General features: G+C 45.6%; 4 protein-coding genes and 1 pseudogene across 4 annotated transcripts; 3 read left to right on the top strand and 2 right to left on the bottom strand.

Moving 5' to 3' along the window:
- The first annotated feature begins 24,719 nt into the window (after positions 1 to 24,719).
- Positions 24,720 to 25,790, top strand: LOC123395856 (calmodulin-binding protein 25-like). Its single transcript, XM_045090889.1, has one exon. It carries the CDS (start codon positions 25,087 to 25,089, stop codon positions 25,651 to 25,653), a length of 567 nt encoding a protein of 188 aa, XP_044946824.1. The 5' UTR covers positions 24,720 to 25,086; the 3' UTR covers positions 25,654 to 25,790.
- Positions 25,791 to 47,167: 21,377 nt separating this feature from the next.
- On the bottom strand, positions 47,168 to 50,502 carry LOC123451872 (protein sym-1). The gene is made up of 8 exons (XM_045128419.1): positions 50,196 to 50,502; positions 50,004 to 50,091; positions 49,270 to 49,364; positions 49,107 to 49,179; positions 48,910 to 49,002; positions 48,736 to 48,822; positions 48,501 to 48,589; positions 47,168 to 47,483 (listed from the first exon to the last, which is right to left on the bottom strand). Exons 1-7 carry the CDS (start codon positions 50,438 to 50,440, stop codon positions 48,509 to 48,511), a joined length of 762 nt encoding a protein of 253 aa, XP_044984354.1. The 5' UTR covers positions 50,441 to 50,502; the 3' UTR covers positions 47,168 to 47,483; positions 48,501 to 48,508.
- A 157-nt stretch (positions 50,503 to 50,659) lies between these two features.
- Positions 50,660 to 53,433, top strand: LOC123451873. Its single transcript, XM_045128420.1, has 4 exons — positions 50,660 to 50,843; positions 52,150 to 52,272; positions 52,735 to 52,837; positions 52,967 to 53,433. Exons 1-4 carry the CDS (start codon positions 50,749 to 50,751, stop codon positions 53,216 to 53,218), a joined length of 573 nt encoding a protein of 190 aa, XP_044984355.1. The 5' UTR covers positions 50,660 to 50,748; the 3' UTR covers positions 53,219 to 53,433.
- Positions 53,434 to 53,526: 93 nt separating this feature from the next.
- LOC123396649 lies at positions 53,527 to 54,440 on the top strand (annotated as a pseudogene).
- A 6,153-nt stretch (positions 54,441 to 60,593) lies between these two features.
- On the bottom strand, positions 60,594 to 62,711 carry LOC123395493 (atherin-like). Its single transcript, XM_045090496.1, has one exon. The coding sequence runs from the start codon at positions 61,221 to 61,223 to the stop codon at positions 60,696 to 60,698; it is 528 nt and encodes a 175-aa protein (XP_044946431.1). The 5' UTR covers positions 61,224 to 62,711; the 3' UTR covers positions 60,594 to 60,695.
- Between the last annotated feature and the right edge of the window lie 9,378 nt (positions 62,712 to 72,089).

Below are 72,089 nucleotides of genomic sequence, written 5' to 3'. Positions count from 1 at the left end.
TCCTCGGGTAGCGCTAACTCCCTATGCTTTCAGTATTAACAGAATTATTATGTTGAGCAAATATAGTACCGATGTTGGGCCTTGCTAGACGAGATTTATCCAAAAGCGAGAATCTAGCGGGTCCCCATAACAACCCAAGCATGTTAGAAGCGCTTATTTATGGAACATAACACCGGTAGCCGAAACTAAGGGGGCAAAGGTGGAACAAAACACCAGGCTAGAAAGGCCGAGCCTTCCACCTTTTACCAAGTATATAGGTGCATTAATTTTAATAGCATTAATATGGTGATATAACAAGGAGCCCATGTTATCACATGGAAGCCACTGCACCTGCAACTAGCAATGCTAACACATGGTTAAGCAAGTCGTAACATAGCCAATCAGTGGTTTGCTCGGTTGTGATCAGGTTGAAGGTTTTCATGGCAATATTGAGAGGCTGATATTTAATAGGTGGTAGGCAGCGAGACATAATGATAGAATCGAGACAACTAGCATGGAAATGATAGTAATGGTGTGACACCCCGGTAGTTAAGCTACAGTAAACCGCACACTAATTCTTCCACGTCATCAAGATTATCTAAAATAAATTATCGCTTAATAAAAATCAAAACAATTATCATATTTAAATTAAAGTCAATGGATGAAAGTTTCGAATGCAGAAATAATAAAAGGATAAAAAATAAGAAGAAGAATAAAGTATTTAAAAATGAAAAATAATATATATATATATAAGATTAAAATAAATTATTAAAAAAGGACAAAAGCTCCTAGCCCAACTAGGCCAAAATTGGCCCAGCCGGCCAGGCTCCACAACCCCCAGCCGAACCCTAAACTCCCGTCGCCCCACTCCTCCTGCCGTCGCCAGTGGCACGAGTCCCTCCCCTCGTCGCCCCACTCGCCTCTCCCGCTCACCAACCGCACGACCAGCCCCACCACCTCCCACCTACCGCGAGAACCTCCCTCTCTCTCGATCTCCCTCCTAGACCGACAACCCTCGCTCGCCCCTGGTCTCTCTCTCCCCCGAGCGCCAGAACCCTCCCCACCTACCGCGTCTCCCTCTCTCTCTCTCTCTCGATCTCACCAACACCACCAAGACCGAGCCATGCCTCCACCTCCATATCGGCACCCCTCCTGCCGATCCACCTCGCCCCCCTGTAGCCTCGCGTCGCCCTACCTCGCTCCCACCCCGCTCCCTGCCTCCCTCACCGGCCACCTCCTCCGACCCCGCCTCCGGCGCTCCATTCCGACGTCGTGGTGCTCCTATAGGTGTAGTTGTAGATAGCCCTCTCTCTCTCTCTCTCTGTTGAGATGACAGAGATGTACACAGAGATGCCAGTGAGGTTGGAGATGAGATGTGAGAAAAAGAAAAAAATAGAATGATGTATTTGTGTATGTATGTATGTATTAGATGTTTTTTTGACCGGCTATGTATTAGATGTTGTATGTATTTTGTATGTATGAGATGCACGTATGTATGTATATATGTATGTAGGTATAGGGAGAAATACTTTAGGTGTAATATGTGTATGTGGCTACTGTCACTTACCGGTGGGGCCATACCTCCTCACCCACTTACATGTAGGCCCCACATGCTTTGAAGAAAAATGAAAATGAAAATATAAAAATAAATTATGTTTTTATTAAATAAATAAATAGATATATTATTTAATTAATTAGGTAATTAGAATAATTAGAGTATGACACGTGGGTCCCCCACTAAATTAATCTACTTAATTAATATTTAAACTTAATTAATAAATTGTGTCTATGACACGTGGGACCCACTAGTCTGTTGACCAGTCAACTGCTGATGTCAGCATGACATCATGCTGATGTCATAATAGCATTTCATTAAATTAATTAAATCTGTTTTTAATTCCTAAATATTGATGAAAACTTTAAAAATTAATATAAAATAATTTGTAAGTCAGATCAAAATATTTTCAACATGAAAGTTGATCAGCAGAACGAGACGAACCCGGATACACGGTCCATTCGTCTGTCACGCGTCCCTAGCTTAGCAAACATGAAACTTTTCCATCGTTTTACATCTGACCGGTAGTAGCCAAAGACCCGGAAAATATCGTCACATATTCTTCCGACCCGTCTATGACGGATGTTGCTGCGTTAGCTCATGTCTAGCATGCATCTTGCCATGTCATGCATTGTGTTGCACTCGTTGCTATTATTTATTGTTTCTTCCCCCTCTTCTTATTGGTAGACCCCGAGAATGATGCTGTTGTCGGGTACATCAACGACCCTGCCGACCAACCTTTTGCCGCAGAGCAGCAAGGCAAGCAAACCCCCTTGATCATCCCTATATCGCCTAGTCTTTTTCCCTCATGCTTGCATTAGTATTTTGCTACTGTTGTAGTTAGCTCCTATATCTGATGCATAGCCTATTTTTTATGAACTGCTACTTTCAGTATTGTACTTTAAATCTGCTTAGTATAGGTGGAGCAGTCATCCCTTCTGACCCCGTAGTCCAGTTGCCCCGCTTTGCTTTCAAATCTCGATCCCTGATCGACGAGCCAGACCCGACACAGCACATACACCCCCCCTTAGTTGTACGATGCTACAGAGATACTATCGAGTACCGAGGGTGACACCTCGCTAAGTACTCCTGATGATATCTCTGTAGTATAGCTAGTCAGTCGTGGTTATCGAGGGTGATTCCTCTTTCACCATTCCCGACGATGCCTCTCTCGTGCAACCCCTCAAGTGTGGGACCCCCGAGGGTGATTCCTCTAAGCCCACCTTGACGGATACATCATTCGGAATCCAACGAGGGTGATACCTCGGATTCCCCCCGATGTTACAACCACACATTTACTCGACCATGTTACTGGGATCATTGGTGATTAGATATTAAACGGGTGGATTCCCGCGAGATTGTGTCGATGGCCTAATTAAAATGTTACTGGATTTGGGTATTTGATCTGGGTTGGTTGGAGACCTTTTCGCACTAACCGGCTACGCGGGAAGAATTATGGGTGCTCGACGTCGCGGTATCAGCCGAAGCTTTTCAGATGTCAGCAATGTAGCGGCGCGCGCCCGAGTGGTCCCGAGATGCATCGCGCTTGTGATTAAGGGATGCTAGGACTGACGTCGGCCGCACATGCATCGTGCAAGAGCGCGAAGGGGAACTGGGCCCATGAACCCTTTGTGCTTAGGAGTTAGACCGGCGGGTTGGCCTCTCTGTTGAGTCTTAGGTGGGGCTGCGACGTGTCGATATTCCGAGGCCGGGCATGACCCAGAAAAGTGTGTCCAGCGAGAGTGTTATCGAGCGTGACGGGACATGTGGTGCACCCCTGCAGGGATGAAAAATAACTATTCGAATAGCCGTGTCCATGGTTACAGGACGACTTGGAGTTGTGCCCTGATCTTATACAACGACAATTGTTACTTAACTGGAATTAGTTGCCTCGGGATTGCTTCCTCGCAGGGAGTCGAGGGAGGATCTCTGGGCGTCACCTCACTTTAATACTGCTGCAAGAGTATGACTATTAATTATGTTACACCTGTTCTACTCTCGTCTATTGCTGCAAGACCCTGAAGATGCTAGTCTTCGATAGGACTAGGCCTTATCTCTCTATTCTCGCATTGCTGCAGTCAGTCCACATATAACCACCCCCCTTCTTTGATACTGATGCATACGTAGAATAGTTCTGATGTAAGTGTTGCGAATACTTTGGATGAGTACTCACCTTTGCTTTGCTCCCCCTTTGCCCCCTTGATTCGTTGCTGCGACCAGATGATGGAGCCTAGGAGATGGAGTTTTCTGCCGACACCTGCCACCCCGATGGTGACTTCTTCGTGGAGGCCGATGAAGACCAGGAGTTGTTTAAGAGGTTCCTAGGCAGGAGGCCTCGCCTCGTTCGATCGTGTTTCTTTTGTGCTAGCCTTCTCTAAGGCACCCCTTGTTTTTGTCTGTACTCAGATATTTGTTGCTTCCGCTGACTCGTGTGTTTATCGAGCTTCTGTATTCTAGCCCTCGAGGCCCCTGGCTTGTAATATGAAGCTTGTATTGTTTTATTTGTGTCTAGAGTTATGTTGTGATATCTTCCCGTGAGTCCTTGAGTTTGATCGCACGCATTTGCGTGTATGATTAGCGTACAATTAAATCGAGGGCGTCACAAGTTGGTATCAGAGAGACTGCCTGTAGGTATCCCCCTTTCCAACTCCTTGGCCGAAGTTGAGTCTAGTGTTTGAAAAACTTACTAACACTGATGTTGTGGCTTACGGGCCCACATCTCAATTGGGTGGTATTAGTATCTTTTACTCCTTTCCTATACTCTGGGCTCTACTCTCTCTTCTCTTTCGGGTTAAAGATTTTACTAATTCTAACTATAGGTTCTCGTAAATACTTCCTTCCAGAGAGTCCCTCATCCCATATGATGGCTTGATTCATCAGAAGACTCCGAGGATACTCTGTGAGGTTCTGTCGAGAACTTGTGCTCATCGCTTCTGCGATTTTCCTTCCTCCGTCAACCCCTATGGATGACGACATACAAATGTCGTCCATACTTTCTTTTCCAATTGCTCTTGTTTTACGTGAGGCATCTTATCGGGGATTCGTCTGTCATCAGTTGTCATGGGTTTCGAAAGTTCTTCAAATTACTATTCGATCTTCCGGAATCCCCAATAGCCTATTACTCTTGACCTTTCTCACCTGCTTGCATTATGGTTAAATCCATATGACTAGCAACATTCGTTGAAATCCTTTGTGATTTCCTCTCATCTTATTGATTCTACCTTTGTGTAAATCCACACAATCACCTGTTGATACTCATAAATTATCTTTCTGACTCAGACGTCCTTCCAGACAGAGCTAGTTCTCGACAAATCAACTATGATTGGTTGTCCATCTAAGTCCATTCTACTTACTTGTAATTGATCGGAGCGTCTGATTATGATACACCAACCTGGAAATCCTATTTCCTTTGGTAATTAAGTATCGATATTTTTTGGATGTTCTATAACCCAATGCATTGCATCCTATCTCCCTCTGAGTGAGTACCGATACTCACATCAGATCCTTTGTGGACTGCCAGACTCATTATGTGTTATTATCCGACGGCATCCTTTGCTTTCAAAAATTATTGTGATTGCTAACCCTGACACATGATGCCATTGGTAAATTGTGTCTTCTCCCTCTCATGAGTTGTACCCTACGCTTTTGTAAGCCATGCCCTTCAAGCATGTGTTAATTACTCTTGGAGTGTATGGTATATGTTCCTAAGATTTCTCGACGGGTTGAACCTATGCCTTCCTAAATCAATACGACCCGAAGAGTTTTCATGAGTCTTACTATTCTGGTGTTTTGCCAGATAATCTTTCCAAGCTACAACGTGATCAAAGTCGAGGAGTAAATGGCAGGTGATGCATTGATGAAGTGGGAGTCGACCTTGAACTTGTGTTCATGCCCATGGAAACGACGTTGATCCTATCATAGAAACTTCTCGTATCAATAATCATTCATTCTGTGCTTTAATCTGGTATATGTGATCTTGTCCTTTGCAATCGTGGTTCTGGCCATGTTGTCCTACCTTGATTTTATTCTCGGGCGAGTTAAAGTACTTGTCTTCTTCAGATCAATACATCGGTCCAAGCCTTAATGTTGATCTACCTACGAATATTATTCCTTGTAGCTCGAGGATATCACGGAGTTATATGACTTCTTGTGATTTCCTCATCAACTATGATATTTTCATTAATTCTGGTTTCCTTGTGTTTGAGTTGTTGGACACGCGAGTACATCGATAACTGAATCGGGTACGCATTGCGATTCAACAACTTTTTAGTAATCTTCCTTGTTTACGAGTTTGTACTCGATCATGTCATTCCAAGCTGTTAAGCTACATCATCATCGTCATGTTGGAGCTCGACCATGCAATCTATACCCTTCATCCCTGAGACACAGTTCCAACTGTGCGTTAAGCTTGCATCGAGCTTTCCACATCATGTTGGTTGTCCTGAAAGGCAATCTCAATTCTAAGCTAGCGGTTTTAGCTAGGATTCCGACAAACTTTCGCTGCATCATTCCCTTGCTTGATGTCATCGTTGAATGACTACATCTTCGTGAAGCTTCTCGACAAATGTGTCATGATCATCATCAGCATCCCGAGTTCTTCTAGGGTCTCAATCGAATTCGTGATGAGAAATGCCATCCTTGGCCCCCTGATGATTTGTATTATCATCGACATCCTTGTTTGCCTTCCCTCCAACACAAACGTGTTCATGTTTTGTGTTGTCCTTTGTGTTTTTCACTATCCAGCTTATGTTATATTCTACCTTGGAGTATTACTATCTTTTCTGTCAAGAATGTTGTGAGCATCATTGCACCTCTTAAGAATTCCTGATAGTGATACTTCTCGACATCACCATTCATTTCTTGGTCCCGTGTTGTTTCAAACCGGAATACCGACAAGTGAACTCTGATGTGTGATTCCAATACTTCTGGCAACCCCATAGCATTGAGGTTAACAAATGATTGTTTCATTCCTAATGAGTGGGGTGTTGACTCATCATTTTTTACATTGGTTGTGCTACTCCGTCCGTATTTCCGAGTGAACCCTTCGACCAATGTTTAATTGTTGTTGTCCCCTCGAGCATACGACATTATACCATTTGCTTTGACAAATGCTATTTCCTTGATATTATAATTTTGGAAATTCATCCCTGTCAAAATCTTAAGGGATTGATGCTGAGCCCATCGACCACACCCTCAACATATTCATGGTTCACGATGAAGCCCTTGAAAGCTTTAACTTTGTGCCTAGCTTGTGAAGAATGTGTTTGATAGAAGAAGTGTATTTCCCAAAGTTCACGTGCAATCTTTCCGCCGTGAATATGTGAAAGTTGTGTTTCGCTTCCTCTTGGAAAATACCAAATCATTCATGCATGTGCGAAGTGTTATATGTTTGAAGATTTTTTATCTTCACTTCATATAATTTCTCTTAGCACCCCAAGCCTCTAACTGATTTTATCAAGGAAAAGAAGTTCCTTTTATAAGAGCTAATCGAGGCTTACACAAGGACCTCGATATCCTCGATGAGGGTTCTCAAATCAGAACTCGGTTGCATTTTGACGTAAGAATTCTATGTGGGCACAAATGTCTTTACATTGTGTTCATATGTCTTACAATCCAACTAATGATTCTATAATTGCTTGTGTAGCTCATATCATGAGAATCTTGCATCTTCATCTTTTCTTCTCAGGCATCTTGAGTCTGAGGTATCTTAACACCAACCAGATCTGGATCTCGGGCAGATATGATGGTTGGAACATTTCCCAATAATTATAACTTTGGTCTTATGTAACCGGTATGGTGATGTCTTGTTTGGCACACCGGGCCGCATGATCTATTGTTATATTATCCTCCTTGGTAAGGTTAACCGTTCTTCCATGGGGAAATTATATGATTTATTTTATAAGTTATTCCTGGTGGATCCTTCGTGTAACCAAATCCAACCTTTATCTGATGACCATGTCGATGCTACCTCGAAGCACGGATGTGGTACTTCAAATTTCAACAGGAACATTGGAAGCGCAATGCTAAATTGTTCCTGATCAATTATCCAAACCGTATGGTATGGGTAAACATCATGATTCATCATGTCTCTTTATCAAGATGGTTATGTACTCGATGACCTATCATGCATACCATACCCTATGTTTTCCTCGGGAATGGTATACTTTAATACCTGTGTGTGTGAACACATTTGCCTTCCTATTGGTCTGTTTGAGCTTTCTTGTGGCATTACTTATCTAAGCAGTGTTAATTCCCTGCTTAGGTAAAATTCTCGGTATACGACTCTGTCAGTAAGACCCTGTTACTATTGTGGATAACATTCCGGTAACCGCCGGTGGACGAGAACTTTGCCTACTGGTCCGCCTCGTTTCAACGAGCAGGAAAATGGTTATATTCATCCCCCACACTTGGTACTGACATTGTTGCCAACATAACTGACAGGTTATCCTCTGACATGTCTTGCTACCAATACCGTATAATATGTCACCCCTCTACCTACTCACGGCCCACATGGTGGACCCATAACCCAAAGTTCCACAGGATTGCAACATGACTCTCCTGTACATCTTTGACTCCAAAGTATCCTTTACACTTGGCTTCGTACGGAATTCCAGAGCCACCGTTCAATGGACCAATTTCTCTTTGGTCCGGATATTATTCAACATGCCGAAGATCAAGTCCGCATTATTCATGAGAATCTGAAGGCTGCTCAGTCTCATCAAAAGAGTCAGTATGACCGTCATCATCAAGATATGGTCTATCAACCTGGCGAATAAGCTTATCTTCGTGTCACACCAGTGAGAGGTGCACATCGTTTTGGAATCAAGGGCAAGTTAGCTCCTCACTATATTGTTCTCTTCTTTGTTCTCGAAAGGCGTGAAAAAGTGGCTTATCAATTGGAACAGCTGTCAAATCTCTCTCATGTTCACGATGTCTTCCATGTGTCTCAGCTCCAACGTTGTTTCAAGGATCCTATTCGAGCAGTGGATCATGATATGCTTGAGCTGCAACAAGACCTCTCTTGTAAAGAACATCCGCTCCGCATTCTCGACCGGGCTGAACGTCAGATTCGTCGCAAAGTCACCAAGTTCCTTAAAGTGCAGTGGTCAAATCATTCTGAAGCTGAAGCCACTTGGGAACGTGAGGATCATCTTCATGATGACTACCCCGAGCTCTTTCCTTCTACCTCTTAATTCTCGGGACGAGAATTCTTGTTAGTAGGGGAGAGTCGTGACACCCCGGTAGTTAAGCTATAGTAAACCGCACACTAATTCTTCCACGTCATCAAGATTATCTAAAATAAACTATTGCCTAATAAAAATAAAAACAATTATCATATTTAAATTAAAGTCAATGGATGAAAGTTTCGAATGCACAAATAATAAAAGGATAAAAAAATAACAAAGTGCTTAAAAAATAATAAATTAAAAATAATATATATATATATAAAGATTAAAATAAATTATTAAAAAAAGGACAAAAGCTCCTGGACCAACTAGGGCAAAATTGGCCTAGCCGGCCATGCTCCACAACCCCTAGCCGAACCCTAAACTCCCGTCGCCCCACTCCTCCTCCTGCCGCCGACAGTGGCACGAGGCCCTCCCCTCGTCTCCCCACTCACCTCTCCCGCTAACCAACCGCAGGACCAGCCCCACCACCTCCCACCTACCGTGAGAGCCTCCCTCTCTCTCGGTCTCCCTCCCAGACCGACAACCCTCGTTCGCCCCTGGTCTCTCTCTCCCCCGAGCACCAGAACCCTCCCCACCTACTGCGTCTCCCTCCCTCTCTCTCGGTCTCACCAACACCACAGAGACCGAGCCCTCCCTCCACCTCCAGATCGGCACCCCTCCTGCCGATCCACCTCGCCCCCCCCTATAGCCCCGCACCGGCTTACCTCGCCCCCACCCAGCTCCCTGCCTCCCGCACCGGCCACCTCCTCCGACCCCGCCTCTGGCGCTCCGTTCCGACGTCGTGGTGCTCGTATAGGTGTAGGTGTACATAGCCCCCCCCCCCCCTCTCTCTGTTGATATGAGAGAGATGTACAAAGAGATGCTAGTGAGGTTGGAGATGAGATGTGAGAAAAATAAAAAACTAGAATGATGTATTTGTGTATATATGTATGTATTAGATGCCGTATGTATTTTGTATGTATGAGATGCACGTATATATGTATATATGTATGTAGGTATAGGGAGAAATACTTTATGGTTAATATGTGTATGTGGCTACTGCCACTTACCGGTGGGGCCATACCTCCTCACCCACTTACACGGAGGCCCCACACGCTTTGAAGAAAAATGAAAACGAAAATATAAAAATAAATTATGTTTTTATTAAATAAATAGATATATTATTTAATTAATTAGTTAATTAATTAATTAGGTAATTAGAATAATTAGAGTATGACAAGTGGGTCCCCCACTAAATTAGTCTACTTAATTAAAATTTAAACTTAATTAATAAATTGTGTCTATGACTCGTGGGACCCACTGGTCAGTTGACCAGTCAACTGCTGATGTCAGCATGACATCATGCTGATGTCATAATAGCATTTAATTAAATTAATTAAATCTGTTTTTAATTCCTAAATATAATTAAAACTTTAAAAATTAATATAAAATAATCCATAAGTCAAATCAAAATATTTTCAACATGAAAGTTGATAGCAGAATGAGATGAACCCGGATACACGGTCCATTCGTTTGTCACGCGTCCCTAGCATAGAAAACTTGAAACTTTTCCATTGTTTTCCATCTGACCGGTAGTAGCCAAAGACCGGGAAAATATCGCGAGATATTCTTCCGACCCGTCTATGACGGATGTTACTGCGTTAGCTCATGTCTAGCCTGCATCTTGCCATGTCATGCACTGTGTTGCACCATTGCTACTATTTATTGTTTCTTCCCCCTCTTCTTACCGGTAGACCCCGAGACTGACGTTGCTGCCGGGTACATCTACGACCCTGCCGAGCAGCCTTTTGCCGTAGAGCAGCAAGGCAAGCAAACCCACTTGATCATCCCTATATCGCCGATGTCTTTCTCCCTCATGCTTGCATTAGTATTTTGCTACTGTTGTAGTTAGCTCCTATATCTGATGCATAGCCTATTTTTTATGAACTGCTACTTTCAGTACTGTACTTTAAATCTTCTTAGTATAGGTGGAGCAGTCATCCCTTCTGACCCCGTAGTCCAGTTGCCCCGCTTTGCTTTCAAATCTCGATCCCTGATCGACGAGCCAGACCCGACACAGCACATACACCCCCCTTAGTTGTACAACGCTACAGAGATACTATCGAGTACCGAGGGTGACACCTCACTAAGTACTCCTGATGATATCTCTGTAGTATAGCTAGTCAGTCGTGGTTATCGAGGGTGATTCCTCTTTCACCATTCCCGACGATGCCTCTGTCGTTCAACCCCCAAGTGTGGGACCCCCGAGGGTGATTCCTCTAAGCCCACCCTGACGGATACATCATTCGGAATCCAACGAGGGTGATACCTCGGATTACCGCGATGTTACAACCACAATGTTACTGGACCATGTTACTGGGATCATTGGTGATTAGATGTTAGACGGGTGGATTCCCGCGAGATTGTGTCTATGGCCTAATTAAAATGTTAATGGATTTGGGTATTTGATGTGGGTTGGTTGGAGACCTTTTCGCACTAACCGGCTACGTGGGAAGAATTATGGGTACTTGATGTCACGGTATCAGCCGAAGCTTTTCAGATGTCAGCAATGTAGCAGCACGCGCCCGAGTGGTCCCGAGATGCATCGCGCTTGTGATTAAGGGATGCTAGGACTGACGTCGGCCGCCCACGCATCGTGTAGGAGCACGAAGGGGAACTGGGCCCACGAACCCTTTGTGCTTAGGAGTTAGACCGGCGGGCTGGCCTCTAGGTTGAGTCTTAGGTGGGGCTGCGACGTGTCGATATTCCGAGGCCGGGCATGACCCAGAAAAGTGTGTGTGGCCAGAGTGTTATCGAGCATGACGGGACATGTGGTGCACCCATGCAGGGATGAAAAATAACTATTCGAATAGTCGTGTCCATGTTTACAGGACGACTTGGAGTTGTGCCCTGATCTTATACAATGATAATTGTTACTTAACTGGAATTAGTTGCCTCGGGATTGCTTCCTCGCATGGAGTCGAGGGAGGATCTCTGGGCGTGACCTCACTTTAATACTGCTGCAACAATATGACTATTAATTGTGTTACACCTGTTCTACTCTCGTCTATTGCTGCAAGACCCTGAAGATGCTAGTCTTCGATAGGACTAGGTCTTCTCTCTCTATTCTCGCATTGTTGCAGTCATTCCACATATAACCACCCCCTTCTTTGATACTGATGCATACTTAGAATAGTTCTGATGTAAGTCTTGCGAGTACTTTGGATGAGTACTCACCTTTGCTTTGCTCCCCCTTTGCCCCCTTGATCCATTGCTACGGCTAGATGATGGAGCCCAGGAGATGGAGTTTTCTGCCGATGCCTGCCACCCCGATGGTGACTTCTTCATGGAGGCGGATGAAGACCAGGAGTATTTTAGGAGGTTCCTAGGCAGGAGGCCTCGCCTCGTTCGATCGTGTTTCTTTTGTGCTAGCCTTCTCTAAGGCACCCCTTGTTTATGTCTATACTCAGATATTTGTTGCTTCCGCTGACTCGTGTGTTTATCGAGCTTCTGTATTCTAGCCCTCGAGGCCCCTGGCTTGTAATATGAAGCTTGTATTGTTTTATTTGTATCTAGAGTTATGTTGTGATATCTTCCCGTGACTCCTTGAGTTTGATCGTACGCATTTGCGTGTATGATCAGCGTACGATTAAACCAAGGGAGTCGCAAATGGTATCTAGGGAAATGGTCATCTTGCCTGAGATCCCTCTTGGAAGAAGAATGACTACGTGAAGCAGACGAACTGATGTAGTCGAACGGGTCCTCACTTTCCGACACGCTTGCGGAACTCTATCGAGACGAAGCAAACCGGAAACAAGCATCAACACAGATATTCACCACGGCACATGCACGACAAGATGCAATCCACATATGATGCATGATCAGTTGAATAGATGCAAGACATGGCATGTCAATTCACAACAATCAAACACTACACATTAAGTGATGTTCAATATGCAATGAGTTGCATATCGACGAAACTCCACATACGAATTATCTAGTTCTATCTCGATTAGGTACACGGCAATATTAAATGTTGGTTAAACATCACAAGATGTGAAGCGTAATTAAGCTACTTATCTAGGCTTTTTAAATGAGGTCGGAAACGACTTATAGCATCTCCGAACTGACCTCATACGTTAATTTATAATTCTGTCCAGATCTGAACTAACACGTTTTAATATTTCTTAAACATCAAGATAAATATGTTCACGTGATTCTACGCATCGTTCCAATCAATTTACAAATAGAGAACATCTCCAACGGAGCTACGGTTCAAAAGATACGAACACCGCAAGATATGATGGCATGAATGCAATATGTATGCAATGACAGTCACAAGCATCCCAAAACATACAAACAACAAGATAATATGAACCGACACAAGATTCTAAACAAGTTTCATATAGGACACGAACAAAACGAAGCAATGGTTTAACAACTACAAGCTAAACAAGAAATAGCTACAATCTTCGCAAAACAGCAACATGGCATTTTCTACACCCCAAAACAAGAAGCTACATAAATCTAAAATGCTCAAACAAGACATGAGGCGGTAGTCGTCAAGATGCACTAAAACATACTACTAATAACATCTAGCATGGCAGCATGGATCACTAGGAAAAGAACTCACAAAATGGCATCTCACACACAGTTTCAGACTTAGTGAAAATAACATTGTTGACAGTGCACTTTTTGATCTCAAGGCATATTGACAGCAGCAAAACTATATGCTAAAGGGCACCAAATGGCATGCCAATTTACATCATGCTAGAGAATCTTAAGGACTACAACTAACTCTATTGCGCCAACCCCAAAGGAGCTGGAGATCACTAGCAAAACTCATGGAAACACAGCAACAAAATATAACAGATTTCAGACTTAGAAATATTTCAGCATCTCCAAATCAGCACTATTTTCTAGCAAGTTGACATCAAGCAAACAACACCTAAACATGGATTTCTATAGCAACCAAAATTACCAGGGGCTAGCATGCATATCCAAGGGCATATCTCTACTTCACAACTCATGAATATCATGCACGGAATAAATCCCACAAAATAGCCAAGAGGGCAACATGGAAAAATATAATGCGCACGAAAATAGATACAGAATAATTCCCTATTAGGACAGCATGCAAATCTAGGCATACGGTTGGTCAAACCACTTCAAACATGCATGCAAGTTGCAAAATATAAATCTACGCGAAAAACTGATCAAGTTACACATTTAAATCATCGTGATCTGACGCACGGTTAATTATCTACGAGCGTTTGAAATATGACATTTTCCTGAAAATAATAAAATCACAGGAACTTATAAAAACCTACACGGGCCGAATCTGGGCATGCACAAGACCACTAAACATCGCACAAGGTGAGGGATAGGGCGGTAGGGGGATTCTCACCTCGGTGGGCTCAGCCCAAATGGGAAGAGGAGGCAGGCCAGCTGGGCCGACTAGGCCGGTCGGGCGGGGCGGCCCAGGAGCGGACGAGCTGCTCGTCCTCCATGCTCCTCACGTGCCGAGGAGGCGGTGGCACCGCATGGAACCGGTGACACGGCGCAGGGCGGCGGCCGGAGGCCGGTGGAGGTTCGATCTGGCGGGGCCGGCCTTGGATCCGGTAGGGCGGCTCCATTACCGACGGTGGACGACCTCCTGGAGCTCCCACGCGCTCAACCATGGCGGCTCCAGGTTCCTGTGAAGAACAGGGAAGAGAGTGGGGGTGAGAGCGAGGGGAGGAGAAGAGGGTAGAAAGGGAGGTCTAGCCTGGAGGTCGCCAACATCGGGGCTGGCCTGCTCCGGCGGGCGGGAGAGCTGGCGAGGGCGGCACAAAGAGCACGAGATCCGGCTCCTTGGACTGGCGGCGGCGGTTGCCTGTCCCAGATTGGGCCCGGGTGGGCCAAATCTGGGCCTAAGCGGGCTTGGCGGCTGGGAGGGGGAGAAAGGCTGCGGCGGATGGTGGTTTAGGGTGTGGTTAGCACGGCAAACGAGGTAGGCTAAGGTTAGGGGTCTATATATAGACAAACATGGCCAGGGTTTGCCGATTCGGGCGTTTTCGGACCCTCCGGTCTTGATCGGACGGCCCCGAAAACGTCCTAGGGTTAGGTTTGGCTAGATGGACCGTGTAGAGTGGCTTAAGCGGAGATGAGAGGGAAGTAGTGCGGCGCGACAACGCGATTTAAAAATACCGAAAAACGTCCAACGAATAACCGATAATGTTGCCGCTACGGTCGACCATTCGGGTACCAGACGGACTCCGATTGCGACGAAAATTGGCACGCGGCCTACCTACAACTAAATAATATAGCACGCCAAGTTTCATCCCAATCCCAGAAAGTTGTATACACACTTTTAAAAAAAAACAAGGTTTGACGATGCCACGGGCGCGTGCGTGTGTGGTCGGGCTCAAAACGAGCAACGACGAGAACGGAGAGAACCCACAACTAATAACGGATGCAAGTTTGAAAACTGGCGGCAACGGAGTGCTGATGCAATGCAGATGATGCGCATGATGTGATGACGATGCGGCAATTAAAAATAAACACACGCCAGCAACAGAAAAGAGGAGAATCTTCTGGAGCGTCGGTCTCGGGCTGTCACACGTGCGCACAACTGTCCTCTCCCGACAGTGAATCCCCCTTTGGCACTGTGCCCCTATCGGCCTCATCAACGAGCACATGATCTGCAATGGCTATCACAAATGCTTGGATGCATGGTCCTAGATCCTCGATCAGCACGCACTGTGGCCCAATCAGAAGCCTTACTATGGGAAAGTTTTGTTCTAATAGCAAGGACCGAGCCAAGATTGACGAGTGGTTCTTATCGACCGCCCTAGATCAGCTCGAGGAGCTCAATTTTAATGATGGACATATGCGCTCGCTTCCACCCGCCACGCTGCACCTCGCTCCAACATTGGGTATCGCTAGGTTCATGAACTGCCATTTCCTCCAGATTAACACCGATCGAGCTCTTCTTCTACCTCGACTAAAGCACCTCAAGCTCGTTGTTGCCTGCATCCCCAATGAAAACATTGAGCGCCTGCTCCATGGTTGTACTGCGCATGAGTACCTTCATCTTCACGCGATCATCGTGTTGAGTAGCCTCCACATCGCCTCCATGAGTCTCCGAACAATGTGTGTGTATTGCTGGTGCTACAACAAGAGATCACACAAGTTGAATCACCAAATGGTCATTGAGGATGTGCCTTTACTTGAGATGTTACTTGTAGTTGATCAACAAGGTCCAACAAGAATCAGGGTCATTTATGCGTCGAAGTTGGCAGTGTTTGGCTACTCGCCCGTCAACTTCTGTGAACTTGCTATTGGATCCATAACCCTCGAGGTACAACATTCGCCTTCTTCTCCTTCTTAAAATTAACATTTATTTTTATGTATTCAAGATGTATGTTTGTTTGTCATCTAGAAAATGATTCCAATAAGCTCGACCCCGTATCTACGCATAGTGAAGGTCTTGGCACTAGAATCTATCGGCCCGACCTGGACCAAATTGTGAGATTCCTGAGATGCTTTTTGTGCCTAGAGAAGCTATATATCAAGGTGGTGATCCTTTCATGCTAAATGTTAACCACAAGGGAGTTCAATTTTGGAACCCTGCAAATCAAATAGGTCCCTTGTGTGTCCAAGCACTAATACCTTCCATTCTTTTACAGATACGATTATGCCAGGTAGTGGATAATGTGATACAATATAACAATCCCATCGAATGCCTCGATCTCCATATCTTAGAAATTACTTTGAACTCCTATCAGGGGACCTTACTGGATATTATATTTGCCAGGTTCTTTGTTGTGAGAGCAAGTGTGCTAAAGATAATGAGATTTTCCCTACCTTTACTCCATAAAAAAATGGATTGCTGATCAGCTCCAGTGACTAGGACAGAATGGAAAAGGTTGTGCAGAAGCTCAATTTCATTTTGTAACTTCAGCTAACAGACTATTCGTAAGTCCTTATGTCAAGCCCATACATGACATGTCAGTGGCGGATCCCTTTGCAAAAATATTGAAGCTGCGAAACTAGTTGTAATATGAGCATGAACATCTCATATGTTCATGTTCAGCTGATTAGCACGGGCGTCTAGAGTTGCATGACAAAGTTTCTGCATAAGATGAATTTCATTTCTATTATTGGTTTGAACCTTGTAATCTTCGCATTTGAGCCTTGTAATTCTGGAATTTGAATCTTTGTTCTATTTCTCTCATTTGTGATACAGTCATTTAAATGGCATCGTATGAGACTTGTATTTTGGTAGTACTATTTCTTCCTTGGTATGCAATGTAAGATTAATAAATAAACCTTACTATGCAATTGACAATTAATATCTGGACCTTAAGAAGCACAACCACGACCGATGGCATCCTGCATGGCTCCAATGGCCCTATCCGCGGCTGACGATGATGAGTGCTAGTTCACCATGCATGTCGTAGTGGACACGCACAGAAGGTTCACGTACAGGGCTCTCGGTGGTGTACACAAACCATCCAATCTGGGTGGAGAACTCCAATGTCATGGGCGTGTTGCTTGACGAGGACAAGTACAAAATGGTCTTGTTCGACCTTGCATTCCTCCTGGCGCTCTACTGTCACGTCCCTCTGCATGCTTTGCTCTCGCGCCCCTCCGCGCATGCTTTGCCTGCGGTTGTGGCCTACCCACAATCATGTCCAGGGCTCCATATGCATGCGGTTGCGCCACATGCGTTGCCCCATCCAGTTACGTGCTCCAGACTGAATCACGTGCTGCAAAAACTGCCATCCGGATGTGCCAGTTTTCCAGGATGTTTGGGCCCCATTTATACCCGCAACCATTAACCATAGTCTCTTCATGCTTTCAATCGCGCCCACAACACAATAATCACACGATTGATGGCACAATAAGCGGCTCTCTAATGGAGTTTAGCGTGCATCATGTGGACACCCACTTGAGGAATATGAACCTCACGTTGGTGTGCACCGATGACCCAGACGTGGCGGAGAACTCCATCAACACCATGGAGCGGTGGCTCTCTGCGGATGACAAGTACAAAATTGTCGGCTTCGACCTCTCATACACTGGCGGTCGTGTCGGGCATGATCAGAAGGTTGCCGCCGCCCAGTTGTGCGTGTGCCATCATGTCGTCCTCTACCACTACTGCCTGGCCACAAAGCCTTGCGAGCATTTCACCAGGTTTGTCAACACCCCCGACTATAGATTTGCTACGGTGGACACCACCAACGATGGAAAGGTGCTCAATATGCTAGGCTTGGCATGCTAGAAGCTTATCGACATCCGCGCCCACTACCAGGTCTGGGGCAGCAAGAAGGACCAGGACTCTCATGTTGATCTCGCTCTGGACATCATCAACCCCTACTATAGAGACATGAAGGCTGAGGGCGAGAAGAATAAGCGTGTGTGTCACAGGGCCTGGGTCAAGAGACTTGATGAATATCACATCCAGATCACGGCCAAGGAAACGTACACATGCTACGAGATGTTCAGGCGGATCATTAACATGAGGAAGTGCCTCATACCTAAATACGGCGAGGGATCGAGCCGTAAGGAGAGCGGTGGTGACAAACGTCACAAGAAGTAGATGATTTGATGATCGTTTCTCATAGTTCATTATGCATGTAATAGTTTACTGAGGTGTGCGCCAATGTTATGTGTGTAGTCACTTATGTATTTGGATGCTTAATTAGGTTATGCAATCATGTTGTTATGTGTGTAATTGTTTACTGAGGGGTGCTAATGTTACGTGTGTAGTCACGTATGTATTTGGATGTTAAATTTGGCTATGCAATCATGCTATTCGTTTGTATTATCCTGGATCATCACACACAATTCATCTAAGTTATATGTATGTTGTTTATCACAAACATCTTCATTTCTGCAACCGTTTGTGTCAAAATTAGCTCATCGCAAACAGTTCATCCGAGCAAGTGTTTGCCACCTATCGCACACATCTTGATCTGGGTGACCGCTTGTATTATTTTATGTCATCACAAATAGTTCATCTGTCTCACCTGTATGTCGTCGATCACACACATAATCATCTGGACAATCATTGGTGTTCTGCTTGATCGGTGCAAACAGTTTATCCGAGTGAACTGTATGGAATACATCGCAAGCACTTATATTCAGTTCACAGTTTGTATTATTTTGGTCCATCACAAATAGTTTACGCGGGTCAATTGTGTGTTGTAGATCACACACACAACTCTTTTCTAAATCGTATCTCATGGATCCACCATCGCACACGGTTCGTGTCATTGGCGACGGAGCTTTAACTATATCATTCGTGATTCATGCATCACGCATAGTTTGGCCGAAGGGTTTCTTATTGATGTCTCGTCTTTGGACCATCCTACAACAGTATGTTCAGAGTGTTTATATCATATCCATGCTTGTATCCAATGTTAATTATTCACAATGCATACTTATGACCGTTATCGCTCTCTAGTTGGTCGCTTCTCAAACTATTTTCTAGCCTCCACTTGTACGAAGCGGCAATATTGCTTGTGCAACCAAAATCCTGAAACCCAAAGTTGTTTCAGATGAGTCCACCATACCTAACTATATGGGTTATTACTCTATCATTCCAAGTAAATTTGCATGTGTCACCTCTGATCATTCAAATAAACATTATTTTTGTGTGTCTATATCGCTCATGGAGCGACAGGGCGTTCATTATCTTCCATGCTAAGCGGGCTATTCTCATGAGGGTCTTTATTCACCTATCATTTCACGCGACAGGCTGGTAATTGGGATGCTTAGTATTGTCATCAAAAGCAAAAATATAACAAAAAAACTCCCCTAAAAATTTGATTTTTTGGAGGGCACCCGTGAATTCGGCTAGCCATGGCTTCCATTTGTATGGTTGAGGGGGAGTAAAACTCTACCTTTCCGCTTGGGAACCGCCTATAATGTGTTTAGCATGGAATATATTGAAATACTTTGTCGTAACATTGAGAGGAAAAGTGCACCACTCAAAACTTACTCACCTCTGTTTGACAATTATGATTTATGGCACCTTTGCAAATCCCTGCTTCCCTATGCGAAGGGCCTTTCCATTTATTTTCATCGTTGAGTCATCACCTTCTCATTAAAGCACAAACTTTGATAGCGTTACTGTCATTCTTATGCAATGAGTATGTTTAATATTGAATGTGAACATGATTGGATCTTTTCTACCCTGAATTACAATGTCTACTCACTGCTTGAAGTTTAGAGGTGATTTGCATTTATGTTTTGCTGTCTCAAAAAGGGCTAGCGAGATATCATGGTATCGTATTATATCAAGAATGTTTTGATAAATTATTGGCATCCAAGATATCTTATTATTGATCTCTAGTTGGTTATGTTATTGTCATGAGCGGATTTGTAACATTGTTCTCATGTGCACTCTAAATCGTTATGGGATCTTCTCATCGTTGAGTGACCTTTGAACTTTAATTTAGTAGTCGACCTTTATGTGCACTCTAAATCGTTATGGGAACTCCACTGTGTTTGCTCTTAATCGCAACGTTTGAACTCTATTGTGTGTGTTGGTTTCTGCAATGATTATGTGTGAACTCCATTATGTGTGCTGGTTTCTGTAATGTGCTCGTTTCTGCATTGTGTTGGTTTGGCGTTAATGCATTGGTGTGAACTCCATAGGTTTCTGCAATGGTGTGTGCATTATGCTGGGATGGACTCCTAAAACGCTAAAGGCGTTGGCGTTTGGAAGTAGGTTGGAAACGCCAAAGGCTTTGGCGTTGGTGCGCTCCAACAAAACGGCAGCGTTGCCTTAGAACAGAAATGACAAGATGAACTCCAATTCTGCGTTCGAATGTAGGATGGAAACACCAACGGCCTTGGAGTTTCTGCGCTTCAACAAGACGCTCGTGTGGCCTTAAAACAGAAATGACCAGACAAAGATAAATTCTGCGTCTGAATGGAGGATTGAAACTCCAAGATGGCTGGCGTTGCTGCCTCTACTCAAACACCAACAAGCGTGGCGTTTTTGCCCTATTTTGTTGTAAACCCAAAATTGACAGGCTATACCCAAATATTCACAGTCTAAACCCAAATATTCACAGTCTAAACCCAAATATTCAGAGGCTATACCCAAATATTCACAGCATGACAAGTTTATAAATACTTCAAACGACATGGCAAGCTCATAAATACTTCAAACGACATGAGAAATAAATTGAGACACTCTAAACAACTAATAGTTCATAGTTCAAACGACATAACACTAATAGTTCATAGTTCAAACTACATGACAAGTTCATAAATACTTCAAACAACATGACAAGTTCACAGTTATGGGAACTCCATTGTGTGTACTTCACTTCCTCCCTCTCTTCGCACGCATCTTGCCCTTAGTGACGTAGCCCTCTGGAGTGTTCTGCCAGCCAGGACGTCGGGTGTTCCTTGAGCTAGCTTGACGTGTTTCTTCTGTCGACTGAGTAGGTTGAGTTGGTTGCGGAGCGTCTTCCATTTGCGAAGCCCCAAACTCCATGAAGTACGGATCTGCGGCCTCGTTGTCTATCTCCTCTTCTTCTTCAACTTCCTCAATATGTGCTCGGCTCGAAGAAGCACGTGGTCGGCTGGAAGACGGACGAGCGGAAGAAGCATGTGGTCGGCTGGAAGACGGACGAGCGGAATAATGCACATCCATTCTGTACTGAGCACATGCCCGCACATTTGTGGATGAAACACCGTGGCAAGATAGTAAAGCGGCTAGTGTGCGGCATCGATTGGCGACCTTCTGCACAAGGAAAAGACATTGACATGTTAATATGCTAAAAGAGCTACGAAAACAACAGTTAACAAGGCATCTAACCTGCAGAGTACTTCTAACAAGCCCATCCGTTTTTGGACCTGGGGCACGGCCAAGCACCACGTTACTATCGTTAATACATCTCCATAGCTTCGTGCCCTGGATAAAACATATGTGACAGACCACCCACGAATAAATGACACATGTTCATATTTCAAAGGAGGGACATACCACTCGGTCATGGAGAGGGCCATAGTCAAGATGCGCTCCAACTGTCTTCCTATTAGAATTGTTGAATGCACCATCAGCAGCCTCACTTGGCACTAAGTCCAAGCAATCTGAACAAGTCCAAGCACCCTTGTGGATAACTCTATACTCTTTACGAATCCACTCCAAATGCCTTAAATATGCCGCCTCGTCAGTGTCAGGTGTTTGATCAGTTTCAACTCGAGCATTCCTCTGAGCATTCCACATGTCCACCCACATAATGTGGTGCTCCTCCCAATTGATGACACTCTTATTGTTTTGTCGGTTTGTCCTACAAAGCATTAGAATAATACATCAGTCAATTTTCTCGTGTTGGACATTGATCAACGGGTGATACAAAAAACTCACTTATGTAGCACCACACTTGTCTCGACGTGATCCGGCGGGCTGCATTGTTGGACTCCGAACTGCTTTGAAACACGATGAGGAAGATGCCACTCGACCGCAAAAAAGCATATCATGGGGCACCACACACGCCAAAGATGTTGGTCAAAAAGGCACATATTGCTCAGAAGGAACTGCCTAAGTACCATGTACGGCCTCCAATTGACCTACATCACAACAAGTCACTCGCCCATGCACGCATTTTTTCCAGAAAATATGCTAAAGCATTTGGCTAATTACCTGTTCATAAGTCAACATGTCAAGCTTGCTTATGTATGTCTTGTACCGCCCCATAGCTGCGATACTCGACCATTGGACATTATCCCATGTGTGTGCGATAGTGGGGTACCGCTCCTCATCCCCGTCAAAAGGGTACTTCCAAGGTTCTTCCGGAGGAAGGCCGAGGTTACGACCAACAGGGATACGCTCCCACATCCAAACCTGTAGGGCCCAAACGAAACCTCCAAGAGTGGACGTCGGCTTACTCCTCATACATGCTCCATCCAACTGCAGATTTGCACACACGTTAACCGACCACATGCAAATACCTATTTAATAAAATCAAAATGCATCATATTAAGCAGTACCTGATGGTACAAGAGGGATAGTGCCGCCGAACCCCAACTCCACTTAACATCCCAGTCACGAAGAGGATCCAAGAACATCCACAAGGTTGTGTCCCCCGTGCCATACGGAAACACCACTAGGGTCAAAAGTTTCCATAGGTAAGCCATGTACCTCTCTACAACATCCGGACTAGCATCCTTTGGGCACTTGCGAAAATGTTTCTGTATCCACGAGAACAACACGCCGGATGGCCTAGGATCCTTCCTGGTTTCATGAGTCCACGGCTCAGCTTCAACACCAACCAATGCTGCAACCCGTTGTCGCCACCCATCAGACCTAACCTTCCCTGTAAGAGTCATGCCTTCGATTGGAAGCCCGGTGATCATAGCAATATCCTCCAAAGTTACAGTCATCTCACCAACAGAAAGGTGAAATGAGTGCGTCTCCGACCTCCAATGGTCCGTAAGGGCGGTAAGGGCCGTGGCGTTCTACCATGGTGGTGTGCCTTTAAAGTTGAGCACAAACTGAAGAAGGTCTATTCTTCTAAAATAAGCCTCATACCGAGGGTCATATAAGAGAGATTCATTCGGGTTGTGCCCCTCAATCGAAGTAGTGGAGGAACCTAAACAAACAAACACATAATTTGTTACTTCTCTTAACTTGTCACAATATGAAAAATCATAGAATATAGAAAAATAATCATCAAGACCAGGATAATTATTCTCCTCTTTCCACTAGCACCGCACGATGCTTCTGCTCGTAGAAATCATCAAGACCCGGATATTTATTCGGCTGAAACATCCTAAATAATATGAACAAATTATTTTAGGCATTCACCTAGTGTCAAAAACAATCACACTACACCTAGTGCCAAAAACCTAGGCATTCACCTAGTGCCAATAATATGAACAAAACCTAGGCATACACCTAATGCCAATAATATGAACAAAATCTAGGCATACACCTAATGCCAATAATATGAACAAAACCTATGTAAACCTAGTGCCACCAAAAACTACACCTAGTGCCAAAAACCTAGGCATTCACCATCACAAATTTAGTTTTACTTGAAACATAGGCATTAACCATCACAAATTTGATTTTACTTCAAAACCTAGGTTACACCTAGTGCAAAAAAGCTCCACAAATACAAAGTTATTGCAAAAACTAATTGGAGGGATTGGAGGAGCTTATCGGCCTCTTCGAATTGCCCCAAAAACCGACAAAACGGTTGAGGGAGGAGGGAGATCGAAGGGGGGGTCTGGAGGAGGAGATAGTAGTTTTTGGCAAGCCTCGCAGGGAACAGAGAAACACGAGGGAAGAAAGGGTGGTTGGTGGGCGATGGGGCGGCCCAGGGCAAATATCGCCCCTAGAAACGCCAGGGAGCTTGGCGTTGCTGTGCTCACAAGAAACGCCACAGTACACTGGCATTGCAGTGCTGGTAGGAAACACCACATTACACTCGCGTTTCACAGTTCATCTGCAACGCCACGGATTACGGCATTTCTAAAAAGGGTTAGATCGTGAAATTGTTTCGTAGCGCGTTCATTTTATGCCCATATTTACCGAGAATGTGAGAAGAATGATTTTGTCACATGGCATCCCTTCTCATAGGGGAAACGCTTGTGGCCAGCGCGCCGGCCGAGCCGGTCGGCCGGTCGCGCGCGACCCACGCGTGCAGCTTATTACGCATGCAACTTTTTCGTCTAAATTTGTTGTAACTAGCGTTCAAATTTACTACAAGCGTTTTTTATTTGCTACATTTATCCACTAAAAAAGTTGCATATACGTTTGGTTGCAACTTCAGTTCATCAGATTTTTCGCTACAACCGGTGTTTTTGATTTTTGCTACAACCGTGTTAATTTTTGCTACAACCGGTATCATTTTTTGCTGCAATCGTTCACTAAAAAAGTTGCATACACGTTCGTGAGAGTTGCAACCCGAATTCACCGGATTATTTTTGGTACAACCAACATTTTGTTTTGTTACCACGCATCATCAGCGTCGTTTTTTTTTCTATGATCACGTTGATATTTTTCTGATGCAATCATATTTTTGTTACAATCATGGCGAAAATTTACTACATCGTAACCGAAATTTGCTGCATTGAGGAATATTACTGTATGGATAACTTTAACGGTGTGACCCGCGTACGGCTGGTGGATCGGGCGGCCGGCGTACCCTTTCCGCCGGCGCGCCCTTAGACCCCGGATGGTGTACCTGACAGTCTGGACCCACAGGTCAGCGCGCTCGCTGACCACCGAGCCCGTCGGCCCGTCCACACTCCACACCCACATCATCCTTCTCTCTTCCTATATCAATCCTGCGACCCCTCTTCCTCTCAGTTCAAGCCACGCCCGCAGCAACAGCAAGCAAGCGCAGCCTAGCTAGCTCCCACACACGCATGATGCTCACCGCCATGCAGCACATGGACTCCTCCGCCTACGCATCCTCGCCTTCGGCGTCACCGTGGCAGCAGCTCCTCACGGCTCAACGCGGCCACCTGTTGCCCTACGACTACGAGGATCTCGCGTCCGTCCCCGCCGCGGCGCGCGCGCCGGCGGCGCACAAGCAACACAGACCCGCACGCCGCGTCGCCAGGAGGCGGCCGCGCCCGTCGCGGCGTCTGCCCACGACCTACATCAGCGCCGACCCCGCGGAGTTCCGCCGCATGGTGCACCAGGTCACGGGCGCCGACGAGCTCCTCCTCCCGCCGACCCAGCAGCAGACGGAGGGGGCCCTCCTCCCCGCGCTCCCCGCCCGCGCAGCGCCTTCGACAGCCGGTGGGGCGCTGCTGTTGCCGACGCTGGACACGTCGGCGTTCCTGCTCGGCGGGTACAGCGCGCGGACGACGGGCGCGATGCCAGCGCCGACGCGTCGCGACGGATCGCTCCCGCCGGACATCACTAGCGGCAGCGGCAGCAGCAGCAGATGTGGTTTCCCGACCTTAGAGTCGTGGGATCTTCTCTGAACCCACCCTCTCTGCACACATATGTATGGTGCTTCTGCCTTCTGGCTGTGACTGGAGCTTAATTATTGGGAAATCGCAGCCATATATGTGTACGTCTTGTTGTTAATCTGAGCTTAATTATTAGCAGTTGCATGAAATTTCCTCATACAAATCTGTGATTGACTCGTACTGTGTCTGTGTGTCTCTAGACGGTTTTCAGTTCCATCATAGATATTCTCTTTCTCTAGGAGAAGAATTCAGAGTCAGGGACAAGGATTTCCTTCTCTATTTTTCTACTCCCAAACCCGTCTTTTCTTCACCAACCATATTCTCTTCTGGTCAGGTCAGGATCAACTGTCTTTTGTTGGGTGCTTGGTGCATTCAGCGCAATTAACCAGCTGAGTGATTAGTGCGCCATAGCTAGCCATTAATAATTATAAAGCAGGGGGGCATGTAATGCTACTTAGACCCGACGACACGTCGAGATGAAGCCAAATCCGACAGAGACGTAGTAGTACGTACATCAGCTATTGGGAGATTTTAGACGGTATTTATCGATAATCATATTAATTAACCCCATGATCAGAGTGAATCGGCTAGTGCTTATTCTCAAACAGTCACTTTCATGCCACAGCCCCTTGCGTGAGATGAAAAGATAAAAAAAAATGCTTTCTATTACTAGAGAAGAAACTTCATACTACAAAAAAAGAGAGAGAAGAAGATACCTTCTATTACTAGAGAAGAAACTTCATGTGACTCACGGCTACCCCTCTGTGATGAGAGCACAGATACAGAGTGAGTAGATGCTGGACACGGACAGGGCAGCAGAGTTGGTCGGCGTTGAGCCCTGTGCTGGCCGCCGGCCGGCCCGGCCACGCGGTTGACTCTGCTAGCCTCGGTCGGAATTTCATCTCTCATCCATGTGCCAAAGCTGCTCGTGATACTATCCACAGTCGGAGAAAAAGACTAGAACCTGTTTTCGTTGGACTTTGGCAACCTCCCCACACACGTGCTTCCTCACGACCAACCTGCCGGCCGCCGGCCGGCCGCCTGTTCCTGTTATGTTCGGTCCCACTTGTCAATGACGCAAGCATTGCGCAACGGTCACGTCAGTAGCTTAGCTTCTCTGTGAATATTAGAGCACCGGAATTAGCATATCGGGCTTCATAAACGTGTGTGGACACGTCAGTGAGTTGTCGGACGTATGTATTTTAAGTCCTTATTTGTCCATGCATGCAATCATGTTTCTTACTCTCTTCGTTTATAAATCTAAATGTATATAAACATATTTTAGAATAGAGATTCACTCATTTTGTTTCGTACGTGGCCTCTTAGAGAAATTTCTAAAAAGACTTATATTTAGAAACGAACGGAGTATATTTTATCATATGTTCGGTCATTTGCATGTGATTAACGAACAAAAAAAAGATAAAACAAAAATAGTCTGGTGTGGGTCACGTCCTACGTGATAAACTGATAGAGTGTATCTGCAATCCCTCATATACTTCTCATATTTGATTTTAATATATGGGTTTGCGGATAAATCAGACGTTTAGGGATGATATAAGGGACATGTTCTGTTTCAATCCTTACTAAGTTTCCAAGGAATTGTTGAAATTACTAGTGGGCTTTAGGCCCATTAGAGAATTTCAGAAAAATCTCCAAGGACCCATGTAGGTGGTGGCATGACAAAGTGGTGGGAAGTTTAGTCCCATCCCGCTAGTGGAGGAAAAGTTGGACCCCTTTATAAGGGTCTCTCTTCCACATGCTATTGGAGAGTGAGAAGAGAAGGTGCCCTCGCGCACTCCTCCTCCGCCGCCCGCCTCGTCACGACGCGCCGCGGGTTGCGGGAATGATCCTAGTGTACTTATTCGAAAGTTTAAAGGCACAGCTATAGATCAATTGAGATTCTCTCAAATTATCGGTTCTCTTATGTACCTAGCTAGCGCAAAGAGGCCTGACATCGCGTTTGTTGTGAGCAAACTTAGCCGGTTTGTTGCAAACCCGCTGTTGAAAGAATTATGCGCTACTTGAAAGGGACTGTCAACCACGGACTTCACTATACGGGATACCCATCGATACTTGAAGGGTATAGTGATGCGAATTGGATCTCTGATGCTCATGAGATGAAGGCCACTACTGGGTATATGTTTACTCTTGGGGGTGGTGCTGTTTCCTAGAAGTCTAGCAAGCAAACGATCTGAACGAGATCGACAATGGAAGCAGAATTAACAACATTAGACACATCTGGTCTCGAAGCAGAATTTCTTCGAGATCTTTTGATGGACTTACCTGTGGTTGAGAAGCCGGTTCCGGTATCCTTATGAACTGCGATAATCAGACGGTTATTGTTAAAGTGAAGAGTTCAAAGGACAATATGAAGTCCAACAAACATATAAGAATGAGATTGAAGTCTGTCAGACGTTTGAGAAACTCCGGAGTGATAGCGTTGGATTACATCCAAACGGCTAAGAATCTGGCAAATCCCTTTACTAAAGGGCTATCACGTGTTGTGATAGATAGTGCATCGAGGGAGATGGGTATGAGACCCACATGAGTTGCCATGGTAGTAACCCAACCTATATGAACGGAGATCCCGTGAAGTAGGACCTGGGAAAACAAGCCAGTGGTGAACTGAGGAGAGTAACTTTACTAACCCACTCCGTTGGAGATGCAATGGTCTCGGATACTGTATGGTAGGATGACTACTGTCTTAATGTGTTCTAAAGCTTATGTGTAAGCAAGATGCTGTCCTACAGAGCGATCTTTGGAGGAACACACCTATATGAGCTTGACTGCTGGTCACAGTCTATGAGATTTGGGTGATCTCTAGTAAACTCATGAATAGGCCAGGAGTGTGACTAATATGCTCCACCCGAGGGGTCACCTTCGGTAGCCTAGTACTAGTAAGACTTCTGGTGAAGCTCCTTTACGGCAAACTGAAAATTCAAGGCATAGTCCATTGTTCAGTTGTAAAGGGGTGTAGCTACTTGCTCTAGGTGAAGCTCAACCTTAACAGGTCTTCACTGAAATGCTGGTATATTAAAACAATGATTGCAACGAGGGAACACGATGTGCCCTTGAGATCTGGTGGGGGATTGTTGAAATTAGTAGTGGGCTTTAGGCCCATTAGAGAATTTCAGAAAAATCTCCAAGGGCCCATGTAGGTGGTGGCATGACAAGGTGGTGGGAAGTTTAGTCCCACACCGCTAGTGGAGGAGAAGTCGGACCCCTTTATAAGGGTCTCTCTTCCACATGCTATTGGAGAGTGAGAAGAGAAGGTGCCCTCGCGCACTCCTCCTCTGCCGCCCGCCTCGCCACGCCACGCCTCGTCACGACGCGTCGCGCCGCGCCGCGGGTTGTGGGAATGAGCCGAGCCAGCTCATACCTACGCGCTTATTTTTGTTGGTCAGCAACGGAGAATACGTAACGGACACGACACGATCCGAGACGTCGGATCGTGGGCTGTTACCAACTCGGGCGTGGGTTCGTCCCACGTCTCTCCACCCAGCCGCCTACATAAGCAGGCTAACGCCTACCCTAGCCGTCACGAGAATCAGATCACATCTGCCTCACGCGTTCGTTCCCTTTGCTGCTGCTGCCGCCGGCGACTCCGTCCCGTTTACCGCGTACACGGTCCACGGGAGAGCAGGCCTCCGAAACCCCGCCTCTCCGGTTCCTGTACGGGAGAGGGGCTATTAGGTTTTTGGGGAGCGATCACGTGACTGCTCACCTCCGTCCTTCTGATTCGTCTACATCCGCGTCGTCCTCGTCATCGCCATGTCTTCACCATCCGAGACCGATCGTCTCGCCCTTGAAGCTAAGAAGAAGAGGGCAGAGGATGTTGCTGCTGCTACGGCAGCGTCCAACGCTGCTGCTACGGCCAACTGGCCTATTGGAGGGTATGACTCGTTTATCCTCATGTTCTTAGTTATCCTAGCAGTACTACTTTCATGCATAGATATATCAACTATATGCTTAGTATGTGCTAGGTTAGTTCAAAATCAGTATGTCATTAGTCTAGTCAATGCCATGCTAGTTATTATCTCATTGATTAATACACTCGGAAAATTGCCTATTTACTCAACAATCCAAAAACCTAATGTGTGTAGGAATTTTTCGAGTAATGGTTTTGCTGCTGCACTGAAACCGGACAAGTTTATCGGTACTTATTTCAAGCGTTGGCAAACGAGAACCCCCTTATGGCTCACGGCTATGAACGTGTTCTGGGTAGCCGTTGTCACTCCAACGGGAACGATCTCTCCTGAACAGGAGAAGATGTTCGCGGAGGCCACCGTCCTATTCCTTGGAGCGGTCATAAGCGTTATCGGAGATAAGCTGGTTGACGCATACTTACATATGCATGTTGCCAAAGACTTGTGGGAGGCGCTCGAATCTAAATTCGGGGCCACCGACGCTGGGAGTGAGATGTATGTTATGGAACAGTTCCACGATTAAAAGATGGTTGACAACCGTTCTGTAGTGGAACAGGCTCATGAGATAATATGCATAGCTAAAGAACTTGAGGTTCTTAAGTGCAATTTGCCGGGCAAGTTTGTCGCGGGCTATATAATTGCTAAGCTCCCTAATTCCTGGAGCAACTTTGCTACGAGTCTGAAACATCAGAGGCGTGAGTTCTCAGTAGAGGACATCATCGGCCATCTGAGTGTGGAGCAGAACTCGAGAGCAAAGGACTCCAATGGAAAAGCGGTGGAAAGCTCTTCTGCTGCCAATATGGTACATCAGAGGAACTTCAATTCCCACAAGCCCAAGGGAAAGAATCCTGTCCAACAGAATACTGACTTCAAGAAGAAGGGAAAGAAGCCCTTCAAGAAGAATAAGAAGGGAGATGGTTGCTATACTTGTGGTTCAGAGGAACATTGGGCGAACAAATGCCCAAACAAGTACAAGAAGCCGACGCAGGACTCCAAGTCTGCCAATATGATTGTGGGCAACAATGAAAGTGGTGCATCTGGGTACGGTAATTTACTTACTGTATTTTCAGTTTGTCGGTCCATCGATTGGTGGGTGCACACGGGTGCAAATATTCATGTGTGTGCTGACTTATCATTGTTCTCTTCTTATCACGCCACCGGTCGCGGGTCCGTATTGATGGGGAATGGCGCGAGTGCTTCTGTTCTTGGTGTTGGCACGGTCGATCTGAAATTTACTTCGGGAAGGATCGTGCAGCTGAAGAACGTGCATCATTTCCCCGCCATCAAGAAGAACCTCGTTAGTGGTTCCCTTCTGTGTAGAGAAGGGTTTAAGTTGGTATTCGAGTCTAATAAAGTAGTAGTTACGAAATATGGACTTTTTGTTGGAAAAGGTTATGAGTGCGGAGGTCTGTTCCGCCTTTCCCTCGCAGATTTTTGTAATAAAGTCGTGAACAATATTCATTCGAGTGTTAATGAATCTAAAGTTTGGCATTCACGTCTTTGTCACATAAGTTTCGGTGTTATGTCGCGGCTAGCAAAACATAATTTAATCCCGACTTTCAATTTAGCCAAAGGTTCTAAGTGCCTTTCGTGTGTGCAAGCAAAGCAACCTCGCAAGCCTCACAAGGCTGCAGAGGAGAGACACTTGGCGCCATTAGAACTCATACATTCTGATCTTTGTGAGATGAATGGTGTGTTGACTAAAGGTGGAAAGAAATATTTCATGACATTGATAGATGATTCCACTAGATATTGCTATGTGTATCTGTTAAATACTAAAGATGAGGCTCTACACTCCTATAAAATCTATAAGGCAGAAGTTGAGAATCAACTTGAAAAGAAAATTAAACGAGTCCGGTCTGATCGTGGTGGAGAGTACTTCTCAAACGAGTTTGATTCTTTTTGTGCGGAACATGGCATTATTCATGAGAGGACGCCTCCCTATTCACCCCAGTCAAACGGGGTTGCCGAACGGAAAAACCGTACTCTAACTGATTTGGTTAACGCCATGTTAGATACATCGGGTTTATCCAAGGCATGGTGGGGGAGGCTATATTGATTGTGTGTCATGTCCTGAATAAGGTTCCTACAAAAGATAATGAAGTCACTCCTTATGAGGAGTGGTCGAAGAGAAGGACGACGCTCTCGCACTTAAGTACTTGGGGCTACTTGGCGAAAGTCAATGTACCGATCCCCAAAAAGCGTAAGTTGGACCAAAGACTGTGGACTGCGTTAATTTGGGATACGCTGAGAATAGCGTAGGCTATAGATTTCTAGTAGTGAAATCTGAGGTACCTGACGTGAAGGTCGGTACAATAATGGAGTCGAGGGATGCTACATTCTTTGAGGATATATTTCCCATGAGAGATATGCAAAGCACTTCTAGACAAGAATCTGAGGTAACTCCTGAGCCTGCCATTCCTATGGAATATTATGAACAAACACATGATGATAATCCCGAGGAGGATGACGAGGAAACCCTTGGTAGGGGCAAGAGACAAAGGACTGCAAATACCTTTGGTGATGATTTCTTTGTATACCTCGTGGATGATAATCCCACTTCTATTTCAGAAGCGTATGCTTCTCCAGATGCTGATTACTGGAAAGCTGCGGTCCGTAGCGAGATGGATTCCATCATGGCTAACGGGACATGGGAAATCACTGATCGTCCCTATGGTTTCAAACCATTGGGATGCAAGTGGGTGTTTAAAAAGAAGCTTAGGCCCGATGGTATGATTGAAAAGTACAAGGCTAGGCTTGTGGCCAAGGGTTATGCCCAGAAAGAGGAAGACGATTTCTTTGATACTTACTCACCTGTGGCTAGACTGACCACCACTCGAGTACTACTCTCATTGGCGGCCTCTCATGGTCTTCTCGTTCATCAAATGGACGTTAAGACGACTTTCCTGAATGGAGAGCTAAATGAGGAAATCTATATGCAACAGCCATATGGCTTTGTGATAGAAGGTCAGGAAGGAAAGGTGTGTAAGTTGCTGAAATCTTTATATGGTCTGAGACAAGCACCTAAGCAATGGCATGAGAAGTTTAATACAACTCTGACATCTGTTGGCTTCGTTGTTAATGAAGCTGAGAAATGTGTATACTATCGCCATGGTGGGGGCGAAGGAGTTATATTGTGTGTGTATGTTGATGACATACTGATATTTGGAACCAACCTCAAAGTAATTGAGGAGGTTAAGTCTTTCCTGTCTCAAAACTTTGAGATGAAGGACCTTGGGGTGGCTGATGTTATCTTGAACATCAAGCTTTTGGGAGATGATGAGGGTGGGATTACACTTCTGCAATCCCACTATGTTGAGAAGATTTTGAGTCGATTTGGATATTCAGACTGCAAAATTTCTCAAACACCATATGATCCTAGTGTGCTTATTCGAAAGTTTCAATGCACAGCTATAGATCAATTGAGATTCTCTCAAATTATAGGTTCGCTTATGTACCTAGCTAGCGCAACGAGGCCTGACATCGCGTTTGCTGTGAGCAAACTTAGCCGGTTTGTTGCAAACCCGGGCGATGTTCATTGGCGTGTTGTTGAAAGAATTATGCGCTACTTGAAAGGTACTGTGAACCACAGACTTCACTATACGGGATACCCATCGGTACTTGAAGGGTATAGTGATGCGAATTGGATCTCCGATGCTGATGAGATGAAGGCCACTACTGGTATATGTTTACTCTTGGGGGTGGTGCTGTTTCCTGGAAGTCTAGCAAGCAAACGATCTGAACGAGATCGACAATGGAAGCAGAATTAACAACATTAGACACATCTGGTGTCGAAGCAGAATTTCTTCGAGATCTTTTGATGGACTTCCTTTGGTTGAGAAGCCGGTTCCGACTATCCTTATGAACTGCGATAATCAGACGGTTATTGTTAAAGTGAAGAGTTCAAAGGACAATATGAAGTCCAACAAACATATAAGAATGAGATTGAAGTCTGTCAGACGTTTGAGAAACTCCGGAGTGATAGCGTTGGATTACATCCAAACGGCTAAGAATCTGGCAAATCCCTTTACTAAAGGGCTATCACGTGTTGTGATAGATAGTGCATCGAGGGAGATGGGTATGAGACCCACATGAGTTGCCATGGTAGTAACCCAACCTATATGAACGGAGATCCCGTGAAGTAGGACCTGGGAAAACAAGCCAGTGGTGAACTGAGGAGAGTAACTTTACTAACCCACTCCGTTGGAGATGCAATGGTCTCGGATACTGTATGGTAGGATGACTACTGTCTTAATGTGTTCTAAAGCTTATGTGTAAGCAAGATGCTGTCCTACAGAGCGATCTTTGGAGGAACACACCTATATGAGCTTGACTGCTGGTCACAGTCTATGAGATTTGGGTGATCTCTAGTAAACTCATGAATAGGCCAGGAGTGTGACTAATATGCTCCACCCGAGGGGTCACCTTCGGTAGCCTAGTACTAGTAAGACTTCTGGTGAAGCTCCTTTACGGCAAACTGAAAATTCAAGGCATAGTCCATTGTTCAGTTGTAAAGGGGTGTAGCTACTTGCTCTAGGTGAAGCTCAACCTTAACAGGTCTTCACTGAAATGCTGGTATATTAAAACAATGATTGCAACGAGGGAACACGATGTGCCCTTGAGATCTGGTGGGGGATTGTTGAAATTAGTAGTGGGCTTTAGGCCCATTAGAGAATTTCAGAAAAATCTCCAAGGGCCCATGTAGGTGGTGGCATGACAAGGTGGTGGGAAGTTTAGTCCCACACCGCTAGTGGAGGAGAAGTCGGACCCCTTTATAAGGGTCTCTCTTCCACATGCTATTGGAGAGTGAGAAGAGAAGGTGCCCTCGCGCACTCCTCCTCTGCCGCCCGCCTCGCCACGCCACGCCTCGTCACGCCGTGGCGCACCGCGTCGCGGGTTGCGGGAATGAGCCGAGCCGAGCTCATACCTACGCGCTTTATTTTTGTTGGTCATGAACGGAGAATACGTAACGGACACAGCACGATCCGAGACGTCGGATCGTGGGCTGTTACCGACTCGGACGTGGGTTCGGCCCACGTCTCTCCACCCAGCCGTCTACATAAGCAGGCTAACGCCTACCCTAGCCGTCACGAGAATCAGACACATCTGCCTCACGCGTTCGTTCCCTTTGCTGCTGCTGCCGCCGGCGACTCCGTCCCGTTTACCGTGTACACGGTCCACGGGAGAGCAGGCCTCCGAAACCCCGCCTCTCCGGTTCCTGTACGGGAGAGGGGCGATTAGGTTTTTGGGGAGCGATCATGTGACTGCTCGCCTCCGTCCTTCTGCTTCGTCTACATCCGCGTCGTCCTCGTCATCGCCATGTCTTCACCATCCGAGGGCGATCGTCTCGCCCTTGAAGCTAAGAAGAAGAGGGCAGAGGATGTTGCTGCTGCTACGGCCGCGTCCAACGCTGCTCCTACGGCCAACTGGCCTATTGGAGGGTATGACTCGTTTATCCTCATGTTCTTAGTTATCCTAGCAGTACTACTTGCATGCATAGACATATCAACTATATGCTTAGTATGTGCTAGGTTAGTTCAAGATATGTATGTCATTAGTCTAGTCAATGCCATGCTAGTTATTATCTCGTGGATTAATACACTCGGAAAATTGCCTATTTACTCAACAATCCAAAAACCTAATGTGTGTAGGAATTTTTCGAGTAATGGTTTTGCTGCTGCACTGAAACCGGACAAGTTTACCGGTACTTATTTCAAGCGTTGGCAAACGAGAACCCCCTTATGGCTCACGGCTATGAACGTGTTCTGGGTAGCCGTTGTCACTCCAACAGGAACGATCTCTCCTGAACAGGAGAAGATGTTCGCGGAGGCCACCGTCCTATTCCTTGGAGCGGTCATAAGCGTTATCGGAGATAAGCTGGTTGACGCATACTTACATATGCATGTTGCCAAAGACTTGTGGGAGGCGCTCGAATCTAAATTCGGGGCCACCGACGCTGGGAGTGAGATGTATGTTATGGAACAGTTCCACGATTAAAAGATGGTTGACAACCGTTCTGTAGTGGAACAGGCTCATGAGATAATATGCATAGCTAAAGAACTTGAGGTTCTTAAGTGCAATTTGCCGGGCAAGTTTATCGCGGGCTATATAATTGCTAAGCTCCCTAATTCCTGGAGCAACTTTGCTACGAGTCTGAAACATCAGAGGCGTGAGTTCTCAGTAGAGGACATCATCGGCCATCTGAGTGTTGAGCAGAACTCGAGAGCAAAGGACTCCAATGGAAAAGCGGTGGAAAGCTCTTCTGCTGCCAATATGGTACATCAGAGGAACTTCAATTCCCACAAGCCCAAGGGAAAGAATCCTGTCCAACAGAATACTGACTTCAAGAAGAAGGGAAAGAAGCCCTTCAAGAAGAATAAGAAGGGAGATGGTTGCTATACTTGTGGTTCAGAGGAACATTGGGCGAACAAATGCCCAAACAAGTACAAGAAGCCGACGCAGGACTCCAAGTCTGCCAATATGATTGTGGGCAACAATGAAAGTGGTGCATCTGGGTACGGTAATTTACTTACTGTATTTTAAGTTTGTCGGTCCATCGATTGGTGGGTGGACACGGGTGCAAATATTCATGTGTGTGCTGACTTATCATTGTTCTCTTCTTATCAGGCCACCGGTCGCGGGTCCGTATTGATGGGGAATGGCGCGAGTGCTTCTGTTCTTGGTGTTGGCACGGTCGATCTGAAATTTACTTCGGGAAGGATCGTGCAGCTGAAGAACGTGCATCATTTCCCCGCCATCAAGAAGAACCTCGTTAGTGGTTCCCTTCTGTGTAGAGAAGGGTTTAAGTTGGTATTCGAGTCTAATAAAGTAGCAGTTACGAAATATGGACTTTTTGTTGGAAAAGGTTATGAGTGCGGAGGTCTGTTCCGCCTTTCCCTCGCAGATTTTTGTAATAAAGTCATGAACAATATTCATTCGAGTGTTAATGAATCTGAAGTTTGGCATTCACGTCTTTGTCACATAAGTTTCGGTGTTATGTCGCGGCTAGCAAAACAGAATTTAATCCCGACTTTCACTTTAGCCAACTGGCCTATTGGAGGGTATGACTTGTTTATCCTCATGTTCTTAGTTATCGTAGCAGTACTACTTGCATTCATATATATACCAACTATATGCTTAGTATGTGCTAGGTTAGTTCAAGATCAGTATGTCATTAGTCTAGTCAATGTCATGCTAGTTATTATCTCGTGGATTAATACACTCGGAAAATTGCCTATTTACTCAACAGGAATAAACTCATTGTGTTCCATCAACGATTTTTATCTCCATTGCAAGGTGGCCATACACGGAACGAGATAAGCTATCACCAGATAAATTGCCAAGGCCTTAGAAGAGTTTGACTAGACAATGACCGAGGCATCTTGTGCCACATAGCAAGAGGCATCACTGCATCAATGAATGGATATTTGCTTCTAGGGCATTGTTGTGAAAAGAAATCAATAAGATGCAAAGATCACAAAAGTTTGTACATCCTAAGCAGCATACCCGCCACAATAGTCACATCTTGTGCACAAGATGATCCATCGACCGAGAGGGATGACTTGCCAGCTGGCGGCAACGGCCATCGTTTTGTTGGGGGTTGTTTTGGCCTTCTGTGCCGCTGGTTTCTCAAACAATGACATCCTTCCTTTAATGATTTCATTAGTGGTATATAGATCGTGACTAAATCAGATATTTTATATAGTTATCAAGGAACTCGACAACTGCTTATGTGGTGGGTACCTACTTACCATGTCACACACATTGTCCGGACACCCCGCCAGAACATTCAGTAACCAATCCTTGCCATTCTCTATCAAGAGAGAATTCTTAAGGAACGACCAAACATACCTCATACGCTCTCACAATAGCTAGGCATGGCCACAAGCGAAAAGAGCATGGAAGGTCCCTTTAACCTTGTCACCACATAATGATGGGCATATCATGTGTTGACAGGTCTCTATATGACTTGGTTTGGTTAGTCACTAGAGCACCCACAACTGTCCTCCATGCTATTATTTTTTATCTTTTGACGTACACAAGAATTCCATATGCAACACCAGACCAACCATTCTCCATCACGGTGGTTGTTGGACGCCTTAGAGTATGACAACGGGGACAGTGGCGGACCTAGCCCACTTGATCAGGGAGGATCAGCAGTGCTGCAATACACATATATTATTTTATTTTGTTTTTTAGCCTTTCTCCTATGTGGTATAAAAGCTATTTTCAAAACTCCTTGCCACCCTTTGCCTCTGCCAGAGAATACTCTAGTCCCTAGCTTGTAGGAAGGGATGATGCAAGACCTCCATAACCATGATGTAATGCGATGGGTATAACAGATCTCCTAAGCTCAAGAGGGTTTTGTCAAGAGATTTCACATTGATCCTAACAATTGTACTGAGGGTTTACGTGGAATTTGTAGTCGAAGGGGCGTCGTGTTAGGAGACCAGAGGTCTTGAACACAGAACACTATCACACATGATTTACCTAGGTATGGGCCTCCAAGGTGGGAAAAAGCCATACTTCTTGCCTTGCTCTTTCCTTGTATTTGTGAAATATGCGGAATTACAATATCAAGGGAGTCGACGAGTTCTGACGATGGTGGAGATTCGGGCCCGAAGCATCAAAATCCTTCTATGTGGTACAAACTAAGACTATGACGTGGCTGAGGTCCATTTCTACGGTGCCCGTGGTATCCCTTATAAAGCACATTTTATAGAAGGCATCCAAGCCGGTGTTGTGGAGCATGTAAATATAGGAGTCAGATATGGTGTTGGTTTAGGTGACGTGGAGCGTGCAAATATAGGAGTCATATATGGTGCTGGTATACAACATGTTTGACCATTTTTTTCTATGTCTATAAAGTGTTTTCAGTTTCTATGTAGTACGAAGAAAATCCTCCTTTTGAGCCGATGGAGCTCCTCCTAATGTCGGTTGGGTGCCCTTGGGCTTTGTGGGGCCCACTTAAGCCGCCATGGGAGACATGCAAATAAGTAATTTTACATATCACCGACATGTGTCGTCCCAAGCGTCACTAAGCGGTATTTGTGTTGACGTCGATTATTCGTACTCAAAATATGGTAACATATTTTTTAGCTTTCGAGAATGGAGCACCTAACCAACTTGTAGTTATGGGATGCCCTAGGTAATGTTGTAGTCTTATTAGCAAGAGAATGTAAGCCTCATAGGGCAACTCCAATGCGATACACCAAAACAAACACCACCAAGTGTCCACGGTTGTGGGCCATCCAACCATATTCACTAAATCCTTGTCCATTCTCAAAAAGAGAGAGAAAAGGGGAAGGGATGTGTCGGGGAAATCGACACCTATGGGAAGCTCTCAGGGTCCCTTGATCGTTCGACGAAGGGAGAGAGGCGACGCTGAGAGCGGAGCTAGCGATCAGCACCGGCAAGGTTCGTTTACCCAGGTTCGGGCCGCTTGGCGCGTAAAACCCTACTCATGCTTAGTTTGGTATTGGGTGCTTACTGTAGGGTTATCTGCTACAATAACTTAACTGGTGATTAGGGAGTCTAATTACTCCAAAAGTCTAACCACTAGAAAATGAGCCTTGGGCCTCCTTTTATAGGTAAAGGGGTCACCAACAGTGTGCTCACGGGTTCCATAGTGAACAAGGTTCACCGCTTATTGTCTACTGTGGTGTCAGGGGCAGTAAATGCCTTGTCTGGCCTCTGACCTGCATCAAGGTGGCTCGGACACGTACCCAAACGGGCCGACATCTGGGTCTTGTGCTATCGCATGAGGGATGCGCTAGAGCGATGGGACTGTGGTAGAAACGGGGGAGGTCACGTGGCGAGCGAAGGGAGCTTGCTGGCCTGGTGTCCCTTTTGGAGGACTTGATTATCTTCCCGGCAAGGAGGGCTTGAACGTATTCCCGGCAAGGAGAGCTTGCCGGGGCCTTGCGAGTCTTCCCGGCAATGAGGGCTTGTCGGAGCCTTGTGAGACTTCTCGGCAAGGAGGGCTTGCCGAGGTGTAACACCCCGGACACACCCGCCGGCGGTCGTTACTCCTCCGGGATCTAGACTGGCCCCACATATCAATACTAGTCTTTTCTGCACACTTTGTCCTCACTCATGCGCACCCGGGATGAACTTTCCGGTCGGTCACCCATTCTAGAACTACTCCAAGCCAAGCACGCTTAACCTGGGAATTCTGTTCGAATGGGCTCCCGGAAAAGAAGGAATTCCTTATTGATATGAGTAGTCTATCATCCCTAATAAGCCAGGCCATCACATACACCACCACTCATAGGAACCGACGTCCTCGTCGGGCCACAGGAGCGTTCCCTCTTGGTACAAACGTATGTGCATCCAGTCCAATACATGTACCATGCCGTATGCCACGACGGGTCACAAACGTCATGAACAACATGACCGCACACCTGTCCGCAAACATCCGTGTAACCGCGAGGATCGGCTCTGATACCAAACTTGTAACGCCCCGGACACACCCGCTGGCGGTCGTTACGCCTGGCGGGATCTAGACTGGCCCCACATATCAATACTAGTATTTTCTACGCACTTTGTCCTCACTCATGCGCACCCAGGATGAACTTCCCGGTCGATCACCCCATCCTAGAACTACTCCAAGCCAAGCACGCTTAACCTGGGAGTTCTGTTCGAATGGGCTCCCAAAAAGAAGGAATTCCTTATTGATATGAGTAGTCTATCATCCTTAATAAGCCAGGCTATCACACGAGGCCTTGTGTCTGGAACCTCTGTACTCTACGCCCTCGGAGAGGGGGCGTGGCCTCGGTGGGTTTTGGTTTGTCTTCCTGCCAGTCTTCCTCACGTGATGCCGCTAAGGGCGTTGCCGGTGCCCGTGCACAAGTCTAGGGCACAGGAGACCCCAGTCTCTAGTGCACTGACACAAGCCCCCGGGCCTGGGTCACGCATGCGCGTGGGGAGTTGTTGGGCCAGGCCCAAAGTGGTGCACGGGATTCCATGACAGGGTACTCTCTAGCTCTGGAGCCATTGCAAGCGGTCTTTCCCCACGTCGCGCATTGAACGCGCGAAGTTGGGAGGCATGCGCACAGTAGCCAAGGTGGCCACGCGCGCGCTGAGCCGTTGGTTGGGGTACGCAAGGGTCGGCATGTACGTCCACCCCCCCCCCCAGATAAGAGGGGAAAACGCAAGCGCACAAGCCCCTCGTCCCCTCCCAGCTCTTTTCAATCTCGAAACCGCAGTTGTCTCCCTCTTCCGGCTAAAGGTTTCTCCTCCGCCCCCGTTCTCCTCTGTGCAGCGCTGGTCCAGGAGAAACCAGCCTGGGTTGCGCCAGGGGCCCTCCTACTTTTTGTCTTCTTGAACTTCTGTCCGGCAAGCATGTCCCTCGCCAAAAGACAGTATCATAGGTTAGAGTAGTAAAAATCATCCATGTAATATGTCTGAGTTTGCCTCAAACAGATGAATGAAATGTTGTTTCCTTTGCGTCCGATCCTTCTCTTTGTATGATACGTCCTTTGCGTTTTCCGGAAGCTTGCCGGCGTGACTGGTCCTGCCGCTAGTGCTTTGAGGAACGGATCCTTACCAGCTCGCTGGAGGGGTTGTTACTAGCAAGGCTCCTTGCCGCACTCAGTGCAACCATTAGATTGTCGAGCGCGGCTCGAGGCGAAATAAGTTGCTGCGTAGCCGCTTGGTTTGTTGAACAAGTTCAAAATAGTGTGAAGGCGCTCTATGGCCGTTCAGGTCATTGAACGAGTTCGAAACAGAGCCAAGGTGCACTGATCCTGACAAGGTTCCATCTGCGCGCAGGTTTCTCAAACAAAGTTCGGGATTTCCAGAAAGGAAACAACCTATCTACTCAGAAATTTCATCTAGAATCTTTATCACTTATCTGTTGTGCCACGAGACTTCTTCTCGCGAAGTTTGGGTCTTTTGCTGGGGCCTCAGATCCCCGGCAAGCAAGATGCGAATATTAGAGGGGAAATTTTGATGCAGCATTGCAAGTTCTTCACGGAATTGCTTTTCTTTCACCTTCGCTGTACAACTTTTTCACAGCATCTGTCAGGTGGAATTCATCCAACCTCTTTTTAAACTATGAATCTAATATTTTGGAAAAAATAAGTCTCTTCGCTTGAATTTTAGAACTTAGAATTTATTACCCTAGAAAAAAAACTAATCCTTTGAATCTTTGGTATTGAATAAGAAGCATTTGAAATGCCTTTTTGATCATTTTGATAGAGGGGGATGGAAAAGTGGGCAAAACAGACTCACATTTTTCAATCGAAAAGATGGGTTCCTTTTTCGTCTCGACAAAGATAGAATCATCTTGAAATCAGCTGGTAGTCTTTCCCTGGCTTGTAGTTTCAGCGACTGCTGTTCTATGTCTATATTTGACACACTCAAAGATCCACTTTCTTTTGGAAATAAGATGGATTCGTCTAATAAAATACCCAATGCCTGTAGTTGAAGAATTGTTGGATGAGTTACCTTGTGCTGTTTGGTTTACTAAGCTGGATTACACTCTCCCGGCAACGTCCCCTCCCGCAAGGTTCTTGTGATAGTCCTTGACCATCGTATAGGAAAGGGGTTGCCGGAGTATAACTCATTTTTCTCTGTTGCCAGGCCGTGCTGGCGGAGCCCCTGAGCGCATCTTCGGCGGCGACGCGACGCTTCGAAGGGGGAAAGCGTTTCCGCTGGAGTGCGCGCCTGGGCTTCGGGGCCTGTTGGCGTATCCTCGACGGCTATGCATCACTCCGCGGAGGTGCGTCGGTCGGAGTATGCGTCACAGGCCTCGCCGAAGCCCCAGGCACACCCTCGAGAGCAGCGCACTGTCCTGGAGTGGTGCATCAACCTGATGCCTTCAAGCTCGGGGTCTCCGCCTCCCTGGCCCGCGCTCGTGCAGAGGCGCGCTCGCGCATGCGTTAGGAGGCCATGGCGAAGTGGAGCGACCACCGCTGCGCCCCACTTCGGGGGACCACAGTGGTGCGCTCAACTTAGCTCATGTCGAATCGTCAGAGACGATAACCCTTTGCCACCGCCGTGTGGGAGAGTGCACCGTGGCGGTGGCAGCTCCAGTTTTCTCGGTACGATCGTGGGCGCGTTTGTTGGAGGGTCGTTTCGACGTCCCCGCCTGCTGGGGCCTACCCCCATTGGCGAGGGCGACGAGACTCTGGATGGTAGCCCTCCACTCCTCGAGCTTGTCTGCTGTTGGAGAGAAGTCCAAGAGTAGTTGAGCTTGCTTCAGGGCTTCTGCCGACGTGGGCGACGGCGATATGTGCGAAGACTGCGAGGGGCTCTTACTTCTAACTACGTTAAAAGGAGCGTCCCCTTGGTCCCGCGGTGGTGCGCCGCCCTGGACTGTCGCAGAGCGTGCGCGTCGGCCTTGCGAGTCCTGGGAACGAGGTCCTGGAGTCCTTCATGGGGGCGGCGAATCGCCACCGCTCTGGCGTGGTCCGCCGCGCGTGCCCTAGGAAGGTCGGTGCGGGTCCTGTCCGCATCGTCGTCTTGGAGGATGTCCTCACATCCTTCGAAGTAGCGGCGCCACCCGTGGGCTGCGCAGCTGCATCCTTCAACGCCTCGGCGCGCGGATGGTCGTTGCGGTCGCGAACGATACCACTCGCCCGGGTCTGCTCTCCGTAGTGTTACGGAAGTTCGGGGCCTCCGCCTCCTTGTCCCGCGCCCGTACCCTCGCCCGCCCGCGCCGGGGCAGGAGCATTGGGTGCGGGTGTCTCGGTCACCGGGGCACCCCTCCTGTTGGGGGCCATGGCGATGAAGCGGAACTGGTGCACTGATGGCTAGGTCGGATCAACGTTACCTCTTCCACCTACCTGGCGCGCCAAAGATGTTGGGGAAATCGACACCTATGGGAATCTCTCAGGGTCCCTTGATCGTTCGACGAAGTGAGAGAGGCGGCGCTGAGAGCGGAGCTAGCGATCAGCGCCGACAAGGTTCGGGCCGCTTAGCGCGTAAAACCCTACTCCTGCTTATTTTGGTATTGGGTGCTTACTGTAGGGTTATGTGCTATAGTAACTTAACTGGTGATTAGGGACTCTAAGTACTCCAAAAGTCCAAGCCCTAGAAAATGAGCCTTGGGCCTCCTTTTATAGGCAAAGGGGCCACCAACAGTGTACTCACGGGTTCCATAGTAAACAAGGGTCACCGCTTATCTTCTACTCTGGTGTTAGGGGCAGTAAATGCCTTGTCTGGCCTCTGACCTGCATCAAGGTGGCTCCGCACGTACCCAGGCAGATCGACACCTATGTCTTGCGCTGGCGCATGAGGGATGCGCTGGAGCGGTGGGATTGTGGTAGAAACGGGGGAGGACACCTGGCGAGCGAAGGGAGCTTGCTGGCCTGGTGTCCCTGTCGAAGGACTTGATTATCTTCCCGACAAGGAGGGCTTGCCGAGGGCTTGAACGTCTTCCCGGCAAGGAGGGCTTGTCGGGGCCTTGCGAGTCTTTGCGGGTCTTCCCGGCAAGGAGGACTTGTCGGGGCCTTGTGAGACTTCCCGACAAGGAGGGCTTGTTGGGCCTTGTGTCTGGAACCTCTGTACTCTACGCCATTAGAGAGGGGGCGTGGCCTCAATGGGCTCTGTACTCTACGCCATTAGAAATGGGGCGTGTCCTCGGTGGGTTTTGGTTTGTCTTCCTGCCAGTCTTCCTCGCGTGCTGCCTCCAAGGGCATTGCCGGTGCCCGTGCACAAGTCTGAGACACAGGAGACCCCAGTCTCTAGTGCACCGACATGATGAAAGGGAAAAAGGTGGGTTTGTGATGAGGTCCAAGGCTCTTGCAGCATGTCGTGCCCGGACTCCTTCAAACCACTATTATATTGATCGAGTACATTTGTCTATGTCGAGTGATATTTGGATGGCAAAAGGTGATTGGACCATGTGGTCCAAACACTTAGAAGTGATTTGGTGTCCCGCGTTTGAGATGCCCTTACCTAACCAATGCACAAAAGTAAAGTGCTTAGCTTCTCTACAAATATTACAAAGTATTTACCATGACGTCGACGCTGGAGCAATAAAACCTTGCATCATCATAAGAGCATCTCCAACATACGCATGCAGACGCGACACGCTATTTTTTTTTACAGCACACGCAACGGTCGTTTTTGCGTTCGAATACGCACTCGCTTCACCGCACGCTGTAATTTTTTAGCGCGACAGCGTGCCGCTTCAGCAGACTTTGTAAAATCGAGCGCGCGCGTCAACGCTGAAACAACACACACGAGATGATCTCAAACATCCAAATCATGCAAAGTTCGCACAAACAAGATGACCACAAGCAAGTTCATGACAAACAAGTTCACACAAACGAATTAAACATGAACAATCATTCCTCATCTTCTTCCTCCGCATTGGCCATTTCCGAGTTGCCCGTTTCTTCTTTCAATTCTTCATCCTCTTGTTTGTCCCCTCCTTCATTAGGAAGTCGGACGGTGTTTACACTATCAACAAAGGCATCATGTGAAGGCATGTGAGGCACACCGGAAGCTCCCATGCCACCCGTGCCTCTCGTAGGTGCTCCCATGCCTCTCAAGAGATGCAAAACCCATGTGTCTCATGGGAGCACCCATGGAAGCTCACATGCCTCCAATGCCACTCATGGTAGCTCCAAAGCCTCCCATGGAAGCTCCCATGCCACTCAAGGGTGCTCCCATGCCTCCCATGCCTCCCATGCACATCATTCTGTTTTGCATCAAGATTTGATCACGACAAAGGTTGATGTACTCCTTTTGCCTCTCATCGTAGTTGGATGTGTCCATGAAGAACTAGTACTTCTCCTATTCCAATAATCTTGCTTGCTCTTCCATGGCCAATTTTTTCTCCTGCAATGCCACTTTCCTCTCCTCGACCGCCACCCTCCTCTCCTCGACCGCCGATTCTTAGTCCCTTGCCACCCTCCTGTCCTCGTTTGCTTCCTTTCTTGCCTTCACGATAGCCTTCATAACACTCTTTATATCTCCATCTCCTCCCTTCTTCTTCTTATATTTTGCTAGTTTCTCTCCTTTTGTTCTTTTTGGCTTCAAGTAGGCAACCGAGTTTGGTCTAGGGCTCCCTTGCCGCCATCATTTGATGTCTCATTGTCATCATCATCCAAATCAATAGTTGCATTGTTCTTGTCTTCACGGTTTTTCCATTTCTCTTGATCCTTGAACACCTTGTAGCAATGGGGCAACACAAATGCTCTCCCTTTCTTCACCTTGCCTTTCTTAGTCTTCTTCTCTTCCCGTCGAAACAAGTTTTGTGCAATGTTGAGCTACAAACAAAAGAACAAGTTATCACTAGAGACACAAAAGATGAAGCATGAACACAAGATGCATGGAAGGCATTGGAAATGTCACTCACCCTATCTCTATCATTAGTGCCACTTGGGGTTATCTTGTCAACCGCTGTCATTGTCACTGCCCACTTTTGACAATCTTTGTTGATCGTCGACCAGTGGGACCGAAGCGATCTTTGGGTGCGCTCAATTCCACTCTTGTTATATGTGTCAAAGAACTCCTTCATCCGAAGCCAATATGTATCTCTAGTTTGATCCGTTCCAACGGTGGGATCCATAGACACATTCAACCATGTGTTGCAAAGCAATTTGTCTTTGTCGACGGTGTAGCTGGAAGCCCTTCCTTTCGGTGCACTGATCAAACCCTCACCCTCATCATCCACTTCATATTAATCTTCATCAACTTCAATGGTCTCAAACCAATTGTTGGAGCCAACACCCATAGTCAACATATATGCGTCATCATTCAAACTACAAAGTAATATGACAAAGAAAAACTAAATCAATCTACATATGTGCACATTTGTCAACGACAACAAAACAAAAACAAAAATTGTACCTTGTGAGCATTTCATCGAGCACTATGTGTCGAGCACTATGTGTGTATCGACCGCTGGCGCAACAAATTACGAGGTTTCCAACAGTTCGGATGGCGGAGGCGCGGCCAGCCTCTCATTCCTGCCTTCTTCATTATCACTGCTTTCCTTTTCTTTTGGGACGTCGCAGTCACAATAGCCGCCGTGGTTCGTTTGAAGGCGGAGCTCCATGATGCGACCGGCGACAGGGTGGGTGGACTGCACGAGGCAGGCCAAAAGAGAGCACGTGCGAAAAGTTCAACGGCGGTTGCTCACTTCGCGCGTGATTTTTTTTTCTATCGTGCACGGGTAGGGTAGCGGACGTAAAAAAAGCAACATAGAAAAAAAGCAACATAGATGTCATTCTATTCGATGCACGGAGTGGTTTTTAGCGCGCGCTAAAATTCCATTTTTCCTGGCATGCTCTAAGAAAAACTTCTTTCAGCGTTGTGTGCTCGAGACACGATGAGTGCGAAGTGGTGACCGGCCATTTCATCTTCTTCACCTGGGGTTCAGAATTACTCAAGTCAAAGTTGGCCGCTCCAGAGGCTGTCATCAGCGGCTATTCACAGCCAGAGGAGGCTTGGTCGGAGTTCCTACGGACAGTGGGGCAGACTCAAGACCATGTCTAGTCGACGGATAGATAGATCAGTGAAGCAGACACAAAGAAGCACCGTGAAGCGACGTGCACCCTTCGGAACACCCAACCACCGCAGTTTTCTTCAACCCTCCCGCGTAGACTGCCGGATAATCGGCCATCAACTAGGACACCATCACGGCAGTAACACCCCAGGGGCCTGAAATTTGATCTGCTAGGAACACCAGAATATTACATTATGTAATTCTGCGGAAACCAGGAACAAGCTTCCATCACAAACGGACATGCAGATTGTACAACGCATGTTTAACCGGCATCTCAGGCTGCACTCGACAAAAAAGATGGACACTAGTTTACAATACTAAGCAAGTGTTCCATCGGCCGAGTAATACAGACAAGACGCTAGGATAAACTGATAATAGGTTTATTCTTTCAGCCTTACATCTCCGCATGTTGCAACCGGCCAGGTACCCTGCCTTATAGTCTACTCTCTCACCTGTAACAACAATGCAAAAAGATCAGGTAAGAAGCACACAAGCTGATCAACGGCGCAGAAGCGACGGAGCACCAAGCACTGAAATATCAAAACTCTGCACAAGAACTTCAGCACCGCACGCCAATGTTACCAACTTATAAAATGTGAGTCATAGTCATATGCCAAACTTAAAAGTCAAAAGGACAATGTTTTGAGCAGATGCTCTGTTTCATTTACTCACTTGTGTTTTGCCTCCAAACTCAGCCACAAGGTGCAAAAGAACAAAAGGCACCTTTAGCGCCAGTCAGCATCATGTTAAATAGCAAAAGTTTTATTAAGCTGAAAGGTCTGACTTTGTGAAGGTCAAGTCACAATCATTCTACAACAAGTCCACAAGGTAGCTTTCAGTGCTGGCAGAAATTAAGTCTAAGATGCTGACTGGTGCACAACACATTACCAGTCAAAAGGAAAGGAAGGAAAAAAGGAAAACTCAAATAATGTAAGACCACAAATGCAGTTGCTTCAACCACATCGGCATGAGGTATCATCTGACTTGACCCAACAGATTAAGTTAACGATAAAAAGAAGTCTGTCGTACTAGAGTTTGTGAAACTCCCACGCAATAAATTCTCGGCTAGCTCACAACAAAGCAGTAAAGTCTTAGAGATCACAACAGATGGCCACCTCAACTCAAAAGTGCATTGAATTGCAGTGTCGCCATATACAGTAATCAGGAAAGACACCGTCACAGATATGTTCTTGGAGAAGTCTCTCACATAAAAATTACCATAGAAATTTCATATCAGCCATGGCTAATTTCTCTTGTCAAAGTAGTTTGTTAAACAAAATATTTTCGCCATGCTAACTGGAAATAGTAGGCAGACAAAGTGTAAATTTGTTACTATGTGATGAATTCCCGTATGGTATTAAAAAGAAAGAAAAACATCAATAAGAAATGACTGATAATAACGTTCATGCGAGAGGACTGAAGAACTATAGGAGGTCTGTTACATGTACAGATATAGATTTCAAGATTACCTATTTGACTACTCCGCAATAACCTTCTTATGAGCTTTATATGACAAAATCACGTTCCATGCAAGGGCTACAAAATTAGCGGCAAGAACCTGGAAAAAAAGGGCAGCAGTTAAGTGAGAGCAATACTCAGAGCATGCCAAAACTATATAAAGGGGCAGCAAATAGCTACGCTAATTCATTTTCCATATACTGAACATTGTAGTAAAGACTGTCGAAATGTGCAACTTTTTTGGACCTGGAGCTTCTGTGGGACAAAATAGAAATTCAAAAACTGGAACGGTATCCACAATTGCCAATTCGCGATCAATGAAGAGAACCACTCCTGTAAATGTTGTAAATGTTCTTCATCAGTAAAGGACGCATACGCACTGCCAGGGAAGGGTTTTGAGAGGGTTGATATCCTTTTCACCTGCTTAAGCTTTGGCACTACAAGTGATGGCTTTCCCTCCAAGGTTACGAGTAAGCTCATGAAGACACCAATGAAAACGGGAGAGAAGATGAACTGGCCAGGGAGACAGATTAAAAACAACATGTCAAACAGGAAAGCAATGAACATAAAAAACAAATCAAGAACGTAAAACAGGATATGACGGAAATGATGAAAACCTGGTCAAGTAACAGGCGAGAAATGACACCGGATGTCCCGCTGATTGTCACTAATTTACTCAAATACAAGTACCTGCATAAGGAGACCAATTATCAACCAAACAAGACCATACAGTAATTACTGATCACCATTATTTCTGTAGAATAGACAAGACAAGATTACCAGAAATGCAACGTTGGCCCCACCAGGACAAGCCCCAATAGCGTGAACACAAATGTTCTCTTCAGGTCTAGCTCTGGCACTTTATCAATTACAAGCTTGAACAAAAGAAAAAGTAGATAAAGGATTGTCAATTTACTCAATTACACGTCTGCTCATCCTAAATTTCACATCAAAACTAAGAAGGGATGGTGCTCGTGCATGATCAGAATTACACAAGCACGCATCACGCAGCACAAAGTTTGGGTTTTCTCTTTACTGCTAAACTACATCTGCACTTAACTACAAGTCTACAAGGTGAATGATTCACTGGCAGCAGACATATATGGCATGAAAGGCATGCATGTAGATAATTTACAATACAAGACATACGGCAAAATCGCGATACTGGTACATTCTCGAATGAATAATAGCTCCGGCTTGCATTACCAGACTACATTACTACTGCATACATACATATACTATTCCACCCTGGTTCAGCATGTTTAACAATCAGACTCTTTATTCTTGTGCAATATTACATTGACTGATCTAATTCCTGAAGAATTGTTGACGGTGATGTAATCAATAATCATTCACTAGTGCAAGAAGCCCCAAACAGAACTGAACAAGAGGTCACATCTTGAAACCATAGCTCGGCACTTAACCAACTAACCAGTACCGAACCCATGCTGTATTGCATAATACCACACTCTAACTCTCTAAGGCAGCAAACAATAGCGTTGGCATCGACGAACCTGGCAGATGAGGTCCCCGGCCAGGGTCAGCACAGCAGAAGTGACAGCCTTGGTCGCCACCGGATGCTTGTCAAGAGACAGAAGGTACCTGTCGCGGCCATTTCAACACACCCAGTCTCAGTATTCTACTGAAGCATCAGTACCCACACGGGAAAATTCCCAAGGAATGAAGAAGAGGTCCAACGGAATCACCATGCTACAAGTTGCAAGCCCTTCGCCCGGGCCGCCTCCACTCCTCCAGATGCTGCTGCGGGGGCGGAGCTGCAGCAGGAGGCTGCGTGGAGCGGCTGGAGCCGCGCGAGGCGGCCGCCGCCCTTCCGGGGCTCGACGGCGGCAGGGGCGGTGAACAGGGAGAGGAAGCGGCCCGGTGCAGCGGGCCTCGGGGAGACGATGGGGCGGGGGACGAGGAGGAGCGGGAGCGCGGACACCATCGCCATGGAAGAGAGGATGAGGAGGAGGAGCTTTGGGTTTTGGGAATCGTGCTAGGGTTCTAGAAAATTCCAGAGCCGGAGAGGGGCAGTGAAAGAATAAACTAAACGTGGGCTCATTTGGGCCCATCCGTCTTTCGCGTGAATGAAGTTCGGGCTGTTTCGTCCCCGGCCCGGCCCATTTAGGTGGTCTGCTTGATTGACCTAGCCACGAAGGCGAGAAGGAAACAATCCCGCCACCATCTCGCCGGCATTTCCTCCCACTTGCGGCTGCAGCGGCGGCGGCGGCCACCGCGCCCACCGGTCGTGGAGGCAAGATGTCGTACATGCGAGGCGACCTGCTGACGAAGACGCGGAAACTGGTGAAGGGGCTGGCCAAGCCCGCCCCTGCCTGGTTCAAGGCCATGGAGCAGTCAGTACTCTCTCGATCCCTAGCTCCGCCTCTCCACTTCCGCCATGTTTTTGCTCCGGCCGTTTGATGTTGGTTCGGTGAATTGCGTCGAAATGAGAGATCCAACCTTGGTGATCTACTCATCGCATTTGTCCTCCATATACGGTTGATTGTTAGTACTGTAGTTGGTAAAACTAGGTTTGGTATTCACCACAACATAATCTGTCGGTGGCTCGATATTCTGATTTACTCCCTTACAACCCATAGGAATGATACCATTTCCTTTATCATTTGATTTGTCATGGTTACTTAGATGAAAGAATGCAGAAATGTCCCAATCAATGTAGTCCCATTTCCTAGAGCGAACTTTGCTCTGTTTTGCTTTTCAACCAGACTAGCATGTTTTTCAGAGTTTATTTGCACCTTGTGTGGCAAACCCGCATACATTTTCTATGCAAGCTTCAAACTCCACACCAAAATGTTAAATCTGTGGAATCTTATTTCGGTTATGTTTGATCCAAATATCCTGCAGTTTTTATGTTGATCATTAGCTGTGAGTGGTTTGTGTGAAACACAACGAACTCTACCCTACCCTTTCACCTGGCACATTTGTGGACTGATCACACTATGCAGTGCCATAAGTGTTATTTTACATCATGCACCTTGTCTATAATTTGTTTATCATGGCGCTATTTATCGATGTGCTCCATTTAATAGTTAGGTGAACAGATTTTCTTGGCTTGATTGTTGTCTTCCTTCATGATCTTCATGAAATATCCTACCTGGGGAAGGCAGAAGATATTTGTGGCTGAAGGATTCCTACATTAAGTTTGTCTCATTGGGTCCAATTGCTGTTTGCTGTAAACTTGAATATTTGTGAACTGGAGATGCTTGTCTTAGAGGGTGCTTGGATACGTTTTAGTCCCATGACTAAAAGTAGTGGGACTAAAACTTGCTAGCCTCACCCATGCTTGGATCCAAATACTAAAGAGACTAAAATCAAGTTAATGAGCATTTATTATCCTCCAAACCCTCCAATCCAGAACTCGCCTGTGTTAAAGGAGAGGAGTTAAATGAGGAGAGAGAGGACTAATCCACATTTTAGTAGGGGTACCCCTGACTAAATTTTTTTAGTCTCAAGACTAGTTTTAGCCCCTCTTTAGTCAGGGTGCTTGGAACTTTAGCCTCTTAAAGAGACTATTTTTAGTCAGACTAGTTTTAGTCCCTTGGATCCAAGCACCCTCTTATTCTTCTATGTGCTAATTCTCTTTATATTATATTCAATGTTGCTTGCTTTTTCTTTGAAACGCTGTTGCTTTTTTATTAGGGCACCTCCAGTCACATTCCCTAGAACCGATGGTAAAATCGAGAAGATAGAATTGCCTGAGGATGTCTATGTCAAGAGGTTCTTCAGAAGGCATCCAGATTCACTCTACCATGATGCCGTAAAGTAATTTTCTTGTTATAACTATCGTTGCAATTATGACTGTAAAGTATACAAGTTTTATGTGGCTCCAGAATTGCGGATGTGAATGTGTTTGGCCTTTTCTCCATTTTGTTTACAATTCCTTTTGTGAGGTTAATGAGGAATCATTTCAAATGTTACATATTACCTCCGTTTGGAAATAAGTGGTGTGATTTTAGTTCAAATTTGAACTAAACCCACGCAAATTGGAGTAGTTATTTTGAAACTTGATGCTCACCTTATTTTTCCTTTGAACTGGTTAATACAACTACATAATGGATGCGTTAGTCGTCAAAAGCTTTTGTTTGAAGGAGCTACAATTCTACATGTACAGACTAACAACTCCCTTTTCTGACGTTGCCTTTCTGTTTCACTCCCAGATATTGTCTTTCCCCACTCTTTGTGTCATACTATACACAAAATTTAATAGCTAAGCAATTCTTTCAGGATAAGTGGGTTTGCTCCACCGCCAGCAAGAGTTTTTGCTTGGCGTGTCTTAGAGTTGAAAGAACAGGGAGTCGAAGAAGATGATGCAATGGCTGTAGCAGATGTAATTTTCCTCTTCTAAAATATATCATTTGTTTCTTTGATGGAGCAGTAATCCAATTATTGGTCCTGCTCTGTCCAAATCTCAAGGTATAGAGTTATAACTCCTTGCATGACTAACATCCTCCGGCAGATGGAGTATGGAGCAGAAAAGAAAGCAAAGAAGCTAGCATACAAGGAACTGAAACAAATTGCACGCAGAGAAGGAAAGCAACCACCTCCAAATCCATATCCAAGCGCTATCAAAGAAATACAGGCAGAGGAAAAGAAGTATGTTAGGGACCGTTTCCATAACCCAAAGGTACTCGAGATCGTGAATAAGATGAAAGAGGACAGACAGATGTTTCTTCAAGATAGAGCAGCAGCATCAGGTGAAGGACAGTAACTGGTTGCGTGGACTCGCCAATTAGTTGCCGTTGCTTATGACATCAACCAACTGATATTTTAAACTCGACTGTGTTTAGTTTTTCTTATAAAAATAAAGTTGTGTGCACATTCAGAAGTTAGTTAAAGAACTAGCTGTAAGGGTTTGAAACATGTTTGGTGAGACAGAGCATTGTTTCTTTCTCATATATTTTTTACTATTTTTTTTCAAACTTACTGATTGCATCTCCCATATTGGTTTAACCTTAATGCTGTATGAAAGTTTCTCCGACATTGTGCAGCTTGATTGAAATAGGAATAGCATCTTGACCTGTAGTTTCCATCTGTCCCTATGATGAGCATTTTAGTAATCTGAGCACTCATTCAGTTGGTGCTCCCTCTTCAGTACTCTGCTGTGAGGTTGAAGGGGCCAATATAATCACGTACGCTGTTGAGATATGGCATTCTGAGGGACATGATGGAAACTGACCTTTTTTGTTGATTGCTTTTTCTTTGCATTAGCACCTCTTTACTGTTTTCCTATATATGTATATATACATGTTTCCTTTCGTTGGAGTTGTAAGTTATTCCTTTGTCTGCAAAACTATAGTATGAAAAATATATTAATGGTTCAAAAAGTAGAACATTATTTCTTTGTCACAGCTCATTTATTTATTTTCTCTGTTGTTGTTGAGTTTAATTTCCAATTTTCCTATATCCTTAATGCTCTGTTCTGGATTTCCAAACAATTTACAAGCTTTATTAGTTTGTTGCATATTGACAGGATGGTACCATCCTTGTTCTCCACTTTTCTCTCCTTATTTGTGGTTCGAGTAGTTTCCATCTGTCCCTGTGATGAACATTTTAGTAATCTGAGCACTGGTTCAATTGGTGCTCCCTTTCAGCCCTCTGCTGTGAGGTTGAAGGAACCAATGTTCCCACACGTGCACTGTTGAGATGTGGCATTCTGAGTGACATGGTGGATACTGACATTTGTTGTTGTTGTTGTTGGTTACTCTATGCTCCCTACTATATAGGTTTTCGTCTCTTAAGATTTTATATCTTCTGCTATTCATCTGGCACTGTAATTGTAAACGTTTGGTATCTTGAAATTTGATGTGTTCTCTCTGCAATTTGTGGTTTGTTTTTGCTCTTTGGTGAGCAAGTTTGTAAAGCAGGATTTGGAAACTGGACAAGCTTGATCTTTTTGCCCTGGTGATTGAAGGAATGATGTATCCGTCTCCTGTCAGTTTGTTCATCTTGCTAATATTCATCAGCTTTCCAATATCGCAGTTCATACTTGACTAGAAGGGCAGTCCGTGCTTAGCTGCGCCACTTATGTTCCTGGGGTTGTACAGGTTTTATTTTTGTGTGCTATTCTTTTTTCTGAAGTTGTGAAAATTATTTACGCCGGTTAGGCTTGACGTGTGGGGAAACAATAGTGTTTTCTTTTAATGTGGTGTTTGGAGGTGTCCTTTCTGGCCGTGTGATTCGAGGCAACTTCTAATAAATACGGTACACGTTATGTGAGGGAGTTACCTGTACTGTCGGACGCAACACCACCCAGGCACTTACAAAGGGTGTCCATCCATTGAGAGGTCGAACCACAAATCCAGGGCAATGACCCAGTCAAAATCGTGTCCCAATCTCAAATTAAATGAGAAGTTACTAATATTAGGGAGCCCAGTGAAGTTAGAGATGTAAGGGGTATTATGTTGAAATTAACATTCTTTTTTTAAACAAAAAATAGCATTTTGAGTGTGGACATCTACAAGTGACTTTCTTCAAAGGAGTACTATATTACGACGAAGTTTGAGCATCTACAGCTAGGCTCCTTAAACCCTTCCCAAATGTTCAGGTGGACTCACCCACTCTTTGATTGATACGCTTCATTGCATGTCTTCTCTTACCCCTTTGCTTCCTACATGATGTCTGTTAAATGACAAAGAGATGTAAAGATGAATAGTTGATCTTTATTGATGATGGGTACATCTGTATATAGAGTTATAAAGGACACCAAGTGAAAATGTGTCTGTTCGAGAAGGCATTAGGAACCGACGTCTGTTTTCATATGGGAACCGCCATCTATTCCTTAAGCATGGATTAATAGGATTAGTTAAATTCCAATAATGGCCAACTCTGGCAGCTAATCCGACTACAAGTCGATCCAATTGACTGGGCGACACTCCTCAAGGAGGAATCAAGTTCCAGCTTGCCCTAAGCATTGCCCTTTGCCAGTTGCGGATGGGCAGGGGTGGGAGCTTGAGCTTTACGACTGTTTTAGATCAAAACTCTCTTATTCCATGGGCAATCACAATATATATACAAGGGAACGGACCTGAGCGAAGAGATGTGTCCGTTAGCAGGGGCGTGAGAAAAGCGTTGTGACGGTTGCCAAAACAACCGCACTAGAGATTACATAGGGAGGATTGTCCCTTTAATTAAGAGAATTAATTAAATCCTAACACTCCCCCCTAATCCTTCCTTGTGCTTGTGATCGACCATCCTCGGAACAATCTCCTCCAAAAATCCTGTGGGAAAAATATGAGGAGTGTAGTGTTTGATATGTTGCTAAAACTCCTTCAAACCCAGTGGAAAAAATAAGGAGAAAATGTCGCAACATATAATGGTTTTTGTCTCCTTTAACTTAATATGAGAAAACTCATAGAATCAAGAAAACAATAAATATGCCGTATACACTTTCCTAAAAACCCCCGTGGGGAAAACTGAAAGTGTGACATATGTGCTCATGTTGATATTACCTCGTTAAAAACCTTCATGGGAACCTATATAGTAAACTCATGGAAGGAAAAAGAGTATAATATGATGCATTGAACATGAACAATTCAGGAAGATACCCCCCTGATTCTTGTAAATTTCGAAGTCGTCACATACCAACTCCATGAACATATTTCTGGAATGTAAAAGTTGGTAGAGACTTCATGAATAAATCAGTCACATGATTTAACTTGCAAGATATGCAATATAAATATATTGCTTATTAGTAACATGTTTGCATCTAGGCAACACAAGCAACATTATCTTTGAGATAATGGTTGGTGGATGTAGCCATGAGGTCTGTTTCGAAGACTCTTCATGAGAGGGCTACCACACCTAGTAGGAACACTAAGTTTGTCTATGATCCGACATAGTGGGGATCTGATCGATGTATCCAATAATATCGGTGTTCATATTTCTGTGAAACTGAAAAACCAGGACAAGATGTTTGATGCCTTTGGAGATATCGATAGATATTCTTCCCAACCAATTGTGTTTGATGGATCCAATGGCATTATGGAACGTTGAGTCCCAATATCTCATTTCCATCATCTCTTGGTCTAAATAGATATTTCTCTACATCTAGAGAATGAACTACCATGAGAGTTACAGATGGATAAGATTTGTCCACAATGAATTTCTTCAATATATTTTGGATATAGACAACATGGTATACCATAATGTATGAATGAATGTGCTCATGTTGTAGTAACGAGCGGTATTTTGGTTTACCAAAAATCCTTCATTTTAAACTCCGTCATTTAGATGATTACATGTATCGTCATTGCAGACATACAAACATGGATAATCATCATTGTAGGAGCAATCCTTGTGTATAAGGAACTCACTACGTCGGTTGTACCATATGTACCGACAACAATAAGTCGTATGGTGACTTACTGATTTTTACATAATGTATGTTGCATTTTGCATTTCGATTCAGAAGCGAGATTCATTTGAGAATCAATCATATATGTCTGAATCTAGTGATCCACATGGATATGTGATTACTACACCTATCAACTGCAGAGATAGATGATTTTATACTGCCAATGATATAAATTATCAGAAAGAGATTCCACCTCTGGAAAATAGTTAGGTATCTGCGTGAACCCTTGTGCTACAATACTTGCTCTATGTTTCACCACCTTGTTGTTCTCAATTCCGTTTCCAGAAGAAAACTAATGTAGGTATTGCTTATGAATACCTTTCTATTATTGAGCAAGATTATTTCTACCTAGATTGTACCCTTTGCTTGAGTTCAGTCCGAGTGTTGTTCACACTTTGCCATGGCCATGGTCTTTGGATCTGAATCATTTGAAAGATTTTGCAATCTAATTGAGAAATGTATGTCGACAATTGTAGACTTCTGGTTATATGATTCTCCGGAATCTATATATCAATATATCGTTGATGGAAATATCGTTACCCATGGTGACTACTCGCGATTTCCCAATGCGATTGAGTCAGGTATTCCGATGTCCCGGTCATTGTGTGCACTATGACCTGGGTTTGTGGAGGTTTCCCATTCACTGGGTATATACTACCCATTAGGTGTCTGTCAACGTGAAGTTGACTTGCATTTGCTGATTCATAGGCCTTGATATCCTTGCTTGCGAGAAGCTGAATCCTGATAATACCATCATCGTACTTCTCCCCCTGTTGCTTTGAACGGGGAGTTGAGTGGTTTTAGTTGGTACCTCCACTCTTTCCAATGTACTTTTGCAGGATTGTAGGATTGCGTGACACCTTTATAGTCAGTAAATGAATCTGGCAGGTTATTTGCAATGTGTTGCAAACCTTCTGAATGCATGGTTCAGATCTTTGAGTACGTGGATTTGAGGCAGAAATGTGTTGAACATTCCACTAATTTCCTGGCATTATTCACGGTACTTGAATGCTCCCCCTAATGCCTGGAAATATTCCTCATTGAATCAACATACTGGCCTTGAATAACTCCTCATGTGAGGGGCTTGATGTATTGACGGAAATACAGTTATTCCTCACATAGATCCCAACTATATGTTGAGGGGCCAATGATGTATGCCGGGTGGTGATGTCGGTATGCAACCGAATTACTGCAGATGGGAAATACTTGGTAGATTTCCACGTACCAAAGATAGAGGGGAATAATGGTATGCAGTTCTGTCATGGGCGTGTAAAACTGCATGACTCCAACGTCAAGTTGGTAAGTTGCAATTTCAAAATAAAGATCATGTAATGAGCTTAATTCTTTGGATATAGGATTCTACCAAACCATTTTGAGTCTAGACATTAGGACAAATTGCTAAACTTCAGTCCAAGGGCCATAGAGAAGGCACTCAAGGAGAATTATGCAATGTTATCCATTCGATTTGCATGAAATCGATGTCAGGAAAATGAGCCAATGGTTTTGTATGAGTAAAGCACACACTCAAGACCATCATGTAGATATGCCTTATAGAACCATGGAACACCTGAATAGTCTAGTCAATGGATGGGAAGAGTCACTTACCTCAACTTGATGTATTCAAGGAGTCTAAGTGGTTCAACGTAACTTTAAGGTGCGCAAGACTTAAAATTAGCTTCCTCGTGTCACATGTAGTGCACATAAAATTCAAATATTGTTAGAGTGTAGCATCATAATAATCATAAACCAATGGAATTGCTGATAGTTTCGATTTCAACCCAATGTTTGGATGACCAAGGAGAATATGCCAAGTTTGTCATGTACAAGACATTATGGAAAACTATTTTGGGCGCAACATGTCCTACGGATTTTGTAGTATGTGTAGTACAACCCAGATGATACATAGCGAATGTGCTTGTCATATCCCTTGCATATGGTAAAGAGAAGTCATTTCTCTTTGTTGTCATCATAAGTTTCGCGATGGAAACTCTTTTGACGGATACCTCTATAGTTTAGTAGGGTACGAGTTAAACCAGGAGCAATAATCCTGACATTACTCGAGTACCCACAGGGATAGTAAATATGACTCGAGTTGAGCCAACAAATACCTCATCGCGTCTAGCGATTTTAAAACATCTCTTTCTCTCGATGAGAGTGGAAACATTGGACTTCCCTGAGTATAGAGTTGTGATGCATATGTCCACAAGGCACATGTCATCTTTCATCGGATTGACCCCCGTAGAAATCCATATATAGACATGAAGATTCTTGAGAAAATCAATGTCTGATACATAGAATACATACAAATGTATTTGTACCAAAGTGCTGATACAATATATTGTGATATACAATATATGATGACAACAATACTTATGTTCTTATTAGAACGTCGTAAATGGACATAAATTATGTTGACCACTCAGGAGATTGAGAGACTAAACAATGTCTTCAAACATGTTAGTTGAGTCATATTCAACCACACGTTCTCTGTGTCCATAGGATCCCGTCATCACTAGTGATGTCGGGTTGAAGGTTGAAGTGAGCTTCAAGCCTTTTCCCTTGAGTTCATTGTGTCCCAAGAATTACTGATACAGAATAACCAGATGCTAAGATCTGGATCTAATGTCTTATAATGTATAAGACAACATTTTTATGTTAGTGGTGTGATCCTGGCCAGAAGTGTATCCTGGATTGCACACATTATCCGACGGGGCACAAGAGCGATCATGATGTCCATGGCCCAGATAGGACAGTGGTGGTCATTGAGGGAGAATGCCTCAAATTCTATAGCCATATGTTACCTCTATGGGTAAACCAGAGATAATTAATTTACATTGAGTAAATTAAAGATCATCATGGTAGATATTGTCATGAACTTAGCAAAATTAATGTGCATTTCAAGAAGTTGCGTTGAAACCATTAATGTGAATCTCAAATTGTTAAGTATGACACCTTGAAGATAATCTCCACAATGGAGTAGATCTCACAGCACTAAGGAGTATAATCTGATGAAATCAGTAGATACTCACTCGTAATACCTTATGTCATGACTTAAAAAAATGTGTTGGATAGCACTTTGTAAAGCAATCATATTGTCAAAGTGACAAAATAGAGGCTTTAATAGTAGTGGTGATAATCCGCAAAGCAGTAGATCTACACACTACCTTGTGATCCCAAAACATCAATTTGAAAAACAACACTTGGGATTTTCCACATCAATTCTTGCTTGTATCAAGCCAAAGGCTCAATGAAGATGAATTGATTCTATTTGCAAGAAATTAAAAATCTCAATTGCAAATAACACATGTAAATAATCTCGACATGTAGAATGACATGGAAATTTATTACACCACAATTTATTCTGGAGTACAAAGTACTCTACAGATATACACTACTATTGCAATGAATAGTAATGATGTTGCAAATTTGATGCTCAAGTGAAAAACTTAAATAGTATAGACCTCAAATTAAATGAGATGATCTTATATCAAATCGCAAGATAATTCAACAGGGTGAATTAATATATTGCGAGAGAAAATTAATCTCAATTGCAATGAGTTTGTTTTGCAAGAGAAGAAAATTCCCAATCGCAAACCAGTACCGTAGATGTACTGAAATTATCTTCGCAAGAGATTAAAAATCTCAAACTGCAAATGAACGTAATTAATCTCAGCACGTGATAAACGTGGAAATATATCACACCAACTTAAGATCTGGAATACATAGGTACTTAACAGAAAAAATGGTACTGTAATATATGTATCAGATTTAACGGTCTATAACAGGAATAAAATCACTGCTAGAATTAACTACAAAACAAGTTTTAGCCTATTCAATAATAGGTAAAACCACAAGGGTTAGAGTGCAAAACTTGCAAAGAGATAAGATTTTCTATCTCTTTCTCACGAGCAGTTCGTGTGGGGATTTCTCCCGTACTGCACTGCCACGCATTGGCTTGGCTTGCCGGCCTGGGCTGTGCATGGGGCGCTGTTGCGCGGGGGATCCGGCGGCTATCGCGGATGGGCGGCCACAGGCATGGTGCCACTCGTGGTCGGCAGGGAGAGGTCGGAAGGCCATGGTCGTCGCGCCGCCGGGCGGCGGCCGGGCGAGGTCGGGCGAGCGCAGCCGCAGGCGGGCTCGGGCGAGGGCGGTCGCGGCCAGACGCGGGCGGGCTCAGGCGAGCGCTGCCGCGGCCAGGCGCGGGCGGGTACGGCCACGTCCCGGCACGGCTGGGCGCGGGGCCGCGGGCACGACCACGGCCTTGCGCAGGGCGTGGCGCGGGTGGCACGTGCGCCTCGCGTTGGGAGTCGACGAAGACGACGCCGTAGGCGGGTGATACGGGAAGAAGACCGAGGACCATCACCGGTGCTGGGCGCCGCGCGCCAGAGAGCGTTGCCCTGCAGGGAGCCGCATCCCGTCGTGCGTCAAGGCGATGCCGGCTGCTGTCGCTGGCAGTGGGCTCGAGCACGGGAAGGGCCTCGCCGGGGCAAGACTTGTTTCCTGGCTTCCAATCATGGCCAGGAGCGATTGCGCTGCCGTAGCCAGTGGGAACGCCGAGAGCGTCCACCACGCGAGCTCCGCTACAGAGTTCATCTTCTTCTCTCTTCTTTTCCAGCAAGCCATCGACGGTGTTCTTTGTTCATGGCCTTCTTGCTCTTGCTTAGAGACTGGCTGATAATGTGTTTTAGATCAAAACTCTCTTATTCCATGGGCAATCACAATATATATACAAGAGAACAGACGTGAGCGAAGAGATGTGTCCAGTTAGCAGATATATATACAAGGGAACAGACGTGAGCGAAGAGATGTGTCCGTTAGCAGGGACGTAAGGAAGCGTCGTGACGGTTGTCAAAACAACCGCACTAGAGATTACATAGGGAGGATTATCCCTTTAATTAAGAGAATTAATTAAATCCTAACAACGGCCTCCTCGGTGGTACGGAGGGGCATCTAAAACTCCGTGTTGGCCGACCCACACCTGCATGCCATGACTTGCGAAGTGTTAAGATTTATTACACTAATGTAATTAGGGAATCTACTCTCTGTCCTCAACCGACGCCTCTTCCTATCTTCCTGGAACCGGCGTCTCTTCACAGAGCGTCGTGTCTGTCCGGGCAGTATATAATCTCTGTAAGTAGTAACGAATGATTAAGGAATCTGTTTTTCCTAAACATGAAGGAAGCAGGGTTCCCGGTACCCCAGTCCCAGCTCCTCTTGGCTGACGCACTAGGCAATGGGTGCTCTCGGCTGACGCACTAGGCAATGGGTGCTCGTGCTAGTGCTGCCTGAGTCGAAGGTGTTTGAAAATATAGAACTTGTATTTTCAGTGTTATGATTACCCTATTATTAATCCATGCTTAAGGGAACCGACGTGTGACGGTTCCAAACTTGGTAACCGCTAGCGGATGCTGTGAATAGACGCCTCTCCGGAGGCGTCCCTTGTACATGTATATAAATGAGATCATCAGTAAACTTTGGTACACTTGAATCATTCACTTTCTCTCTTGTTTTCTCTCGTTTTTATTCTAACAGGTTATCAACACGCTCTTGGAGAAGCGATCAACGCGATGGTTCCTCAATATGGCGTCGCCCCCTTAGCCTGGCGGAAAGGCCAGAAGAGAAAGCAACAATTTCGGCGGTCCCGATCTCGTGCAATCCTCGATTCCATGGAATTGGCCTCGAGCAGATAGAAATCAGAGTGAGAGAAGATCAAGAAAATAAGATCAAGCAGTGGCGATCATATAAAAATCTTTATCTAGTTGCTATAAGAGTAAGGTCTACTTTCCAATCTTAAATTTGGTAAGCTACAAACAGATAAGAAATTTGTACTTTGGCATTCCTGGCCACACACGCAACAGTTGGAGAGCGCCGATGCACGATGAGTTAGCCGTTGGCTTCGTCTCCCACGTCGGCCCTCCTCAGCCACCAGAAACAGCTGGCGTGCAGCCACTGCGTCTGTGTCCTCAACGTCCCTGCTGTATACGAAAGCGGACCGCAGCTAGCACGCAACATGGAGTCCACAACATCTCCACGGTGGCGCAGCCTCACCGCAATCTGTTGGAATCTGTGATGGGCTTTAGGCCCGTAAGATAATTTCAGAAATCTCCAAGGGTCCATGTAGGTGGTGGCATGACAAGGTGGTGGTGGAAAGTTTAGTCCCACTCCACTAGTGGAGTAGAAGTTGGACCCCTTTATAAGGGTCTCTCTTCTACATTCTATTGGAGAGTGAGAAGAGAAGAGGCCCTCGTGCACTCCTCCTTCGCCGCCCGCCTCGCCATGCCTCGTCATGACGCGCCGCGGGTTGCGGGAATGAGCCGAGCCGAGCTCATACCTACGCGCTTATTTTTGTCGCCTGAAACCCCGCCTCTCCGGTCCTGTACGGGAGAGGGGGGATTAGGTTTTTGGGGAGCGATCACGCGACTACTCGCCTCCTTCCGTCTGCTTCGTCTAAGTCTGTGTCATCCTCGTCATTGCCATGTCCTCACCAAGCAAAGCCGGCAGTCTCCTCCGCGAGAAAGCCGAAGCTGAGAAGAAGGCGGCAGAGGATGCTGCCGCCGCTACCGCTGTTGCTGCGGCCAAGTGGCTGACCGGAGGGTATAATTCGTTTACCCCGCTCTTGTTTATTTTAGTCCTATTAGTACTAGCTATATGCGTAGATGGTTTTTCTATATGCATAGTATTTGCTAGTATGCTCCGTGATTAGTATGTCATGAATCTAGTCAATTCCATTTTAGTAATTATTTCATGAATTAATCTAGTCGGAAAATTGCCTATTTACTCAACAATCCAAAAACCTAATGTGTGTAGGAATTTTTCGAGTAATGGTTTTGCTGCTGCACTAGAACCGGATAAGTTTACCTGTACTTATTTCAAGCGTTGGCAAACGAGAACCACCTTATGTCTCACGGCTACGAACGTGTTCTGGGTAGCCGGTATCACTCCTACGGAAACGATCACTCCTGAACAAGAGAAGATGTTCGCGGAGGCCACCGTCCTATTTCTTGGAGCAGTTATAAGCGTGATCGGAGATAAGCTGGTTGATGCATATTTACATATGCATGTTTCCAAAGAGCTGTGGGAGGCGCTCGAATCTAAATTCGGGGCCACTGATGCTGGGAGCGAGATGTATGTTATGGAGGAGTTCCATGATTACAAAATGGTTGAGAACTGTTCTGTACCGGAACAAGCTAATGAGATAATATGCATTGCTAAAGAACTTGAGGTTCTGAAGTGCAATTTACCGGGCAAATTTGTCGCGGGGTGTATAATCGTTAAGCCCCCTAATTCCTGGAGGAACTTTGCTACTACTCTGAAACATCAGAGGTGTGAATTCTCAATAGAGGATATCATCGGCCATTTGAGTGTTGAGCAAAACTCGAGAGCAAAGGACTCACATGGAAAGATGGTTGAAGGTCCTTCTGCTGCCAACATGGTACATCAGAGGAACTTCAATTCCCACAAGCCCAAGGGGAAGAATTCTGTTCAATAGAATACCTACTTTAAGAAGGGTAAGAGGACCTTCAAGAAGAACAAGAAGGGAGATGGCTGCTTCAATCGTGGTTCTGAGGAACATTGGGCCAGTAAGTGCCCAAACAAGTACAAGAAGCCATGGCATGACTCCAAGTCTACCAATATGATTGTGAGCAACAATGAAAGTGGTGCATCTGGGTACGGTAATTTCTTTACTGTATTTTTGGTTTGTCAACCTACCGATTGGTGGGTAGACACAGGTGCAAATATTCATGTGTGTGCTGACATATCATTGTTCTCTTCTTACCAGGTCACAGAACGAGGGTCCGTATTGATGGGAAATGGCGCGAGTGCTTCTGTTCTTGGTGTTGGCACGGTCGATCTGAAGTTTACTTCGGGAAGGATCGTGCAACTGAAGAACGTGCAACATGTCCCCGCCATCAAGAAGAATCTCGTTAGTGTCTCCCTTCTGTGTAGAGAAGGGTTTAAGTTGGTCTTCGAGTCTAATAAAGTAGTTGTTATGAAATATGGACTTTTTGTTGGAAAAGGTTGTGAATGCGGAGGTCTGTTCCACCTTTCCCTTGCAGATTTTTGTAATAAAGTCGTGAACAATATTCATTCGAGTGTTAATGAATCTGAAGTTTGGCATTCACATCTTTGTCACATAAGTTTCGGTGTTATGTCGCGGCTAGCAAAACTGAATTTAATTCTGAGTTTCACTTTAGCAAAAGGTTCTAAGTGTCATTCGTGTGTGCGAGCAAAGCAACCTCGCAAGCCTCACAAGGCTGGAGAGGAGAGACATTTGGCGTCATTAGAACTCATACATTCTGATCTTTGTGAGATGAATGGTGTTTTGACTAAAGGTGGAAAGAAATATTTCATGACATCGATAGATGATTCCACTAGATATTGCTATGTGTATCTATTAAATACTAAAGTTGAGGCTCTACACTACTTTAAAATATATAAGGCAGAAGTTGAGAATCAACTTGAAAAGAAAATTAAACGAGTCCGGTTTGATCGTGGTGGAGAGTACTTTTTGTGCGAAACACGACATTATTCACGAGAGGACGCCTCCCTATTCACCCGAGTCAAACGAGGTTGCCGAGCGAAAAAACCGTACTCTAACTGATTTGGTTAACGCCAAGTTAGATACACCGGGTTTATCCAAGGCATGGTGGGGGGAGGCTATATTGACTGCGTGTCATGTCCTGAATAAGGTTCCTACAAAAGATAATGAAGTCACTCCCTACGAGGAGTGGTCAAAGAGAAGGACGACGCTCTCGTACTTACGTACTTGGGGCTACTTGGCAAAAGTCAATGCGCCGATACCGAAAAAGCGTAAGCTTGGACCAAAGACTGTGGACTGTGTTAATTTGGGTTATGCTAAGAATAACATTGGCTATAGATTTCTAGTAGTGAAATATGAGGTACGTGACGTGAAGGTCGGTACAATTATGGAGTCGAGGGATGCTACATTGTTTCAGGATATTTTTCCCATGAGAGATATGCAAAGCACTTCTAGATAGGAATCTGAGGAAACTCGTGAGCCTGCCATTCCTATGGAATATTATGAACAAACACATGATGAAAATCCCGAGGAGGATGACGAGGAATCCCTTGGTAGGGGCAAGAGACAAAGGACTACAAAATACCTTTAGTGATGATTTCTTCGTATACCTCGTGGATGATAATCCCACTTCTATTTCAGAAGCGTATGCGTCTCCAGATGCTGATTACTGGAAACCTGCGGTCTGTAGCAAGATGGATTCCATCATGGCTAATGGGATATGGGAAATTACTGATTGTCCCTATGGTTGCAAACCATTGGGATGCAAGTGGGTGTTCAAAAGGAAGCTTAGGCCCGATGGTACGATTGAAAAGTAAAATGCTAGGCTTGTGGCCAAGGGCTATGCCCAGAAAGAAGAAGAAGATTTCTTTGATACTTATTCACGTGTGGCTAGACTGACCACCATTCGATTACTACTCTCATTGGCGGCCTCACATGGTCTTCTCGTTCATCAAATGGACGTCAAGACGGCTTTCCTGAACGGAGAGCTAAACGAGGAAATCTATATGCAACAGCGAGATGGCTTTGTGATAGACAACCACGAAGGAAAGGTGTGTAAGTTGCTGAAATCTTTATATGGTGTGGGACAAGCACTTATGCAATGGCATGAGAAGTTTAATACAACTCTGACATTTATTGGCTTCGTTGTTAATAAAGCTGACAAATGTGTATACTATCTCCATGGTGGGGGCGAAGGAGTTATATTGTGCTTGTATGTTGATGACATACTAATATTTGGAACCAAGCTCAAAGTAATTGAGGAGGTTAAGTCTTTTTTGTCTCAAAATTTTGAGATGAAGGACCTTGGTGCGGCTGATGTTATCTTGAACATCAAGCTTTTAAGAGATGATGAGGGTGGGATTACACTTCTGCAATCCCACTATGTTGAGAAGATTTTGAGTCGTTTTGGATATTTAGAATGCAAAATTTCTCAAACACCGTATGATCCTAATGTGCTGATTCAGAAGTTCAAAGGCACAACTATAGATCAATTGAGATTCTCTCAAATTATTGGTTCACTTATGTATCTAGATAGCGCAACGAGGCGTGACATCCGTTCGATGTGAGCAAACTTAGCCGGTTTGTTGCCAATCCGGGCGATGTTCATTGGCGTGCTGTTGAAAGAATTATGCGCTACCTGAAAGGTATTGTCAACCACGGACTTCACTATATGGGATACCCATCGGTACTTGAAGGGTATAGTGATGCGAATTGGATCTCTAATGCTAATGAGATGAAGGCCACTACTGGGTATATATTTACTCTTGGAGGTGGTGTTATTTCCTGGAAGTCTTGCAAGCAAACGGTCTTAACGAGATCAACAATGAAGCAGAATTAACAACCTTAGACACATCTGGTGTCGAAGCATAATTTGTTCGAGATCTTTTGATGGACTTGCCTGTGGTTGAGAAGCCGGTTCCGGCTATCCTTATGAACTGCGATAATCAGACAGTTATTGTCAAAGTGAAGAGTTCAAAGGACAATATGAAGTCCAACAAACATATAAGAATGAGATTGAAGTCTGTCATACGTTTGAGAAACTCCGGAGTGATAGCGTTGGATTACATCCAAATGGCTAAGAATCTGGTAGATCCCTTTACTAAAGGGCTATCACGTGTTGTGATAGATAGTGCATCGAGGGAGATGGATATGAGACCCACATGAGTTGCCATGGCAGTAAACCAACCTATATGATCGGAGATCCCATGAAGTAGGACGTGGGAAAACAAGCCAATGGTGAACTGAGGAGAGTAACTTTACTAACCAACTCCGTTGGAGATGCAATGCTCTCAGATACTATATGGTAGGATGACTACTGTCTTAATGTGTTCTAAAGCTTATGTGTAAGCAAGATGATGTCCTGCAGAGCGATCTTTGGAGGAACACACCTATATGAGCCCGACTGATGGTCACAGTCTATGAGATTGGGGTGATCTCTAGTAAACTCATGAATAGGCCACGAGTGTGACTGATATGCTCCACCCGAGGGGTCAGCCTTCGGTAGCCTAGTACTAGTAAGACTTGTGGTGAAGCTTCTTTACGCCAAAATGACAATTCAAGGCATAGCCCATTGTTCAGTCGTAAAGGTGGTGTAGCTGCTTGTTCTAGGTGAAGCTCAACCTTAGCAGGTCTTCATTGAAATGCTGGTATATCAAAACAGTGATTGGAACGAAGGAACACGATGTGCCCTTGAGATCTGGTGGGGGGTTGTTGAAATCTGTGATGGGCTTTAGGCCCATAAGAGAATTTTAGAAATATCCAAGGGCCCATGTAGGTGGTGGCATGACAAGGTGGTGGTGGGAAGTTTAGTCCCACCCCGCTAGTGGAGAAGAAGTTGGACCCCTTTATAAGGGTCTCTCTTCTACATGCTATTAGAGAGTGAGAAGAGAAGAGGCCCTCACGAACTCCTCCTCCGCCGCGTGCCTCGCGACGCCACGCCCCGTCACGACGCGTCGCGGGTTGCGGGAATGAGCCGAGCTGAACACATACCTACGCGCTTATATTTGCAGGCCTGGAACGGAGAATACGTAACGGATGCGCCATGATCTGAGACATCGGATCGTGGGCTGTTACTGACTCGGACGTGGGTTCAGCCCACGTCTCTCCACCCGACCGCCTATATAAGCAGGGCTAACGCCAACCCTAGCTGTCACGAGATCAGATCGCCTCTGCCTCACGTGCTTGTTCCTTTGCTGCTGCTACCTCCAGCGACTCCGTCCCGTTCACTGCGTATACGGTCGACGAGAGAGCAGGCCTCCAAAACCCCGCCTCTCCGGTTCCTGTATGGGAGAGGGCGATTAGGTTTTTGGGGAGCGATCACGCAATTGCTCACCTCCGTTCGTCTGTTTCGTCTACGTCCACGTCGTCCTCGTCTTCACCATGTCCTCACCAAGCAAAGCCGACCGTCTCCTCCGCGAGAAGGCCGAAGCCGAGAAGAAGGCGACACAGGATGATGCCGCCGCTACCGCTGCTGCTGCGGCCAAGTGGCCGATTGGAGGGTATAATTCATTTATCCCGCTCGTGTTTATTTTAGCCCTAGTAGTACTAGCTATATGCCTATTTACTCAACACAATCATCGGCCACAAGGACGGCGAACCGCGGCGCTTGCAGCCTGAAGGACGCGACTTCCGACAACACCCTCGTCGCGCACCTACCATCTCCGACGCATGCCGTCGTCGGTGATGCGGTGCCGCCTAAAGCGCGTGTGTCGCGGTGGATCCTCCCTTCGGCCAACGTCGCATGAAGTGTGCGCACCGTGATGGCTCCTCCCTCTGGCTGACTGTGTGCAGCCCGCCCGGACAGTCGACCCGACACGAGGCGTCCTCCGGCATGGATTTCGGCCTCACCGTGAAGCATGAAGGAGGTTGGTCCCGCGGGTCCCATCGACAAGGCGCCTTATCGGCCTAGTCCCCACGGGCATACATCCGACTCGGCCGCGGTGGAGGCGTCAGGCCTCCCTCGTCATGGCCAATTGAGTGGCTCGACAACCTATCGCCGAAAGACTTAGCGATCTGGCAACCTCCCGTGCAGCCCGAAGCGGTGGAAGCCGGACGTCACCGGTGAATGGGCCGACCGGTGGGTGGTAGCCACCGCGAGCATCGTGTTGTTGGGTCGAGATTGAGAGCTGCTGGTGATTTTTGAGCTATTTTTTAAATATTGCATTTTTTTAATTGATTTTGGAAAATATTGCATCATTTGATTTTTTTTAAATGTGATCCTGTCGACCTAGCCAGGATCAATTAGTCCTTGTCGGCAATGTCTAGGACGATAGGCCTGTCGGCTTTGCATGTGGGAACCTATCGGCCTTGGCTAGGAGTACTAATCAGCCTAGCCGTGACCAATTAGTACTAACTGGTGTTGGCAAAGCCAATAAGTGTATCAATTGTTTTGCCACGTAATGCACAATTTTTTATGTCCACGATATGAAAATTGCCCCTCTATAATTTTTCCCGCCAATTTTTCTCGCCCTTTCTTTCCCGCCTCAATTTCCCGCGAGGCTTTCGCGCCATTTCTTTCCCACCTCTTTTCCTGCCAGTTTCTTTCCCGCCTTGTTTCCCGCCATTTCTTTACCACCAATTTTTTCTGCCTCGTTTCCCGCCATTTCTTTCCTGCCAATTTCTTTCCCGCCTCATTTTCCCGCCATTGCCCTTGTCATCTGAGTCTATAAAAGGAGGCATCGGACTATCTTCCTGCATCATCGAGCCACACTTGAAAACACAAACGCTCTAGTCATTATGAGTTTGCCTTGCTCGGATCAAAGCATTAGGCCTAGGAAAGTGAAGAGTGCGAGTTTGCCACGGGGGGTGGAAGTAGTGCATTGTTGGTCCGGTGATCTCTGCAAGGAGAAGGAGGTGACAAATTTTTCACATTGGTTGGGCATGAAGTTTTTCATGTGCGCCAATTATGTGGAAGATCCAATCGTTTCAATTTTCCGTACAATAGGCCTCCGGTATGCTCATGTCATCAAGAATAAACACTTTGATGATATTATTGTTTACTTGATATTTATATTTATCTTCTTTTGTAGTCTCCTCCTCCTCTGTGTATGTTGTTGGAAATATGCCCTAGAGGCAATAATAAATTAGTTATTATTATATTTCCTTGTTCATAATAATCGTTTATTATCCATGCTAGAATTGTAATGATTGGAAACTCAAATACATGTGAGGATACATAGACAACACACTGTCCCTAGTGAGCCTCTAGTTGACTAGTTTGTTGATCTAAGATGGTCAAGGTTTCCTGGCCATAGGCAAGTGTTGTCACTTGATAACGGGATCACATCATTGGGAGAATGATGTGATGGACAAGACCCAAACTATAAACATAGTATATGATCGTGTGAGTTTATTGCTACTGTTTTCTGCTTGTCAATGTATCTGTTCCTATGACCATGAGATCATGCAACTCCCGGACACCGGAGAAATACCTTGTGTGTATCAAACGTCACAACGTAACTGGGTGACTATAAAGGTGCTCTACAGGTATCTCCAAAGGTGTCTATTGGGTTGGCATGGATCAAGAATGGGATTTGTCACTCCGTGTGACGGATAGGTATCTCGGGGCCCACTCGGTAATACAACATCACAACAAGCCTTGTAAGTAATGTGACTAAGGAGTTAGTTACGTTATCTTGTATTACGGAATGAGTAAAGAGACTTGTCGATAACGAGATTGAACTAGGTATAGAGATACCGACGATCGAATCTCGGGCAAGTAACATACCGAAGGACAAAGGGAATAATATACAAGATTATATGAATCCTTGACGTAGAGGTTCAACCGATAGAGATCTTCGTGGAATATGTAGGAACCAATATGGACATCCAGGTCCCGCTGTTGGTTGTTGACCAGAGAGTGTCTCAGGTCATGTCTGCATAGTTCTCAATCCCGGAGGGTCTGCACACTTAAGGTTCGGTGACGTTTCGGTAGAGTTGAGTTATATGTGTTGGTGACCAAAGTTTTGTTCGGAGTCCTGGATGAGATCCTGGATGTCATGAGGAGTTCCGGAATGATCCGGAAACGAAGATTGATATATAGGAAGTTGGTGTTTGGATTCCGGAAGGTTTTCGGGAATTGCCGAAAGTGTACCCGGAGTGACGAATGGGTTCCGGGGGCCCACTGGGTGGTCCCACCACGCACTAAGGGGTCCATGTGGGTTTATTGGATGCGCAATAAGGTATAATGGGCTGACAAAGTCATCCAAGGAAAGCCCATGAGTAAAAAGTGGAAAATCTAAAAGAGGTGGGAAAAATAAGGAAGGAGTCCTAATCCAAGTGGGATTGGAGGAGGACTCCTCCCTTCCCCACTTCGGCCGACCCAAGGAGGCCTTCCTTGGTGTGCCAAGGCCACCTGTCCCCTCCTTCTATATATACTAGAGGTTTAGGCCTTTTGAGACACAACTTTGCCACGTGCTGCCCTCTCCTCTAGATCGTAGTTCTTCCTCTAGATCGGTTTTCTGCGGAGCTCGGGCAGAGCCCTGCAGGAATAGATCAGCACCATCACCGGCACGCCGTCACGCTTCCGGAGAACTCATCTACTTCCCCGTATCTCTTGATGCATCAAGAAGGCGGAGATCGTCATCGAGCTGTACGTGTGCGGGACGCGGAGGTGCCGTCCGTTCGGCACTTGATCGGAACAGATCGTGGGACGGATCGCGAGACGGTTCGTGGGATGGATCGTGG

The sequence above is a fragment of the Hordeum vulgare genome, chromosome 5H, assembly GCF_904849725.1.
Source record: "Hordeum vulgare subsp. vulgare chromosome 5H, MorexV3_pseudomolecules_assembly, whole genome shotgun sequence".
Taxonomy (NCBI): Eukaryota; Viridiplantae; Streptophyta; class Magnoliopsida; order Poales; family Poaceae; genus Hordeum; species Hordeum vulgare.
This window is presented reverse-complemented; position numbering and strand designations above follow the sequence as displayed.

Coding starts and splice junctions, on each gene's coding strand:
- LOC123451872 (XM_045128419.1), bottom strand. CDS start 50,440: ATGGCGATGGTGTCCGCGCTCCCGCTCCTCCTCGTCCCCCGCCCCATC. Junction 49,365..50,003: donor CCGGGGACCTCATCTGCCAG/GTTCGTCGATGC, acceptor CTTTTGTTCAAG/CTTGTAATTGATAAAGTGCC. Junction 48,590..48,735: donor TTGTCCCACAGAAGCTCCAG/GTCCAAAAAAGT, acceptor CTTTTTTTCCAG/GTTCTTGCCGCTAATTTTGT.
- LOC123395493 (XM_045090496.1), bottom strand. CDS start 61,223: ATGGTCCTCGGTCTTCTTCCCGTATCACCCGCCTACGGCGTCGTCTTC.
- LOC123395856 (XM_045090889.1), top strand. CDS start 25,087: ATGATGCTCACCGCCATGCAGCACATGGACTCCTCCGCCTACGCATCC.
- LOC123451873 (XM_045128420.1), top strand. CDS start 50,749: ATGTCGTACATGCGAGGCGACCTGCTGACGAAGACGCGGAAACTGGTG. Junction 50,844..52,149: donor TGGTTCAAGGCCATGGAGCA/GTCAGTACTCTC, acceptor CTTTTTTATTAG/GGCACCTCCAGTCACATTCC. Junction 52,273..52,734: donor CTCTACCATGATGCCGTAAA/GTAATTTTCTTG, acceptor CAATTCTTTCAG/GATAAGTGGGTTTGCTCCAC.